General features: G+C 39.8%; 4 protein-coding genes across 4 annotated transcripts; 3 read left to right on the top strand and 1 right to left on the bottom strand.

Annotated features, from left to right (window-relative positions):
- The first annotated feature begins 9572 nt into the window (after nt 1-9572).
- On the top strand, nt 9573-17605 carry LOC124125269 (multimerin-2-like). The gene is made up of 3 exons (XM_046488543.1): nt 9573-9694; nt 16468-16596; nt 17165-17605. Exons 1-3 carry the CDS (start codon nt 9610-9612, stop codon nt 17554-17556), a joined length of 606 nt encoding a protein of 201 aa, XP_046344499.1. The 5' UTR covers nt 9573-9609; the 3' UTR covers nt 17557-17605.
- A 4518-nt stretch (nt 17606-22123) lies between these two features.
- LOC124125270 lies at nt 22124-26057 on the top strand. The gene is made up of 2 exons (XM_046488544.1): nt 22124-22391; nt 25888-26057. The coding sequence occupies exons 1-2, from the start codon at nt 22124-22126 to the stop codon at nt 26055-26057; spliced, it is 438 nt and encodes a 145-aa protein (XP_046344500.1).
- Nucleotides 26058-33335: 7278 nt separating this feature from the next.
- LOC124125271 lies at nt 33336-39217 on the bottom strand. Its single transcript, XM_046488546.2, has 2 exons — nt 39004-39217; nt 33336-33718 (listed from the first exon to the last, which is right to left on the bottom strand). The coding sequence occupies exons 1-2, from the start codon at nt 39161-39163 to the stop codon at nt 33336-33338; spliced, it is 543 nt and encodes a 180-aa protein (XP_046344502.2). The 5' UTR covers nt 39164-39217.
- Nucleotides 39218-64345: 25128 nt separating this feature from the next.
- Nucleotides 64346-69657, top strand: LOC125372415. Its single transcript, XM_048382379.1, has 3 exons — nt 64346-64529; nt 64776-64901; nt 69120-69657. Exons 1-3 carry the CDS (start codon nt 64391-64393, stop codon nt 69518-69520), a joined length of 666 nt encoding a protein of 221 aa, XP_048238336.1. The 5' UTR covers nt 64346-64390; the 3' UTR covers nt 69521-69657.
- The last annotated feature ends 489 nt before the right edge of the window (nt 69658-70146 follow it).

Raw genomic sequence — 70146 nt, 5'->3', positions numbered from 1 at the left:
AAAAGCTAAGTCGATTTTACGGTTCCGACTATATCATGAGCATATACACGAAAGGCCGTCGTCAGCAATATTCCATTTATATCATGTTGGTTTACGTGATGTTAAAAGAATTCTTCAACGCACGAGCACAATTGCTCCATATTAGTTATTTCGTGCATGTGAAATATATATTTGTGATCAAATAATGGGCAGCTGTGTTATTAATATCAGTATGTTTTATCAAATGCTTTTTGCGATTCGTCACATCAGACAGAGAGATCAGAATCAAAAACTCAAGGCATAACTCACACGTGATCTCTGATATAGATATACAGTCTTGTCCTGGTTGCATTTGAGGCAAGTACAAACGGTTGGCAGGAGGATGTTTCTATACACAATAACTGTGTATTGTGCATGGCACAAGGTCTGTCCATCAATGACAAAATTATGTCTGGTGCAATTCCCTATTTTGAGTTTTATGGACAATTGACTTGCCTTTGCATGTGCTCATCTTTTCTCGAACACCTGGTATCATCATTATTTCATATGGATTCATACAAACATGCTTCAAATATTCTCGAAATCGTACAATATAGATTTCTTATGACAATGGAAAGGGTTTTGCCGCTTTATTTCCGAGTTTTGCATCGTTAGTGTATTAAACGTGATGACGGAAATATATGTAACTGTTATGTTGATGTTTCATAACGTATCGCCTAAATCCTTGTTGTTAGCTCTTCTAAAAATACAGTGTCCAGTAGAATCAATAACTTAAACTAAAACACAGCTGATCCATTACTACTTAGTCTCAACAATCCATTTATCTGGCTTCCGTCTGTATCACATGGCGAATGATAACATCGTGTTTTCATGACAGCACTTTCCAGCTACCACGCAGTCTGGTGTGAAGATTCACAAGTAGTGTTAGAGACGTCATTGGTGACACATACACAATACTGATTGTCTGACACTTCAACCATGAGCCCATCAACAGCTGTTATATTGGTTTATACAAATAGATATTTTTAATGTTATCATCAACGTATATTGTAGATAAACAAACGTTGAATTTTATTTTGTATGAAACATTGAAAATCTAATATTTTTGTGTGTATATGTCTTTGGTAACTGGCACCTGGGACAGAAAAGTGAAGAATAGAACAAAAGCAACAAAACAATTTCCTTAATCATTAACAAAATGTGTACTATACCGACTTTATCAGTTGTTGGTTATTCTCTGTCGTTTACATGTTATGTCATAAATCAGAAAGTGATGATACCGTGTTTTTGCGAAAATGTGAGTATATCCTGCCCCACTGGTTACACCCGTCACAAACACATGCAAAGGCAAGTCAATTGTTTACCTCAATACACGGGAACTTACAGTACAAATCAAAATGGGGAAATGCATCGGCCGTATTTTTTGTCACTGATGATCACAAATTAGGAAATGTCCTCCACATGTCCATTATAAACCATTCCGAAAACTTTAGTAGGGCTTTGAATGTTGAAACTATGATCAAACATCTTTTGAGCTAAAACCGCATGACATCTTTGAAATCTTCGTTGAAAGAGCATGTACCTCAACAGTTAAGAAAAGTAGACACCGAAGGCTGGAGCTGCTTGAATATTGCTCGACATAAAGGGACATTTGACTTCTTGAAAGTTTGGGTCATTTCCTTATACAGTCTTGTTAAGAGTTTACGTTTGTGCCTCTGAATCGTTATGCATATAAGTATAACTCAAACGAGAGTGTTTCATTGTTATTGTTATTTCTAGTTCAGGTGGGTAGGTCAGTGGAAGGGAACTGGCTATTTGATGGTTATTGAATCACATCCGACTATTGATATACCCGAAGCTTAGACTTTTAACTCGTGTGCATAAAGATGCAGATCATCACGGGGGAAGCACAACTGGTGGCCATGGGGATGCCTCTCTGTTGCATAAATATCCTATCCCCAAATGTCATATATATGCTTGAAATGAGTTTCAGTTTTGACAATTTGTGATGAATCACATTTAGTTTCAAATGCGCCGTGGTTCAAGGAACGGCGTTTTCCACGACGTGTATGGTGTTGGATAGTTGTGTACAAAGATGAACAATCAAAATGTTTTCGCATAATTGAACTTGGTTCTTTGTTAAGATTGCAAAAGTTAAACAAATCCTTTGAGTTTTTTGAGAATCCACATGGTTTTAATTCCACATGTCTCAAATACTTTTTGAGAAAATAAAGAAAGCCCTTCTTTGAATGTATTACGGATTTTGGCTAATCTTTGCGACAGGGATTTGGTGGTACATTATTTTGCTTGACCCAGCAAAATGTGTCTCTTTTATGGGGCTTTGTAATCCAGTACAAAAGGGGAATAGTCACATCTTCGATAAGGTTTTAGAGTTAAGTGAGTGAGTGAATTTAATTTTAAATCACGTCGGCAATATTTCAGCCATAGTGTGACTTGAACAACTTTTACAATATTTATAAAAAAACTGTCAACAAAAGACATTATAATAAATAGCAATTTGTAACAGTTTTTCTTAAAACTAGTTGTAGAACATTAAAACACCTATTAATGGGCAACGATACGATATAAAAATGGGGCTATAGGTCGCCAGCAACAAAGGTAGGGTCATCATACTAGGGACCAAGGAGACTTACGGTACCTCTGCTACCTGCATGGTTCCCCAGCAGGATTTACACCTTTCCCTCAGTTACTGGCAATTGTTTCAAGTTCAGCCAGATATTAAAAGTGAACACATTTTCTGCAGTTAAATTTGGGTAGATATATATATTCTTTGAATGAGGTGGTCTTACATACCCTCTCAGGGGGACAATAATGTTTACGGTACTGTAACCCCCGTCGAGGGCTTTTAGAGTCAAGGCAACAGTGGATAGTACTAATGCATGGTTTTGTCAGAGTGTTTCCTCACTTAATATACTGGTCTTGCATGTGACATTATTTGATAGGTCACGTGTACCAGGTTCTTGGATCAAACAACTAATGTCGGGATGCATGTTATATGATGGTTATGTTATCTAAGGACCTTGTCAGTTGGAACAACTAAATACTTTTTTTACAGGGCATTGGCAGCTGGTTAGGACAGAAGGGATTTACTCCAACTCTCAGACTATGTCTTTTTTCAGTTTGCGCATTCTATCCATTTGATCAATGACAACATCACGCACTGACATAACCTACCCTAAAAGACACGCAAGAGACATACGCTTGTTGGCTCGAATCCCGGTTTGCCCCGATTATGTTTCTAGGTTTGTCAGCACCATGGCCGTGATCGTGGGCTTCACCTCGGGTTCTCTTCCAATAAGTAGACACGCCGGGATACAACTGGAATACTGAATACAAAGGGGCATTAAACCCGACGCATGCACTCATTCTTCGTCTCTGTTTGCCCATATTGTGGCATACGCTTCAACAGCATCCGTAATTTTAAAGTTGTGATCCCAGTTGAGAGCAGGCTGTTTACGATATTTGGTGAGATATTTGAATAACTGACAAAGGATGTTATTGTCAACGACATATTCTTATAGTGAACATGGTTATTGGTTTGTAAATGCATGTCCACATGCGTTTTCGCTGAGTCTTATATTCTTCAAGTAAAGCAAATAGAAAAATCTATTTTAAACGTTAACGACAAAGAATAATCTGTCTCCAATATGTGATTCAATTGGGTGTAAAGGGGTAAACAGTGATGAAAATCATATGACAACATCACCGAATATCAGCATGTTCTATTGTGTAACTCCCACCACTCACACAAATATAGCCGGAATATTATTGCTGAGTGCGGTGTTTAAACAACAAACAATCACAAATGTCCTAGTGCGTACCAGTCAGTAGATGTCAGTTATAGTAGGACAAACTATGAAACACAAAATGACGTGCGAGGAAACTATGAAGTGACAAGGTCTTGCGCGTTTGTCTCTTTGGTGAAACCGACGAGCACAGGCATGGTTCTGACATATCCAGACACATTATCAGGGCGAGCCTAGGATTCGAACCCGCGATCATGTATTTGTGGCACGACTTCGGGGCACATCAAATCGTGGCACCTTAGACCACTGGGCCACCAATGACCTTTGGGGGTAAAGACAATGACTTAAATAACCACATGTGGAAACATTATACACTCTCTTCAAACGCAATAATTAGCTGCAATTTCCATTTTTTTATACTTTTTACAATTCTTAAATATTAGTCTCTGTCCACATGTAGACAACCATACACATTGTGAGATGGCTTCATAAGGTACACAGACACAATTAGTTAATATTATCAGCTGATGCAGCAGGATATATCACATGATCAAACATATGCCTTTTATAATATTTGAAAGAATATTTGATTTGGTGATAAAAAAACGTATGTACGTCATGGAAAATTTAAATCCTCCAATAGCAGGTGTGATAGATCCATTAGCACCAGTTTGGGTGTAAAATCGTGACCATGTATTTAGGAATCCATTTTCCGGATATTCGCTATACTGACACCATCATTATGGAACATATATTGATTGCATTTCAATTTCGCATCTGGTGCACAAATGCAGGTATTAAGGACAGTGTTAAACCATGAGAAACTTTTTTCAAGAGGATTTAGTGAAACATTTTTCATTGCCATATTACTGTAAGAAACATAGGAATACTGTGAAGTGACTGAGTGAGTAAGTGAGTTGGGCTCAACCAGGATTCGGGGCGGTCGGGTAGCCTAGTGGTTAAAGCGTTCGCTCGTCACGCCGAAGACCCGGGTTCGATTCCCGACATGGGTACAATGTGTGAAGCCCATTTCTGGTGTCCCCCGCCGTGATATTGCTGGAATATTGCTAAAAGCGGCGTAAAACTCACTCACTCACTCAACCAGGATTCGAACCCACAATCATAAGATTCAGAGATGTCCAAGGGACGCATCTCTGCACACCCGTTGAATACTTGAAGAAGTGAAGCTGATAAGAAGGATTTTTCCAGAAGCCAGATGTCAATCTGTGTCTGTTAACTTATGATAAAGGAGTGCTTTTAAAGCTACAGAAATTAGAGAGTTCGGTTTAACACCACCATTCCTCTGAAGAAACATCTTGTCTCTGAAATCAAAATATTTTCCAGAAGAAATAGTTGTGAAATTATCTTACTAAATTATAATAAAAAGGAGAGCAGAAATTATCATCATTCTTTTGGTCCGCAGTCTGTCCATTCGGAAACGTGGACCATTCTTCACGATCAACTGGCACTATCCTTCTTCAGACGACAGGCTCCGCAGTCGGCTACTACTACCTCATCCTAATAGCAACGTGTAGCACAATGTTATTTGGGTTGGTATCGGTTCCCTCCTGGTGGGGGATTTGGTTGAGTGTATATCTTAGGTTTTTTCTGCCACCATGGTCTCTCAGGTGTAACTCGCAATACAGGTTGTAACCGCCACTAATCCTCCCTTTTGCCATGCACACACAGTGTCATATCCATATCTCTTTAGTTAGGTTAGTTTAATGTTATACAGCTTCAATGTAAAATACTTCAGCTTTCGTCTGACCTTAGGTTGCAGAACAAGAGCAAGAATATTGTAGGAAATGCTCGGCCACTTTTGTACCTTTCCTAATTGAATTCGTTCCAAACATGGGTTTTTTGTAACTTGTACTTTCTTATTCATTATTTAGTCAGGTTTGGGGGATACTTCAGATGTCCAAATCATGCCAGCGGTATATATTAATCTGTGCTCTGAGGAAGAACTCAGGCTTATTCCGGGAATAGGGATGAAACTGGCCCGGAAGATTGTACAACTCAAAGATACCTTAGGGGTACTGACGGATGAGGATTTTCGTAATCTCACCTCTATCAGGAACTCTAATCAGGCTCTTGGTCTCCCGGGATGGTTGGGCAACATGCTTCTCCAATAGCAAGTTTCTCAGGGAAGGAACAGTTTCCCGACCTCAGAGGCCACCCAGATCAGCATATGAACAGTGTACTCCTGTTACTGAAAGTACCCGGAGTAGGTTGTCTGAAGCTATGCAAGTGTTCCAGCAAGCAGGTCCTAGCCCTGATATGGAAGCTCTACAGTTAAAAAAACAACGTAATACACATATTCTTGGCAATAAAAGCAAAATTGGCGGACCAAGATTTGCAAAATGAAGAGGTTTAATGTATTATGGTGTCCGGACCAAAATGATTACAACAAGGACATCCAAAGCATAAGTCGGGAAACACGTACGATTTGGAAAAGCGCACCGAGTGCATCAACAAAAGGGCCATGAAGCTGCATCCCAAATACTCGGACTGAACAGAATCTCCGGCCAGACCGTACGAAACCGCTTTAAGAGCAGCAGGTCTTCGAGCAAGACGTCCTGTTCGACCCGGCATGTCGAGTCGTCAATAACGACGGTGTATTCCAGCACTCGACCGGATAAAGCACGGATCACAAGCGCCTGTCTTCACAACAACAACGTTGATGATCTCCCCTAGCCCTCCAGATCTCCGGATTCGAACCCGATAGAGGACCCGTGGGATTAATTTGATAGACGGCTACGTCAACGTCAACCACAACCCCAGACGTTGCAGCCGTTGGCTTTTACGTTGCAGGCCGAGTAGGCTACCGTTCCCAAGGATGTGATTCGAATACTCTCTTCAATGAGCAGGAGATGTCAGACCGCTATCGATTCCAACGGGGGACATACGCGTTATTGATGGTAGCTGACCTTCACCTTGAACTTTTCCTATGTACCGATAACTGAGATGACTACAATCAACATGTGTTCTCACCACAACACTTTGGCTGAATACCTTGTACGGCTCTTCGTATAAATGTATTTTCCTACCTCACACAAATCTGGCTCTGTGTTTCTTTATTTTTGCAGAGTATCTTAACTCAAACTTAAATCAACTGGGACAAGCGGAGATCAACTTGCAGGCCAGTCATACCACTTGCTATGACCCGTGGCAGACGGCCTCTCAAGATTTCAGCAGGGACATGGAGATTTTCTCTGAAGATCTTACCAACCTGGAAGCCAGTAACCCTGAAGATCCTTTATGTGGCCGTCTCGCCAAAGCACCCATGTCTAGACCTAGTTCTGAGGTATATGGTATGGAAGTGTCAAGGCAGAGTTCTGTGACAATGCCCAGCACTGTGGAGGTGATGAATGTCCACCAGTGACATACTCTAACCCCCGGGCATAGGGAGGGGAGGATACCAGGTCAAACAAAATCCAGGGCCCCTCGGCCAATCCCATTTAACGCCCAGTGGAGTGGTAGACAAGAAACCCAATCCAGAGAGACCATTGCGTCCAGCCCTCAGTATTTGTAATAAAATCTCTGGCACGAGGTCTGATATAGACAACCCTCTTCTGCTCAACAGACATGGAAGGTATGGGTAAAACGATACACCGTTGTTCCGATGCATCGCGATTCTTGACCCACGATACGATATACGATAAACGTGAGCCCACTAATCGATACGACTACGATACGGAACGCAAATCTCAAGTACAGCGTTTCCTCGCTATTGTGCCTAACCCCACTCTGTATTTAGCAAGGAAGGGTCACTGGACAGAACTATGGGGACAACATATTGTCATCCTATGTTTGGCCCGTTTTCAAGGCGTGTGGGTCGACGTTTAGTCTTTCAGGACGACAGCGCTCACCGTTCATGAATCGTCAATGCTCATCTCCAGGAAAACAACGTCCATAGAACTTCATGGCCAACAATGAGCCCAGAACTTTCCCTCTTTGTACACGTCTGAGACATGATTGAGAGACGTGTGTGTCAAGGTCATAGCCCACCGACCACGTTTTCTGAAGTTGGCCAGGGTCTGTAAGAGGAATTGAACAAACTCCCTCGTCAAGTGAATGAATGTTTGATAAATCGTGGCAGTTACTGCTTAAATCTTTACTGCAAACCATGTCTTTAATGAACGACTTTACGTGGACCACGACAACATATTATTCAAGCTGATTTGTATTCAGATCCACTTGAATCTGACGTACACAATGTACGAAACAATGGATCCGGAATGCGGTCATGACCATTACTCGTAAGTGGACGGCAGCGGCCCAATCCTAATTTTGAATAGTATATATGTCAAAGATCATATGCGACTTATCGCCCATTTTCGTGTTTTTGTTGATCTCAGTGTATATGTAATATTAGCTGTAATACCATTATAATAATATCTTACCTAATTGATGACTACTTCTACAAGAACCTGCACCGTCGCATCGAAAGAATAAAGTATTAGAATTACATAAGTCAACCATGTCAACCTTCGCCAAATGCCCAACAAAAATGCTCAACTGGAATGATATGTTTACATTTTAATGTAGGATTAATTAGATGTATGCAATTCCGTGAAGATTTCGGGTTTGAATTGTTCTTCAGCAACCCATTCTTTCGTAAGAGGCGACGAACGGGATCGTGTGGTCAAGCTCGCTCACTTGATTGATGCATGTCATCGATGCTCATGATGTCAGTCACTGGATTGTCTGTTCCAAATTCGATTTTATAGTCGGAATATTACTGGATTTCAAGCTATATTTAACAGTATTGCAATTATATTTCATTGCTCCTCAGCAATGGGTCCTCTGTCAAGAAGGAAAACTTCTGGAGAGGGAACTATGCAGGCGACTTGAAGAATTAAACAATCACATGTGGTATGACAAAATACTATATGTATTATGAATCTACAGATTATGATACTAAATGTACGTGTAAAACCCATTTCTCTCGTCTTTGTTGTAGATGTTCTGTGTTGTCCACTACTTCATATCCCTTCTTATCTGATCATTATCCAACAAAAAATGAGTAAAATGCTACTGTCAATTTGTTCCAGCTTTCTTTGTTTATGATGGCATTTATGAAAATCAGTGATGCTTCAATAATGGCGCATCATTGTCTGTACGTCTTTTTAGCCTAAATGAGAAGATACCAAATCCTTCAATCACAGTTTACTCATATTATTGCATTAACCTACTTGGTCTACTCATGCATACAAACTCATACAAGTCTGGTTTGCATTAATTTTGGGTGTGTGCCATCTGGAGTTCAGAACATACGTGTGATCAGCTCTTTAGGCGCATTAAATATCAGATCAGTTGTTGTGGACATATTGGAGTTTCATATATATCACACCTTTGCAACATGTTGGCAAATACAACGTACCCGGACAGTATAAATGAACGCTTGATGCCAGCTGTCTGTACACAACTGACATCATGGAGAAAGTCATCATTTGCAGCATTGTCGCTCTGATATCACTAGTTCTCGCTGCAGGATCTGGGTTAGACAAATCAAGTACACTGGATTCCGTGATTGCCCGACTGGCTTTCAATGGCAGAACAACTAGTAGCAAAAGTAAGTATTGCAATCTTGCAAGTCTCTAGCATAAAAAACGCGTTTCTTATAGCATATGTGTATTGTACCTCAATATGAAGACATAATAATTAGATAGACCGATTATAAAACTCATTGAGGTTCAACTATTCATTTAGTTTATTACATTAACATTAAGCAGGGCAGAAGAAGCACTAGTCTGGTTGTATCCATACTAGAGACATCATGGAAGCCTATGTGTTTCTTACCTTCGCTCTCTTCACCCTAACCCTAGAGTCCAGCCCAGACAAGCAGAGAGATGGGGAAAACATGAACGCCAGACTCGAGGCTGTGGAACGTCAGCTTTTTGCATTTAAATCAACTCCATTGGAGAGAAGAACCCCGTGCACATGCAGTAAGTCTTGCTAATCAGTTTCTTACCATCGCCTGGCCAAGTGGAAGAACTTGGTACGTCATGCAGGAGGTATTCACCAACAATCGCCTGTCTACGTGGAATAACTTGGCAAGTAATGCAGTAGGTATGTGTCTATGTGGAAGAACTAGGCACGTCAAACAGTAAGTATCCACACACCATCGCCTGTCTACGTTGAAGAACTAGGCACGTCAAACAGTAAGTATTCACACACCATCGCCTGTTCACATGGAAGATCTTGGCACGTCAAACAGTAAGTATTCACGAAACCTTGGCCTGTCTACGTGGAAGAACCTGGCACGTCCTGCAGTAGGTATTCACACACCATCGCCTGTTCACATGGAAGAACTTGGCACGTCAAACAGTAAGAACTCACACACCATCGCCTGTCCACGTTGAAGAACTAGGCACATCATGCAATAGGTATTCACAAGTACCCCGGTGTGATCAGTACTACTGATTTATCTTGAAGCTGAACTCATTTGCATTTATCACAATAAGCGCCATAAAAGCAACATTGTGCCTTTAAGATTTAATTGTAAATATAGAATAGATATTGAAATGTCACTCTTCTGCTTATACCCCTTGACAATGCTAGTCGTAGGACTTGGGCTGGTGATATACGTACATGATTATTTTCTTTAGGATTTGGAAAACTTTGCTTGCTCAAGGTGTTGGCTGTTTTAATACTTTTATCTCTGCTTTTAATCAACGACACAAAGATGTGCGCTTTCAGGAATGGAAATCTAACATTCGTGATAATCATAAACTAGAAGTATACAGTCAACTTAAACTATATCTACAAATAGAAAAGTGTCTCTCCTACATAAAGTGATTTAAATTTAAAAAGTGACTTGGTAGGCACTTAGTAGATGTCGATGTGGAAAGTTTACACACAAGTGAAAACTTGTTCCAAGAGAAGGGCGACTTTGTCTGTTGAGGAAAATGAAAAACATTTTCTGTTTGTTTGTCCAATGTATAACAGTTTACAGAGAGAAATATCCACAGCTATCCAATATTTTATATATTTCATATATATATAAACATATTAACACATTAACATATTCTATTAACATATTATTAACATATTATTATATATATTAAACATATTAAACAAACAAAAGGAGGACTGGAAAGTAGGAGCTTTTTATATTTCAGTTTTATCCAAAGGAAGAATTGGACAGATCAACGTTTTTCAATGTATTTTCTGAGGATGAATTTGTTTCCTATTTACGAATGCTGTTTTAAACACAACGTATCACTTTAAGCCACTCGAATTTGCAAATGTATCTATAAATTAAAACATTATGCAATGTAATCACTCGGACAGGTTACTGGCGAAAGGCCTACATTCTGAATAAATCATATTGATATTGTAGTAGTAAGTAGTCAGCATTTGCAACCGTTAGTCAGTCCACGTAGGAGAACTGACCGCATAACTGAAAAAAGTATTTATTCAGAGGCACTTCTTTCGCAAACACGTCCGCTTGCAAATTTCAAATAGTGATCTTACTTTATTAACGTTGAGGTTCCTACATTAATTACAGCGAGTTTGGAATATATTTCAGGTAGAGTATTTGACGAACAAATACTTATAGAGTGTATTGTTACATGTAGTAACATCGACGAAGGTTGACGTTTGACTATTGCAACTTGATGGTTGCGTACTGTGACGTCATGACTACTGCTTCGACTTCCCATCGGGAGAGCTTTATGACGCCAAAGTAGAGTAGGAAGGGATCACAGAAATAAGTAAAGTATAGCTCGCTAGTCGGAATGATATACAGTGTAGGAAGGGGTCACAGAAATATACTCTTCAAAAAAGGAAACGCAAAATGGATATTTTTAGCATCAAAGCAGAATAAGCGGACAAAGAGGTGCAAAATGAAGGGGTTAAATGTGTTATAATGTCAGTGACAAATTTCCCGAATCAAAATTATCATAAGAAGGACATGCAAACCATTAGTCGGGAAACACGATTCGGTTCCACGATTCGGAAAAATGCACCCAGTGCATTAACAAAAAGCTAATGGAGCTGCACGCACTGCACGTGCAGCAGCGCTATGAACGCTATTAAAGTGCAGGGTTTTTGATCGCCTGGCATCTGCGTGCCTCGAACAGTGACAGTTCAACAACATGCCAAGATGTTGTGCAAAGAAACAACGCCATTGGCCGCTTGCAAGCAGGGGAATCCCGATCAGCTGTAGCCTGGGTTTTCAATGAAGTGCCCAGCACCATCACAAGCCTATGGGATCGGTTTCAACAGCATGATCGGCCAAGGTCGGGACGACCAAGAGTAACCACCCCCGCCCAAGATCGCTACAGCCGAGTACGCCATATACGCGAAAGGACGACCACCGCCACCTCAAACGCATCCCAAATACCCGGGCCGTGCAGAATCTCCGATCAGACCGTGCGAGACCGTTTAAGAGCAGCAGGTCTACAAGCCAGCGGTCCTGTTCGACGTGTCACATTGAGTCGACAACATCGTCAACAACGACTGCATTGGTGTCGTCAACACAGGGTATGGCTTCAACTGCGACGAAGAGATGTCTGTTTCAGCGAAGAATCAAGATTTCTCCTCCGTCGAGGGGATGAAAGAGCACGGGGCTACAGACGTCAGGGAGAACATTACGCCGGAAACTGCGTACAGGAAGTGGACAGGTTTGGTTGTGGTAGCGTTATGATGTGGGCGGCTATCTCTCATCATGGCAGGACAGGTCTGGTCCATATCCAGGGCAATCTTATGGCTTAACGATACATCATCGCAGTCCAGTTTGTTCTGAACAAATTCATGTAACTTACGGGTCTTCACGCTGTTTCAATATGTTTTAACAGCTCGTAGTCGGAAATATCAACGGAGCTCGTCAAATGTGCGTGGTGACAACTTATCACCAGGCGGCACTACTCCAAATATATTTATATACTGGTATTCACATTATCAAAATTTGTCTGTAATTCCTAAAGCACCATTCAGCCTTTTTTTTAAAAATTGTATTGATTCTACAATCATAAATTTACCTCCGATTGCCATAGCCAGATATATACTCATGCACAAAAGTTAAGTGCCACCACCATATTTGTGAGCTGTTACTTTTGGCACTTAATGATGAATATTATAACGAGATGTACTATTGTTATAAGCCGTAATATGTAATCCTCATGTGATGCAAAAGTTGTCCCAAAGCAAGTTTATCTTGTGTTCCAAAAGAATATGAGCAGAAAGGAATATTACCGAAGACCAGAAATTGAAGGATTAGAAAACATTGACGTGTGTATGATCCACGGACATTGACCACAGCTTCAACCCTACGCCTCATACTCATTACAAGTCGTTGAATGCTTCTCTGAGGCAAACGGATCCATTCTTCATGAAGTGCGGCTTCAATATATGACGGATAATATACGGGAAAAAATGTTAGAAAATCTTATTCATTTGTGATGGATAATGTTCGTGAATATATAACGGATACAACTACAAAACTGCTGATATACTCAGCTAAAATAGAAACGCAAGAGTAGTAAAATCGTAAGTATGTGACAGAGTGTTGTGGACATCCATACAACCTCAATACCAAAACTGATGGATTGGGATTGATTTGTGTGGAAAGAATGAGGTTATGCAGTAATTTGTTGAAAAGATGGAACAATCGAAAAAACGCAGCCAGGTGAGAGCCTGGCGCCGAAACATCTCAACATGACATGCACGTGCTACATCACTTGTTGAGCTATATAAACGTTGGGTTTTGCATTTGCATGCCATCACAATCTTACAGCAAGTGAACAGCGAAAACTTGCAAGGCCTGGTGGGAACCCAACGCCATCGTTCGACTGCAAACAGGAGGATCATCTTTGGCTCTAACCAGGTTTTTCCACGAAGCACCATTACAAGACTGTGGAACCGGCACAGCTGATCCGGTCGACAACGAGCACAGGACAGATTCACACTGCTATGTCACTTACGTGAAAGAACCACGACGGCCACCTCTATAACAACGGCAATACCAGGACTGCGTAGGATATCAGCCCAGACAGTGAGCAACCGTTTTCGCGCTGAAAGTATTCGCGCTGGACAACCAGTTCGAGGTGTCATTTTGACTTAACTGTATCGCCGGCTGCGACGTCAATGGTGTGTCATGGTCACAGAGTATGGCCACAAGCACGTTTAATGCGTCGCCGTGTGGATGGTTGACGTCGTGTTTACAGGCGTCGCGGGGAACGTTATGCACGAAACTGCATACAGGAAGTGGACAAATTTGGAGGTGGTAGTGTGATGATTGGGCAGCCATCACCTACACTGGTAGATCAGAAATAACAACATTCAGGCTCTGCAATGTCCCTCCAGGTCTCCAAATGTAAACAAATCAAACATTTATGGGATGCACTGGATCAACGACTGCGATCACGTCAGCAACAACCGGAGATTCTCCGACAGTTGGCTCAAGCACTGCACGCAGAGTGGGTGGGCATTCCTCAGGCCACTTCTCAGGAACTGACTGCTTCCATGGGACGACAATGCCAGTCAGTTGTGGACCCTAATGGTGGCCGAACAAGATATTGCGAACAGATTTCCTTCACCTTGAAAATCTACTATTCTATTTATGCCATATGGTCCCTGACAAAGGATTACCACCTGTTAACTATTTATATGATATGTAAAAAATACATCTAAAATCCCTTGCGTTTCTGTTGGGTTTTGTTTTGCAGAGTATATATGACGGATGACATTAAGGCATGCAGGCAACTACATGCAGATAAAACACGGGGAAGATTATTTATATGAATTGTATATGTGACGGACGGATTAGATCCACCGTTTAGTATATATGCCGTGTTTTTTTTCTGAAATTATAAACTCGATATCACACATGAGTGAAATAACGCTTTAGGCCTAAACTTACTTCATTCTTTCTCAGTGACTCTAAGGCTGTCATAGAAAGGTCGAGAAGAAAATATATAATACACATGTTGATAAAATAATTATGTATTTTCTTGACCTGACAAGGTTGGCATTTGTACTTGTGGCTGCACCATTCTTGAGATATCCTCTCTGTATCCGCCATACATCTGTTTCATTATTTAATACAGTTTTTCTTGTAAAATATTCACATGTAATTAAAAGCGACTGATTACAATCTCAGAGTCACGTGGCACAGATTGGACAACGGTTATCATTTCATATTATTGTCATAAAGTCAAATTCAAGAAAAGGTACATGTGTTATCATGTTGACATCTCAGGCAATAAGAATTGCATAAACGGTATAAAGTTTAATAATAAAAGTATAATTTATTAAGTATAGTCCCCTAACGTTTTGTCAAACATGGACAACTGTTCTCTCGCACCAATGTCAATTAGTTTGCAAAGAAAAGTTGAATCAGGGGGATTGTCACTTTGCAAAGATCAATAAATCTGGTTAGGGGAGAGGCTGAAAACCAATTGTTTCATATATTCCTATATCGATTCAAAGCGGTTCGTGATCTTAAACTTGGAAAACCATTATCCAATAAAATACGTGTTTAACTCGAATATTTTGTAGGCCACATACAACATTGTGCGTTTTTCTTTAGGTGTTTATAATACTGGCCACGTGATTCAAACTGAAAACCCCCATTGGGGCAATAGTGTTTACCTATACTTTAATCTAAATTAAGCATTGAAAATGTAACACCTAACACCTATATTAGGATATTTAAAAGATATTTATTTCAATTTAAACATACACGTATGTGTTTCAATACGTGCAAAAGATGCATCCAGAAGATTGTTTTCACAATCCGAATAAGAAATCGTGTACAGTCGCCCTTAATGAGGTCGTAGACGGTGACTTCAGAGTGCGAAATAATATATACCAGCAACAGTACATAAATGTTCACTTGTCATACCAGAAATCCAGCCGATGCACATCGTCCTACTTGTGTTTGTTGTGCTGACATCCCTGTCCTCTGTGTCCACTCTCATCAGTCAAATGAAGATGTCAGATAGCAAGATGGACCTGGACATTAGAATATATTGCGACAATGGTTTGACAATCGGGAAAAAAACAAACATTTTAATATAGTTGTGGATGGAATGTAATTTGAATGTCTTACATTCAAAACGTCAATACCAAAGAATACCCACTTCGAGTATCTACCGACACAGTTTCCAATGGGGATAAAAGAAAAGAAAATGATCAAAATTATATGAATAAATCACTGAAATCAGTGGCGAAACCTGATGTTCGCGAAAAGGTACTCTACCGGTAGCACCTACCCCTCACCAAAGTTTCATTAAAACTGTAACTGCCAGTGAGTAACGAAGTGTGAACAAATTACCATGGTTGGTGCCCACCAAGGTGATGTATCGAAATATTGGATAAGGCACCTGTCTACAACTGTCAAATGTACTTTTAAATTAAAGCTATAATTCTGAGATGAAATCTGAAACTGACATTTGGATTCATTCACACTGTTCCCAGTATCAAGCTGATAAATGCATTCAGACGCAAACTTAAGCAAACCTTAACATATATTACAAGTCTGGTTTGCATCTATTTCAAGTGTGACCCATCTGGAATCAGAGAATCAACACTGCATGAGAGAATCGATGTTTTCATCAGCGTTTGTGTACATTGCACGCTCACGTTGACAGACACATCACACATCTTCAAGTGGAAAATTACGCAGTTACTCCCTTGAAACACTATAAATGAATGCAAGAACATGCTTCTCTGGAAAGTACAAATGCAATTGTCTGCGCTCTCTTCATTGTAGCCCTTGCTGCAGGCTCCGACCTGAACATATCAAATCGCCTGGAAGCTGTGACCGCCAGACTTGTGGCCATGGAACGTCAGATTGTGACATTCAACTCTACACTCCAGGACAAGTCTGGTCAAACCAACAGTAAGTATTTAAAACGTTGGCCTCAAAATAGTACGTCCCTCAGAACAGATGACTGAATGTGCAAGTTAATTATACAGCAAATGCAGAAACATTATAGAGCGTATTACTATACAAAAACAACAGTAACGAAACCTGACCAACCCACAATGGCTCAACAATTATACTGTTCAATGATTGCAGGATGATGCATAAACATGATTGCTTAACAGACCAAATATGTCAATAATTGTACTGTTTACTGCAGGTATGTTACATATTTGTCTATTTAATCAAAGTTCAGTAGGTACACAATTAATCAGGTCAAAGAGCTATCATACAAATAACATTCATAAATGTGTGTGTCAAATGTAAGAGGAGATTCTAAATGAATTATAATAGCCAAGACGGAAATCCAAGTAGATCTAAGAGGGAATAGGATTTAATTTTTAGTCACTCAAACAACAGAATTTTGAGGGTTAAATAATGATGTCACATGACAATCAATGGTCTTTACATTTCATGAATATGTTCATATAGTTCTAGACATTCATTAAGTTTGATGTAAATTATCTGCTTTCTGCTATTTCAGGAATATCGAGGATCCACGTGTCTTTTGAGGTAACAACCAGCATACCAAGGGTTTCTCTCTCCGGAAATCAATTCTTCAAGTTTGACACAGTAACTCTGAACATTGGCGGAGGGTACCACGCCCCTACCGGCATATTTGAAGCTCCTGTGACCGGCACCTACCTGTTCTGGGCAAGCATACTACCGTATAAAGAAAACCATGTCCACGTTATGCTATACAAGGAAGGGAGACGCTTAGCCCTCGCAGCCTCCCGTGTTGAGACATCTGCGAGTTTATCATACATTATACAAGTCAAGCGAGGAGAAAAAGTGTGGTTTCAGACAGCTCACCAAACCACTGTCTTCGGACATAGTCACTCCAGTTACGGTGGAACCTTGATTCATCAGAACTAACGCCAAAGTGACACTCTTAAGTCCAGATTAAATCTTAATAAAGGAAATATGACAACCTAACTACTGCCTTTAGTTTACGTTTATCTTCTCTTGACTGTTGGTACATTTAGTCACGATGTGGTACCCAACAACTTTTTCTTACCATATTATTCAACTTGGACCACTTACCCATTAGGTTCCAATACCGAAGATTGTGTGTAACCTTAGAGCCATCAACCCCCACAAGTCAAACTCTACACGACATTGATTAAATCAGTTCCGTAAACACAAGTACTAAACGTATTGATGAATGTCTTCCACTTTTAGAACCTGACAAAAGGACAAACTGGCGTCAATCGTAGGTTGGTAAGACTTAAACCATTATTATGACGTCACGCTATTGTTGTAGTTGATTCTCTGGAGCCAGAATTCACTGGCCTTTCTGTACGTGCATTTTGGACAAGTAAAACCGACTCAACTATATGTCATTATGAAAAAGCACAGATAAATTATACATCAATCACAACATGGTTTAAGTTGGAGAAATCACTCGAATCTGCTTGTGGCGGACGTAACCTGAACACGTTCCTTCGCGGTGCGTTGATTCTCCTTCCGGAATCAACATAGTCTCAATATGTTGCCTTTATTTAACTTCCATGACCCGATTTTCAACATATGTGAGAGTGGTTTTCTGATGAGGTACGAGTACAATCCAACAGTTGACATCAAATCTATTGTTACAATTCAACTATGACGAACATTTGGTAGTCAGTGTTTGATGTTGTAATCGTAGTTGTGGATGTACGCTCAAGGGTTTATGGTCAAACCTCTGATCAAATAACTACTTATTATCCTTGGAGTGAGTATGTGTTTTATGCCTCTTTTAGCAATATTCCAACATTATCGCAGTGGGGAACACTTGAAAGGGGCTTCACACATGGTATCCATTTGGAGAATCGAATCCGGGACTTCAGCGTGACGACCAATCGCTTTATCCACTAGGTTACCCCACCGCCCCTTCTACTCTTGGAATCAGACTCCAATATTGCCGAGAAGCTGCAGACAAAAGCTATCTCCTTACAAATCCATCAAACGATCCACGCTCTTTCGGATTATTTTTATCAGTATGCTGTGATGGAGTTGATAGTACATGTTATTTTTTTCTTATGCTTTACCCATTATGATGATTGTAGAATAAAATGTTATAGTCTGCAATATACATACCTTACATGGTTCTTGCGGCGTCCGGATTATGTACATAATTGTCTGCACTGGAAAGAATGCATGCAGGTAGTTTTGTTTGTTTGTTGTTTAACGCCTCACTTAGCAATAGTCCAGCTCTGTTAAGGCGGTCTGTAAGTAAGCGAAACCGGACCAGACATCATGAGCATCGATTTACGCAATTGGGATCAGCGAGCCTGACCACCCGATCGCGTTGGTAGCCACTAACGACAAGTATAGGTTGCCGAGGATCTATTTTAACCCTGATCGTCACAGATCGCATGCAGGGATTGCTAGTGAACTACTGACAACTACCTGTTGAATGTTCAAAGCCGCATTTTGATCGGTGCCGATGCTGCCGTTGCCGTCTGTTAATAGGCACACATCTATTCAATCACAATGCAATCCGGTTGAGTTTAACAGAATTATACTTCAAACACATAACACATTGACAGGTATTAATTTAATACGTCTAGAACTCGGAGGTAGTTAAACAAAGCTATCGTAGCGCTATGGTGATTGTAACTCCTATACTTTAACATAGGCTTACGACAGTCGTTGCTACGATCGCTACGTCACAATACTCTGTGACGTAATTAGTGAAATGTTGCTGCAAGATACACCGGCAAAACAATGCCATTGACGTCAGCCTAGCTTCGGGGTAGCTGGGCTCATCGAAGCCTTTCTCAGTGATCTGTCATCTCTTTACGCAATGTCATTGAAAAAACCCATGGATGTTGAGTTATCAATATTTGTAAGTACATGTATAACGACACTGGAGGACATAGTTTTAAATGGCCCTAGTGTGGAAACCACAAAAGACAGATACATGAAGTAATATGTACTGGAAAAAGATTAAAAAACAAAATCAACGTTGTCATGCTTTGATAAAGGACACAACGTGGCAGCTGTTGCAGAAATGGCAGGACAATCGGACGAAGAATGTCATCCACGTAACGCTGAGCTGTCAAATTTCGTTAACGATGACCAGCGGTGTTCTTTCCTGCCCCTAATTTGCTCCCCTAACCATAAAGCCCCTCCACCATACGGCACGACCTCCTGAACGCAACATGCCGCCGTTCGTTCTCCCCTTCGGTGATAATACGTTATCCTCCATCAGCTCTAAACAGACAGAACCAGCTTTCATCAGTGAAGTCGACCCTCTGGCAGTCACGTCGCTGCATGACCTGTATGGTCTGCAAGTCAAAATTCCTTGAGCCCTGAGTCGCATGGCCTGTCGACTGACCATATGCCCTAAGGCATTCGTCGCTGACGACGTCACTCTCAGGAATCGATGACGAAGGTGCAAAGTACGCAAGTACCGGTCTTCATTGGTCGAAGTTACCCTGGGTCTGCCTGTTCTTGTCAGATGTATGCCCGGTCTGTCTGTAACGATGCACCAGGTTAGTTACACCAAAACAGGAGTAACCAAACGTTCTGGTAATGTGGGCATGGGTGGTACTGTTGTTCGGGTGTCAGGCGTGGCATTTCTGTGGTGTGTTTTTTTTCAGTGTGAGTGTCTGACATGCCGTCCGTATCATTTATATACCTTTATTGTAGTTTTGACCCTACGTGTAGTTTTCATTGCCCAAGCGGCACGTGGTTTTCAATTTTTCGCATTTTCTACAAATATACGTGACGTGGACGTGTATCACTTGCTGCATGGAGCATTGTTGTGTTCGGACGATGTGGTTTGCATTGACGAATACAACTGTCTTTTCCCCCGTATCATAGCATGGTGAACAAATTACGGGCTGTAATTATCTGGAGAATCCCGACTCTTATATCAACCGATACATTTCGGGTTATCACTTCAATGAGTGAACAAATATAAATCCAATTAAAAAAAAAACGCTTTAAAGAGAAAAATGTGAGGCTGAAAATAAACTGATCCAATTGTTTAATACATATCTACATGGGTTGTAAGTATGTCTGATGTCTATAATCTGTTTGAAACGTCATGGTTTTCATGACCAATGATGCCTTGCTTTACGACCGTCTGTACCGCAATTGTGCTGCACGGGGTAATTGCCCGTTGCGCGTTTCAGGTAGAGGTATTGCCATAACACTTCCGAACTGCATGCATAAAAGCCTTATCGGCGATTATACAACAGAGATATAGGAACCTGAAACAATGAAACTATACTTCGTTTCTAAAAGTATGATATTCAGACATCAAGGGCATCACTTTCAGTACCGATTGCAAAAAGTCAACCAAGCGACCGGAAATGAACGATCAGCTGATCCCACCTCCTCGCTTCAAATGACTATCACGTGGTTTACTTTAACAATATAAGCAGTGGTGGTCATCCCTGATGTATCATTGAATCACGGAACATATATTTCAGGACATGACAATAGATCATTGTTTAGACGAAGAGATACACTGTCCTATACTGGTTAACTGTCTTTATGTCTGATAGTAACATGTACCGCTCGTATCGCGCACACCACGTGCGCTGTCAGTTTAAAGGTGAACAGATCGGGTCAGCACACCTAGCGGGTAAGTGAAGGGAAGATACATTGTAAAAGATCGCCCATTAAGACGTTTGATAATAGTTAGAAAAAAACCCAGCTCCCCTGATTCATAAAGATACGCCTACATTGCAATCAATATATGTGGCTTACTCGAATGTTGTATTTCATACAATCCAATTTTAATTTTTCGATAACAAGCAAATGTGATAGGATGGTGACATTCAGTATATACAGTATAAGGTAATTAGGTTACCTGAGCTATACAATGTATAGTCCCCAAATGTATTGTCAAATACTGACATTCGTACTCTTGCACCAGAGTCAATTAGTTTGCAAGAAAGGTTGAATCAGGGGGGTATTGTCACTTTGCAGTGATCAATAAATCTGGTAGGAGTAAAGGCTGAAAAACAATTAAATATTCCTGTATACATCGAAACGAAGATTTTGGTGATCTTAAACTTGGAAATCTGGAAACCACATATTTGACTCAATTATTTGCAGGCCAAATACAACATTGTGCATGAACGGGAAACGTCCGTATACATTGGTCTCCATAAAGTGCGTTTATACAACTGGACAACGTGTTTAAACTGAGAACTATCATTATCCAATAGTGTTTAGCTATACTTTAATCTACATTGGGCATTTGCCATGGAATAATGTAACACGTAACGTATATTAGGCAATGTAATAGATATAGATTTTAATTTAACATATGTACAACATATGCGTCTAGGAAATTGTTTTCAAAATCCGAATATGAATCGTGTAGAGTTGTTAATGAGACCGCAGTCTGTGACTTCAGCAAAGGTGAGACAATCAATACCAGCAACAGTATAAACATGTCCACATGTCATGCTTGGTACCAAAACTCCAACCGGTTCACACCATGGACGTCCTGCTTGTGTTTGCTGTTTTGACATCCCTGTCCTCCGTGTCCAGTCTCATCAGTCCCATGAAGACGTCAGATGGCAAGGTGGACCTGGACAGCGTCCTTACGCACGTGCTGCTTTTGGAGCAAACAGTGTCCCGTCTGACCAAGGCCCAGTGCAGGAAATCGGACCTGGATTCACTTGCTGTAAATGTCGTCAATTTGAATGCCTCTCTAGAGAAAACTAAAACGCAGTTCAAGATTGAACAAGCTAAAACACCAAGAAGTAAGTATATGTTTAGACAAGGTTGTTCTCATGTTAAAAAATTATCTCCATGTAGCTACAAGTTATAAATATGTACCCGTGAAGATCTTCAGAAACCCATGCCTGCCGTAAGGCGACTATGGTTGTAAGAGGCGATAACGGCATTGATGCATGTCATCGTATCCCAGTTGCGCGGATCGATGCTCCTGTTGTTAATAACGGGCTTGTCTGGTCCAGACTCGATTATTTACAGACCGTCGTCAAATAGAAACAAAAAAAGAAACATTTAAGGCCCTTTCTGCTTTATCACAACACGTGTCTTCAGAATGTTTCCAAGCAACTGTATACTGCTACTGTATATGCAGTTGTAGGAACATCGCAACATTCGTTATCATACAAGTAACTTCTCACGTTTTGGACACTGTAAAGGTTATTTTCGGGCCTCTATCCATGCCTTTCATATTCTTAATCAAGTAAATTTGCAAAGTTCCAAGAAAGAACGCCCTCGCACATTTATCATACTGTCTTGTTAGACTCTCTGGTTTAAATTTTCGATAGGCAGGTGTGAGATGTCATCATGGTCGATATTTCGATTTTGTCCCGATAATTCGATTTAACTTGTGTAATGTCACTGTCTAACATGTCCAGCACTGGTTCTGTCCAATATAAACTAGAGTTACCTGGTGAAGAGTTCACCGATGATATGAATAGGGGAATATTCATCACACATAGGATTTTTCAATTTTCAGGCACATGCTAGTGTCTGTATTGCGGACATTAGTGAATAAACTTGAAAAGGCGCCAGTCGATCTTTTTACAACAATATTAATAGTCTTGCTGAATTCCCCTAAACCCAGGGGGTTTAGGCCTTACTCTACTAAGCTGTGTGTATCCAGGGAAATTAAAAGTAACATTTCATCTAGACTATGCTTCAACTAGTCCTATAATAGCATTATTACTCACAAGTTCCAAGAAAGATAGTAGTTCAAGCTTCCTATGTAGACCTCCAATATTCCATACTGTGCAGTTCAGGTCATTCTTTCTTGTGGTAGTGCTGTTTGAGCCGTAGCCGGCTTGCTATTTTCACATGTGTCACGGGTTCGAGGTTTAAAAGTCCTCACATACCTTAATTTAGGGATCAGCAACGTTAATTCTGTAGATCTTTTTGTCAGTTTGTATTTTTTCATGTGTCTGCATAGCAAACTTGCATCGGTGTAGTTGTGTGAAATCCTTACGTTGTCACTTTTAGCTTCTCAACTTGGATCATCATTGAAGCATTTGTGTCAAACGCTATGTTGTCCCTTATGTCCATTTTGTCTGCAAGCAATGTTTTAATTTTTGTTCTGTTTCTTCCATTGCCTCATCAGAACTTTCCTCCACATTGTTCCTCCTCATTTGACTCTCTATCATATCAACATTCCGACTCATGTTCGCCATCCGAGGCTTGAATTCACAGTTTGTCATGGGTCTATCTCTTTATAAGAAATTTGTTTGTGTTCAAACTCTAAAAATATTTTATCTTTTCTCATCGCCTGTTTCTTGATGAGGACATCTCTGACGCTCAGTTCTACCGCACTGTAGATCGTATCGTGCTTCTAACTTGACCGGGAACTGGATTGGTTCCCACATCACTGCTTAACACAATTAACAATGAGACATACAGCAAGCAGTCCCATTCTCATCGGCTCCCTCGAGCTTTTTCGCACGTGCAACATGCATGGCTGAACGCCGCTTTGCTCTATCATACATGAAGCATAAACATGTCGTAGTTAAGCATCCTGTGTGACTTTGGCGAGTTGTCACATCTCAGTCCAGTTTGTTTTAAACACATTCATGTAACTTACGGGTCTTCACGCTGTTTCTATATGTTTTAAACAGCTCGAAGTTTGAAATATCGGCGGAGCGCGTCACATATGCGTGGTGACAACTTCTCACAAGGCGGCGCTACTCCAAATAAATTCATATACAAGTATTCACAGTATGAAAATTTGTTTTTTGCCTCTTTTAGCAATATTCCAGCAATATCACGGCGGGGAACACCAGAAATTGGCTTCACACATTGTACCCATGTCGGGAATCGAACCCGGGTCTTCGGCGAGACGAGCGAACGCTTTAACCACAAGGCTACCCGACCGCCCCGCATATATATAGAGGTTATCACGCAAGTGTGTTTGGGGATGGAAAATATCCTGTATTTGGAATAAACATTGTATTTAGCGATCTTTGGCGAGCTAAATACATATCGTTTATTCCTAATACAGGATCGCCGCGAATAGCTGCAAAATTGCTGATGCGGCGTTAAGCAATATTCACTCACTCACCTAATACAGGATATTTACCATCCCCAAACACACAAGCGTTATAACCTCTTTATCATATAATGGCATTCTTCAATTCTTTGCTCGAAAATTTCTTCCCATCTCTCACAAACATTACCTAAACATTGCAAGTTTTCCTGGAATGTGCGCATTAATATGTACCACGTCAGAAGGTAGGTGATGTGTCAGTCGGACAGTGACAGTAGCCAGTATAGTTCCAGATGAAACCTATTTCTTATACAGTGGCGTAACTATATATATGCAAAATAAAAATTGCCTGCACAAATTGTTTCCCCTTGCATTTCGCGGCAATTCATCGGTATGTCCGTTAGAGTAACTGCCCTTTATCAAAGGGACGCTACTCTTACCCTAGTCTATGAGACGTCACGCCCACAGTCAGACGTTGACAGTCGGTCTGTCCTCTCATAACGTTACGAAGTTCTGTCAGATGTATACACAGTGGCAAAACGAAACAAGGTAACAATTCGGGCATATTTCTGCAAAATCCAACTGTTTTAATTTGTGGAGGTCTACAACCAATGATATGGCAACTGATCCCGCTTGGTTAGTGCCCTCGCAAAATTGTTTCGCAATTTTTATCTCCAATGTTGCCAAAACTTGTTAAACACCTTAGCTACGTTTCAGTTAGACACTAATTTTTAGCATATTAAAATTTACTTTTGATAATGATACCAATTATCCAAATAGTTTCTCAAGATTCACGATGGTTAATCTGACTCGATCGCTAAATAATGTTTGTTTATAAACACTGAAAGTAGTCCCTATTTGATCTTTGACATTTACATCTCTGTCTGCATATGACCCCAACGCATATCGTTTACATCCGTTGGCTTTATCCTGCCGAGAAACCTACCCATAATATGATGAAATTAAATATCTGGCTATTTTGTATATTGAGTGTTTCATGTAAGTTTACGTCTAATACCTGTACTGCCGGATGTAATTTTATGGCAATTTATCCCATTGTCTCTATTTCATGAATGCATTACATTTCTAAGGTTATTCGTAGGAAATGCCAGTGCCTAATCTTTGAAGGCTATTATGTTATTTAAAACAAAATATGTTGTGAGTTTGAATATTTTGATTTCAGATAGATCGCACGGATTTGTCTCTTTCCAAGTGAAATTAAATCAACATAAGCTTGTCCAGAAGCATGAGGTTCTCAAAATTTGACACAGTCACAGACAACAAGGGCGGAGGGTACCATGCTACTTCCGGTATATTTGAAGCTCCCGTGTCCGGCACCTACCTCTTCTGGGCCAACGTCATGGGATATAGCAGTGGGCACCTCCATATTGCATTGATCAAAGAAGGTGTTACACTTGTGATTGGGTATAGTCCGTATTAAACTAAATACAGCGTTGCACCTCTAACCTTCCTGACGGACCTGAAGGAGGGAGAGAAAGTCTGGTTTACAAAACTGTGGGGAACAGTGAACATTTATGGCCAATTCTTCTCCTACTATGGAGGAGTCCTCATTCACGCAGCCTAAAGTAAAGCAACAAATGCCAGTAATAGGTTTCATGTCTTTGATGTTGCTTTGACATTTCAAGCTCGAATCACCTGAGACAAAAGAACATATGATTTTGAGGTCTATTTGAAATGTTCAATAAACATTTCGTTCCTTCCCTTCAATCATTTCTCGTTTCTTGAAAGTCTTAGTGAGAAAGCTCGTTCATGTAACACATCGACCACCTCTGTCTGATGTCTCAACAAACCATACAACAAACGTCAATGATCTCAACCCCGTGAATATCGGGAAGATTCGAAGTGGTCTTCGGCAACCCATGCATTCCGAAGAGGCGACTGACGGGACTTGGTTGGTGCATGTCATCGTATCTCAGATGCGTAGATCGATGGTCCACACTCGATTATTTACAGACCGCCGTCTAAAAGCTGGAGTGTCGCATTAAACAACAAAACAAACGAACGAACAATGAACTTAAGTTATTTAAAATTTATTTTGTTTCGGTGGATAATCAAGAATGGTTGTTCCCTTGCATTGGTATTTTATTGATACACTGACATGTTTTACAATCCTATACAAACTGATACATTTAAAGGCTAGTCTCTGTTGTTTTGTCACTGATACTGAAGTAATAAATGTCTCAAATAGTCGGTACAAGATGGAAAACAGACGTAAAACCAAACTCACTCACTCCTTCCTTTTGGAGTATATGCCTTAGCACCTGACAAGGTAGTTGCACAAGAAACGCGTCCTATAAATCTTGTGACATATAATTGTTAATCTTCGTTTTTAATACATTGTTAACCAACCATCTGAACACATTGAACAAATGATACACTAATACTATTGATTGATTGAGTTTGATTTTGATTTTACGCCGCTTTTAGCAATATTCCAGCAATATCACGGCGGGGGACACCAGAAATGGGCTTCACATATTGTACCCATGTCGGGAATCGAACCCGGGTCTTCGGCGAGACGAGCGAACGCTTTAACCACTAGGCTACCCGACCGCTCCCCAATACTATTGGGTATGGTATCTTTGGTTCATGTAAACGTTGTCTTATTAGGTAAGCAAAAGAAAATATTGGACGAATTTGTTATGCCGAAAGATTCACGCTATCTCGTATTTTTATTGCACATTTGTCAAAATGAAACGACCGTTGACGTAAAGGGTTGGTTGGTTGGTTGGTTGGTTGTTTAACGCCGCACTCAGCAATATTCCAGCTATATGACGGCGATCTGTAAATAATCGAGTCTCGACCAGGCAATCCAGTGATGATTATCACGAGCATTGATCCAAGCAATTGGAATCGATGACATGCTTCAACAAAGTCAGCGAGCCAGACCACCCGATCCCGTTAGTCGCCTTTTACGACAAGCATAGTCGCCTTTTGCAGCAAGCATGGGTTGCTGAAGACCTATTCTACCCCGGATCTTCACGGGTCCGTAAAGGGTAAAAGGGAGACTACTCTTTAACCCTTAGAGACCAAACGTTGTTGAAATGTAGTTCGTTCGAGAATGCTGAATCGTAAAGTACGCTTCGAGCATTTAAGAAGGTTTTATGGTGTCTCTTTGGTGTCTGTTTCGACATGTTTAATGTCAAGTTGGTGAAAGGTTGAACACATATGCTGAACCTATGGTGTAGTTTCTAGTCCAAATTGCGGGTGTGAGTTTTCAAATATGACTGCCAGTGTATTTTTAGGCGTTATTGCTGGCAACACGTTTCAGTTATGTAGGTCTATGGTTCATGGGAGAACATGACGACGACGATAACAGACAATAACGTCTTGACATACTTAGTAAGTTTCCTTGGCCTTATTGCTCAGGTGAGCTAAACATTTAAGTTTGCGTAGTAATACTGCTTTTGCTACACCATGAAGATCTGGGGTAGGTCTTCAGCAACCCATGCTTGCTGTAAAAAGCGACTATTCTTGTCGTAAAAGGTGACTAACGGGATCGGGTGGCCATCGCCGTCATATAGCTGGAATATTGCTGAGTGCGACGTTGAACAACAAACAAATACACACAGTTGAAATATATCTGTTCACTTGCAATCGATTAATAGACAGATGCTGAGACAATTTAGTGAAAGATGCCAATGAATGACATGAAGGATTCATTTCCGAAACAGTTCTGTATGGACAATGTAAACATGAAATCGTATCAGAGACCTCCTATTCGAGGTGTTACATAAAAGTAGATGACATGCATCCTGACCTCATACCACAACTGCATCTGGAAAACCACGATACTGTCGGCTCACAATGAGTGTGTCAAAACTCCTGTGAAAGCTTTTAACGTGATATTAGATAGATTTAGATCATTGAAAAATGGTGGCATTAGATCAAGATTACACATAACCTATATAAGGATACACGATTTTATCTTTTTAATTAAAATCTACTTAAAGCATGAGACGACGATAAGCGTAAAAAGACGATAAGTGTATAAGAGTTATCATTAACATTAAAGAAGGAGGTTCTGAATGGGATTTTACGTACGATTTACCGACTAATAATACTACGAATGTGTTGTGAACAATATGAGTCTGTCACTGGCAATGGTTTATGTTTGTCCTTTCACTAAACTCTTTTACAACCTCCGAAAAAGAAAGAATGTGTCAAATTAAGTGTGGCGCCTACCCACCTATCCTCCCACATTAAACTGACACGCCGCCATATGACTAAAATACTGGTTTGGGGAAATAGGGGTGTCCATGAATGATTATCCTAAATGAACATTTCGATGGCCCTTGTGAAGACTGGTGCAATACACTGCAAGTGTTCTGTCCAGATATTGTGAGACTGGCGACAATGTCCCCTTATACTTAATACGTTGTAAGGGACATCCTGATCAAAATATCCGAAAAATGAGTAGATGGCTTTGGTACATGATTCAATAGTATCTTTTATAGTTCAAAGTTGAATGTTTCATAAAACACAATTATTAAGGTACACTATCATGACACGTTCTATTCATTTGCAAGCAAAATGTCAATATCAATTAAGCAGTCAGTAATTGATGATGAACTGGTCTCACTCAGAAATATCGGGGGTATCTTATCAGTACGCTTTGACTTTTCACTGTCATTTTTGGATCTCTAGAAAAATGACTAATTTCTCTGTCTGTCTGGGGTATCCATGTCAAACTGCGGCATGGTGTCTCGCTGGGCTAGCTCTATAATTCCGGAAAAGTACAAGCAGCCACAAACACCCACACGTGCATGTACGTTTCTGTATAGGCGTAATAACGCGACATTAAACCCGCTTTCAACTCACCTGGTGGGCTTTATAGACGCTTTTATGATAACAAGTTTCTGTTGCTGTGGAGCTCGCTTGTGTCACATGGACAACCGGTTCAGAGGCAGACCCCAGCAGACTTTCAGTAGCAAGTCAGAATACAAATTTAAGTTTTCATGTAGTATGTGAAATAAAATCCTAATTTTATTAGTAATTGAGGCAAAATATGAAAGTGTTATCTCTGTTACAAGCTGAATTCAAAGTCTCACAAGACTCAACGAGATCACACCATTCTCCATTACCAGCGAAAAGCCAGCAAGAAGAATAACGAGACAAAAGATACAACACCAAGTGTGAAGAAAAACACTTTATTAAAGAATATTTCTCAAAAGAAGGGCTTCTTTGGCAAATGTTACTTCGCTCATTGACCTAAAACAAAACAAAATTGTACAGTTCTCTTTGGACGGCAACGTCTTTAGTCAAATTGGCACAAAGTGTGGATCATCTGTGGTTCAGTCTGTGAATCACACTATTCTATGGTAACGAGTGTCACTATTTCGGCACTAAATAGAACTTCTGATCATCTGTGGTTCAGTCTGCAAATCACACTATTCTATTGTAGTTTCGAGTTTCACTTTTCCTAACTAATTAGAACTTCTGGTCCCATGCAATCCTTGGAATTATTGCTTATCTGTTCTGTGGCATTTGCCGAACTGCTGATGTTTCTCTCTTCTTAACTGAAAGAAAAACAGTTTGTAAGCAATGAGGCAATTAAGTAAGTTAGGGAATATGAAGCAAGGGTAAAAGGGTGGTAACAATTTCATATTTTGCCTCAACTACTCATAACAAAAGGTTGGTTGTTGGTTGGTTCTTTTTTGTTTAACGCCGCGCTCAGTAATATTCCAGCGGTCTGTAAATAATCAAATCTGGACCAGACATTCCAAGGATTGAGGGCATGAGCATCGATCTATGCAATTCTGATACGATGCCATGCATCAAACAAGTCAGCGAGTCTGACTACCCGATCCCGTTGATCGCCTCTTACCACAAGCATGGATTGCTAAAGACCATTTCTAGCCCGGAATCTTAACATGACCATAACATTACGACTTCATTTCACACACTAGGTGTGTTGATGAAATTTACAATTTCATATCGTAATCTCGACAAGATATTCCAGTGTTCCTTGAGAGAACTGCAGTATGAAAAAGTACAACCCTTCGGTTCTATAGAATAAAATCTCCTAAAGGCAGACTTTTCTTACAATCTACCCTGATGGATGATTTCGGAAGCTGACATACCCCTAATCACTGCTTATAAAGTTGATGCACTCGTTGTAGAGTGAGCCGATGTGTCTATGCTGGCGTTTTCCGTCATAAATACGATCCATCTGGATAGGGTGCATGTATGAACCGGAAGATGAGGTTTCCAACAACTGAGCAAAAGGTTATCTCTACACTTCCTATCCTGAACTTTCCGCCTTGGCTTCGATCTCCTTAAGTATATTCTTATGCAGTCCACAACACATAACAAAGAATCTGGAAAGGCTTTAAATATCAGTGCTGTAGCTTCCTTACCTGGTCTACATGTTGTTTTACCCAGTACTTGGCTGGGAAGACATGTGGCCCCCTGTCACAGCTGCTGTAGCCTCTACGTAATAGCCTCTACAATAGTCAGTTTATCTGTCAAGTCCTGATCTGTAATAGCCTGTAGGATAGTCAGTTTATCTGTCAAGTCCTGATCTGACAGATGCCTCCCGTTGGAAGCGGTTGTTGTTGTTATCACAGCTCCATGCACAAACATCGGAGAAAAAAATTTGAATGGAAGGTCCATAAGTGACAAAATCCTACTCAGTAAGCATGGGTGTTCCGATTAATATACCCTGCACAGTGCTATTACTGTCGATGTACACTTCAGGTATGATCATAGAAAACAACGCAAGCTACGTGTGTTCTGATCTGAGTATGTTTGACACCAGAATACACTCTCATATATGTGAGTACAATCACACCCCTTTGTTTACATTTGAAAAAACAGACTACTCTCGAGACAGTTATGTATGAACCGGAAGATGAGGTTTCCAACAACTGAGCAAAATGTTATCCCCACACGCCTTGGCTTCGATCTCCTTAGGTATATTCTTATCCAGACCACAACACATAAGAAAGAATCCGAAAAGGCTTTAAATATCTGTGCTGAAGCACCCTTACCTGGTCTACGTGTTTTTTACATCAGTGCTTAGCTGGGAAGACATGTGACCCGCTGTCACAGCTGTTGTAGCCTGTAGGTAATAGCCTGTAGGCTGGACAGATCATAGATCTCCCAATTTGTGTAAGGTTATCAAGGACTAAATCCAAATGCCATGTGTCCACATATTTGGGAATTGGCTTCTGCTCATTACAGTTCCTGTTTGAACACCGTGCCATGCTGTCCCATTGGTGCCCCATGTACTGGCACGTAACCATAAGGTATTGCAGATCTGTGGGTATTCATGGACCAATATTGCAGGCCCTTGGCAAACAGGTTCAAGGTTACTGGCCTCCAAGCATTTTGTGTGCAACTCAGCCGACCCCTCTGAAATGTATCTTATTTCCGGGTGTCTCCAGAGACAAGCCATGCCGCCAAGGTCAGCAACCAAAGTTCCAGCAGAGGGTGGGGTGGCCGTGAAGGCTGGTCAGCACATTTACTGGCATTGTCGATGACATCCTCAGCAACATGGAGTACCAATCAAGATTGTCGCCCTGTCCTTAGCAATCTTCCGCAAGCACCTGCCAATAAGACAAACGGGGCCCAGTTCATTAGGAAGGCATCTATCGCTCTGGTTCCAGCTTCCAACTGACAAATTGCCGCATCCACCTGTTCAACCAACTGGCAAACAGGTCAACCTCGACAGGGCCCATTGACTGTGGGATGATCGCAAACGCATCCTTCCTGAGCGTCCAATCGCTTGGGTCTCCCACATTCTGCGACTGTTAGTTGGCCTCAACATTCACTAGGCCTGGGAGGTGCTCGGCAGTCAGGGAAATGTATCTTTGTGTGCACCATCTTCTTTTTCACCTTGATGAAATCCCTCCATCTTGTTCCTCTCATCTTTGCTACATGTGTATGTATGCTACAGCAGTTTGAGTATCTACCCTACACATTCAAACACTTGGCTTCCTTCGCAAATGTCTTTGGAGCCAGGAAGGAGGCTATCAGCTCCCTCACACTGATATGACTCTTGCAGGGTCTATGGTCCGCTGATACTTTTTACCTGAAAATGCCTCCCATCCTTCGTTGAGGCATCCGATTCCATCACCAAATCTAGGGGCGGGGATATTATCGCCCGACCATTGAACTGGTCCAGTTGCTCCATCCACTCCACAGATCAGCTCCTTGTGCATGCATGTTGTAACGTAAACACTGATATTCACCCTATGAAATAAGTGTGGTTACCATAGTGTAAGGGGAGGTAATAACGTCACATTTGACAATACATTTCACAGAGGGGAGAGGAGTGTCACTGACATGCTGGCATAATAACATAGTCGTGCCCGCTTCCCTCACATGAATTTCTATACCATAACTTTCTAATCTACTCAATGTTATACTGATATCGCTATTTGTCTGGATTTCTCAGTAAAGATAGAAAAACAAACTTAGTTAGATGATCTCATTTTAGATGTAGTGGTTTTTTTATATCATATTGATGGCCGATATGATGAATCATTACAAAGCTTCTCTTAGTTTATATAAGCGTGGGATCTCCATTCCAATGGTGTTATGGAAAAGTGAATGTTAGTTAATATTTTGAATATGCACTATACTGTAGCAAATACTGCATAACATAAATGACCATTATCAACATTTAAAGTAACAAGAATGTCTTCAAATGTATCATTTATTCCATTGTGAGTATGAAATACTCATGGTACAGTCAGCGCTCATGAATCAGTGCTCCTCCGTAGCTTGAGTGGTGGTAACCCCAGATCCTTTTGGTGAATATACGGTTCTGAAACCAAAGTTTCTCTCCTTTCTTTACTGCTGTCATATAAGTGAAACTAGCCATCCCTGGGTGTTGTGCGAGACCAGTTGCTAATATCCTCCCTTCCTTGTACAGATCCACATGAATCGACGTCTTAGGAAGAATGCTTGCCCAGAACAGGTAGGTGCCTGACACAGGAGCTTCAAATATGCCGCTTGCTGCGTGATACCCATTTCCATTGTTGAGAGTGAGGGCATCAAACTTGTAGACTTGATTACCGTACAGAGTAACATCTGGCGTGGAAAATACCTCAAAGGCTACGTCCGATCTACTCTCTGAAATATACAAAGTATTTACTAAACCCACGGTTGAATCTTTAAATGTTTAGGACAATTTGTCGAAAATGAAAGCAAATGCTTTGACATGAGACAGCGATGTTTGACTTCCTAATTAATAACTTCTCAGTGAAATATGGGGATAAGACATTGAGGTATCCACACTGGCACCGATCTGTTTCTTTGTGCAAAATTCATCAGAATGTTTTACTCTGATTGACAATTAAATCTCTTTAATGTGAACAGATAAGAAGAACATGATAGTCGTCTTCACACACCGAAATTGCGATTAAGATATTCTTAATTTTCTTATATTTACAACGGTCATATACTTTTCATGTAAGAAGTGTTGCTTATGCAGTGAGTACGAATATGGAAATTTTCCATTTTGTAAAGTGCTAGTCCATTCTTGCTGAAAATAATCTTTACATGTTTGTTGCACAATTGATAAAATAGCTGTACCATTCCCAACTCCCTGTCGTATCCACGCATATCGAAGACCAGTTGAAACAGTATTACTTTAATTAATTTCGCCCAGTATTTTTTATCCCCCGCCCCAACGAAGTTGGCGGGGGATATTGAAATTTGTTCCGTCCGTCCGTCCGTCCCGAAATCGTTTCCGGAGCATTACTCAGAAACCGTTATATATTTCTCTACGAAACTTTGCAAGTCTATCAGACTTATGTTGATCTGGAGCCTTTTGCTATTTAGGAATTTTAGAAATTTTTATTTTTTACGTTTCCATGACAACAATTTGGACTTAGGTTCTATAAGGGAGGTGTTCATTTCCGGAGCGTAACTCAAAAACTGTTCAATACTTTCTCACAAAACTTTGCATGTCTACCAGGCACATACTGAACTGGTGGTGCCTTTTGCTATTTAGGAATTTTATAAAGTTTTATTTTTTATGTTTCCGTGGCAACAAGTTGGATTTAAGTTTTAATATACATGTAGGGTGGGTTCACTTATGGAGTATAACAAATAAACTTAAATATTTCTTTGGATTTATTGCATGTCTATATATAAAGCACATACTGAACTGTTGCCATTTGATATTAAGTAGTTTTAGAAATGTTTATTTTAGAATTTCCCTTGCAGCTATTTTGACATTGGCTAAGAGAAATGTTGGGTCAGTTACCTGGTTTGGGACCATAACGTGTTACAATGGGCGTGGGGTATAGATGACTTCGTCGACTATACGCTTGTTGTTTCTAGAGTCATGTGTATTTTGAGAAAGATAAAGTAACATCTTATACGCTTTAGATGTATAAAGACGTAGGGACGCATGGAGATGCGTTTTAACCAATATAAGATACAACGTGTTAATGCCAGGATCTATATTGGGTATCTTCACCATTCCCCAATTACAATATCACTAGTTGTTGATTTCCAGATGACTAGAATTTGTAACTGGATTTTTTCAATACATTCATACCTTTGAAAAACCCAAACCCCAGCATTATACAATTATTCTTTTTCTCTGTTGACAGAATAAAAGGCTTTTGAAATAACAGTCATAAAAATTTTCCCCTTTTTATTGGTATTTGCTAATGAGTGCCTGCAAGGTAAAAATAGTATCAAAGGTAGAGTATCCTGTTCTGAAACCAGCTTGTTCTCATTTAGTTTAGTCACAGCACTCAGCCCAAAATACAAGTCTATTTGTTAAGATATTAGCACATAATATAGAAGAGTTATTGCAAGGTAATTTTCAGGTAAGGTTTCTTGTCCTTATTAAATAAAATGGGTTAAAAAAGCTTTTTGCCAAGACATAGGGAACGCCCCTTTATCATATAAAGAATTAAATAAAACGTCCAGGAAAGGTAAAAGAAAATTGTCTGATGATTAAAACATTTCGGCAATTATGAAATCTTGTGCAGCCGCCTCATTAACATAAGTTTGTTAATACTAGCGTGTTTCTCACCATTACTAATTGGTTCATCAAATATATCAGCAGAAGCTGTCCAGTCAAATTGGTTGGACGTGATATAATCATCGAAAGCTGAATCGTTAATGTTGTCATTTCGGCTTCAAGCAAATGGGTCTTTAAAATAGCTAACTCAGTTTCAGCAGATATATTATTTAATAGTGAAATACCACCAGTTCGGCTTTTCAATTTTGCCAGAACGTTTTAGGATTACCAATCGCAACATTCAGTTCATGTAATCGCTTATCACCATGATTGATCTTGGTCGTCTTATAAGCCAATTTGTATACATTTCTACTTGTTACGAAAGCGACTGGAGACGCATCATCTGAACAATTAAATGCTGCTGTTTTAAAGGTTGACAAGTATTGTCAAATCAATTATGTACCTTACAGCGTGATGTGACAACACACTTCGTGCATTCAGCTGACCTCAGTAGTATGTCAGTAAAAATGTTAACCCCTTGTTCAGCATCAAATATAGAAATATACACTGAACTTTCGACCGATGACACGTAAATATATTAAAAATTGTATTTCCACGAGTACTTGAAAAGCATATCATTAGTATCAGTACTATGATAAAAAACCTTTGTTAGTATGTAATGTTTGTAAAATGTGATTGGGAGGTGTTCGGATTCTGATCTTGAGAGGATGTCAAACAATAATATTTCGTTATAAATGGGCTCTCATCCGATGACATAATCAATAACGCTACATTCGTTATTACGCATGAATGTAAAATCACCAACACCAGTATTGCTTCCACAACGATAATTGAAAATGTGCAAATTAAGAAGTCAAACATTTACCAAATACATTTACACCATTGTCAGAAGAAAAGCGTTATTCCTCGAAATGATCATATATGTAATTGTTCATGTCTTCAAATTTAAGTAGGGGGCACGGGTGGCCCAGTCGTCTAAGGCGCCGCGATTCGCTGTGCAGAGTTGCGTCCCTTGGCCACGCCAGAAACCTATGATTGTGGGTTCGAATCCCGGTTCGCCCCGATTATGTTTCTAGGTTTGTCAGCACCATACCCGTGCTCGTGGGTTTCACCGAAGTGGTAAACGTCTGAGACCTGCATCACTTCGGGCTTTCCTCCCACATTAAGCTGTCACGCCGCGATATAACTGGAATACTGTTAAAAGCGGCGTTAAACCCAACTCACTCACTCACTCACTCACTCACTCACTCACTCAAATTTAAGTGAAATATACTTATCATCATCATCATCATATACAAATGTAAACAATACATCTTTTCCAAATGTAAACACACATTTATCGAACAGAATAATGTGCAGTTAGTACATGTATAAATATTCTTTTTAAACTTGGCAAAACATTTTTTATGCCCACCATAATTCCACCTGATGTCCTTCCTGTAGTCGGTATTCTTGTACCTGGTACAGCGAAACATTTGTGATTTGGGAAAAGATGAGAATAGTTCTTACTAGTCTATGTTCCTGATAGGTGAATAATATCTATATTGTTCACATAGTCAAGAAAAGACATATCATTTTCTTCAAACAGGAAATAGCAGAGAAAGGAGCATTTTGTCGAGTGTCATGAGAGTTCGGGGATGCGTTAGGGCGTTTTCCAGAGACACATTGTCCACTGGCACGGGATAAACTTCAACATCACCACAACATAGCACAGCGGTGCTCCGGGTATTATGAGGCTGTAAAACTTGCCGAGCAAGTCAGCGTGAAAGGTCGTAATAGTGTTTGTATTTGAATACATATACAGTTGAATCCGGAATACAAAGTTATATTTAAAAACAAATTTGTCAAACATATTTCGGAAAAACAATATTATTTACAACTTTTTGAAACACGGGCTATAGGCCACCAGTAACCAAAGCTAGGCTACCTCACTTGGGATCATGGGGACTTACTGTGCCTCAGCTTCCAACACGATACCCCAGCAGGATTTACGTCATCACTTTAGCTACTGGTGGTTGTGCACAATCACAGCCAATATTAAAATATATAAGGCAATGCGTTGGCTTAAACTACTGGTTGATGATAGTTACATCGATTATGATAGGAATTACGTGTCACACAGGGGGACAATCATTTTATGGTACTTTAACCTCTTGGGCAGAGCCTTCGATAATCTTTGTTGAAAAAAGCATCACACCAAATTTAAAAACATGCAATAAGTTATTCACATACATATTTGGACTTAATGCTACAGACCAATTTCTTTCTAGCAGTTTAAGATTAGATTCCCGCTTACACGGGAAAAGATATATTTCAAATTTATTGTTTGGTAATGTAAATTCCTTGCGATTGCAAAATCCACTGTCAAGCTGTTTATGCTATAGGAGGCTCGTCCTCATCTGTTTTAAGCAGATATACGTTGGTAAACCGACTGTGGCCAATATGACATCGTCGTAGAACTACCTTATCATGTATTGGCTGACAACCCAAGTGGGTATGGTCGATTGTTGGATTAAATTCACGGTCTATTGATTCCTACCTGGGTGTTGTTTAATGTTAGTCAAACCTGTTAAGATAGGTGAAAGCAGTTTATTTTGGATTTAGAAAATTTGAAGCCATTTTCGTTGGCCCATTTTTAGATAGACTATCACTTTTTACGCTAAATGGTGTGACAGATAGGATGGTGTCTTGAGGGACGAATGATGTCATACGTTAAGTTTTATACCAAGAGCCGGAGTCGGAGGCGAGTGGTATAAAACCTGACGAGGGACGCATGAAACCCCATGCACCCCGAGTGATCCTGCTACAACATATAATAGTTTTGCAATGAGCAAATTGATATTTGTGTTTTGGACATTGCAACCTTTTGTCATAAATTGTTTTTTCGTTTGGGTATTTTTGATTTCATCACTCATGTTGGATAGGTGTATTGCATTATCTCGTAAGCCATAAATACAAACTACTAACTTTCAAACCCAACAGTGTATAGTGTGACATTTAAAAAAAGATGTTATCATGTTTGCAGCAATTATCTGAGTTTATATATCTTCTTCTTATAATTACATAGTTGTACGTTTTGGTTATTGCCATGCTAAGTGATATTCCATCTCTATAACTGCGGTTTGTCAATAATCTAGTCTGAATCAGAAAATCTATTGATTCACATCATATGCACCGATCTGCGCAATTGGGCTACGATGACATGCATCAATCGAGTCAGCGAGCCTGACCACCCTATTCCTTTAGTCGCCTCTTACCACAAGCATGAATGCTGAAGACCAATTGTAACCTGGATCTTTACTGTGTTAAGGCGTAGTAATGTTGTCACCTAGTCTTACTGACATAAAACATATTCGATTTAATCAAAAGATAATAAATAATTAATTAATTTAATCGTTATAAATTGGTTACTTACTGTGGCAGCAGGTCTTGGATTTCTGAAGACTCGCATTGAAAGACTGAAGCTGTTTTTCCATCACCAGAAGGTGTGCTTTAAGAACATCAAGTTCCGATGCATTGACAAGCCCAGACACCAACGCAAAGGCGAACAAGAAACTCATTTCCACCGCACCCATCCTTATGATGCCGTATTGTGACGACAAGCCGCACGATCCCTCTTTATAAGGAACCTCAGGGTTAAATTGTGTTTAATGTGGATTTTTTTTGTATACATGCATGCATATACCGATTTGCATATGTCAGTACAAGTTATGATGTCACACATGTTACCTATTGATTAATACTGAAGCCGGCCGCCTTCGTGGTATGGTTGATAGATCATCTGCCCGAGAGTGGAAGGTCGGGGGTTTGATTCCCTGACTGCGTTTTACAAAAAGACGTCAAAAGATGGCATTTGTTGTTACTCCGCCTATCGCTCGGCTTTGAGGGAATAAAACAAGGGTAGGTCGGTTGGGATTCAGTATTTTGTGTCAGAGTTGGGTATCCTTGTAAAACCGTGGCATGGTATCTCAGTGGGCCGGCAGTAGTCCGGACTAGTACATGCAGCCACACACACATTCATGTTTGTCGTTGTATAAGTGCAGTGCAATAAGTTTAATTGCGACCCCATTTCACCACACCAACTTCCTATTTAAGCCTTATCTTCGAATTCCAACGCAAACGTTATTACCTCGTAATAGTTACGAACTGTTTGCAAATATCCAATAGAAGAAACGACATCTAGTGGAAGTTGTGTTGTTACTAACAGTTCAGTGAGTTCACCAACAGTGGTAATGATCCGACAGGTTAATGCATGTATTCTTTCCACAACCTTTGAGAGATACGTTACAGAACAGCTACATCACGAACATACATTTATGAAACCAATAATCTATTTGTCCTATCAGTTTACACAACTTTTTTTTCTCTTTCCTATTATGCTTGTTTAGAAATACATATTAATCGTTTAATATGTTCCGTACAACTTAAATATTGCCTTTTACCATAAACGTTCGTGAAAAAAAACCTGTAATCCCGATGAGGATTTATTTGTTTGAACACACTTCGCTCCGACATATGTAGAAGGACGTTGCTTGTTCAGGTGTTAGGCAATTAGTATCGACAATGCGAAGGTGTTAGTATAAACCCGCATCTGTGGTGTGGGGATATATATCACTGACTTGACACCTCCATGTACATCCCCACACAGCTGCAACACGTACAGGCCACGACTTTCCACTCTCGGGGCAGACGCTGTATCCACAAGACCACAGAGGTGGTCCTGTTTACTGAAACTCCGCATGAACACAATGTTGCTCATGATATGAAACCGTAGTTTGTCGATTCTGACTCGACAGTTTGTGGAACACTGTGAGACAGGTTAAATATTTAGAACATAAATTTGCTCCTCCCCTGTGTTTAATGTAATAAAGTATAATTTTGCCCTGGACTATTATAGTTAAAGCACGACGTGCGTCCGAGTGCTTTGACGTTATGATAGCTCATTACCCGTGTGTTACATTACCTGTGTGCTATTTGTTAATTTTACTGTGCATTTGGCTTCATCATATTAACTGTCTGCTTCTTATCTGTAGTTGTCAATGTTCATCTGTTGCTTATCACAACATGCATACATACCTCTCAACACTTGGTTGTTGTCACTCCAGCTTGATAACGGTGTTAGAATCTACATGTACATCGAAACGTCGCTATATGCAATGAACCAGAAGTTGTAATCCATAAAGTTGAACGTTTTCTAAAATGATATTTAACATTACAGCTATATCAGGGAGGCCTGCATATTATAGAGAATCAAGTGATAGTTTTGAGAGAGACGAATATTGTGTCTGTCACTGTTTCAAGATGTACACATTTTTATACGAAAGGTGGAGCATTACATATTTTTATACGAAAGGTGGAGCATTACATATTTTTATATGAAAGTTGGAGCAATACATATTTTTATATGAAAGGGGGAGCGATACATATTTTATGCTAAAGGTGGAGCAATACATATTTTAATATGAAGGGTGGAGAAATACGTATTATAATATGAAAGGTGGAGAAATACATATTTTTATATGAAAGGTGGAGCAATACATATTTTTATACGAAATGTGAGCAATACATATTTTATACAAAAGGTGGAGCAATACATATTTTTTATGAAAGGTGGAGCAATACATATTTTTATACTAAAGGTGGAGCAATACATATTATAATATGAAAGGTGGAGAAATACATATTTTTATATGAAAGGTGGAGCAATACATATTTTTATACGAAATGTGAGCAATACATATTTTATACGAAAGGTGGAGCAAAATCATATTTTTTTATGAAAGGTGGAGCGATACATATTTTTATACTAAAGGTGGAGCAATACATATTTTAATATGAAAGGTGGAGAAATACATATTTTGATATGAAAGGTGGAGCAATACATATTTTAATATGAATGGTGGAGCAATACATATTTTTATATGAAAAGTGGAGGAGCAATACATATTTTTATATGAAAGGTTGAGTAATACATATATTTATATGAAAGGTAGAGCAATACATATTTTTATATGAAAGGTGGAGCAATACATATTTTCACTGCTTTAACTGCAGCTCTAATTAGCAAGTAATGAGTCTAGAAGAACTTAGGAGATTCTAGACTTAATTATTCGATTGCTTTATGGTGGATATCAACATTGGGCCTACCTTTAGAATACAGTACCACAAACTTTTCAAACACGTGATCATACCCTATGACGTAATTTGTAGTATCTCACTTCCATATCTCACTTGAGTGAAATAACACTTCAGGTCTGAACTTATTTCAGTCTGTCTTAGTCACTGAAGCCTTCCACTGATAGGTCGTAAAGTTCACTAAGAAAATACATTACACACATGTGGATACAAGATGTTATGCTTTCTTGTCAAATGGCATGGTTAGCGCATTTCTTTGCATGACAAGGTTGGCATCTGCATTTGTGGCTTCACCACTTATGAAATATCCTCCATAAATCTGCTTCATAGTTGGAAACAGTTATTTTGTAACATATCCACCTATATTTCACAAGCAACGGATAACAACCTCAGTCAGAGACATGTGTCACAGATTGGATAATGGTTATCATTTCAATGAGTGAACAAATAATAATCAGATACTTAAACTATGCACTTTAAAGGAAAACTACTCAAAGCTGAATAAGAACTGATCGCGATTTTATGTTCTGTTTAAAGCATTGTGGTTTTCATCATACGTGATACGCAACTTATCGACCCAATCCGTCCCGCACGTGCGCCGCACGAGGTGATCGCCAGCTGGAAAGGATTCCGGTCATTGTAGGAACTCGCGTGCATAAAACTGTAAGTGGACGGCAGCTGTATTCGTTTGGAGTTTAGTACACCACGGTACCGGATTGTGAATGCGAAAGAAGTTTCATATGAAAGATGTGTTCAGGTGTTTATTTGCATGTGGAGATTGATACACGACGTGGATGCATTTCCTTGTGCACATTCTTGTAGTGTTGTGGGTTCTACATACTCATTCTAATTAATTGGACAAGACGTGACGCTGGAGGGAGACCAAGACAAGGACGAACAGAAACACAAGACGACGTGCCGGCCGGACATTTAATTAACGTCTGAGAACGAGGTACAGGTCACGAGACGCCCGGTTAACAATACATTACATAACAACGAACAATAAAATTATAACATTAAACCGACTACTGCTGAACACAACATTACAGATTCACATATTCCCTGGATTAAAAACCACATGTAAGTATTTTTCAGATTCATATCAAACGTATTATACATAAATTGCATCTGTAAGTTTGGATATATTATGTATAGACACTGCATAGATGTTTATAGATTAGCTTAAATTCAGTGCTCTCTAAGAATCATTGCATTTATATGCATGAATCACGACATGCTACTCTTAGCTGGTGCTCGTTTTTAGTGTGTTACATTTATCGTATTAATCCGCTGATCAGTACACGGAAGTAATTCGTAACCTTCATTTATCCACACTGTCAATGTGTCAGTCATACCTATTTGGGAGACATCCAATCAAATGCAACCAATCAGAAGGACATAAACCATTGGACACGTGAACACATGGCTGACGTTATTGTTGACTTGAGACTAGTTTTACGTTGATATTGGATATACAAAAATAATTAAGTTTATTGAGTGATTGATAAGCGGTGCACTCAACAATATTCCAGCTATAAGACAGACATAAGACCTTCACTAGTATCAATAGACAGGATAATAGATAATCAGTGATGGTCAGGACCGTTCAGTTTTGCTTTTTTTAAACTTTGTATACACGCAAACATATGGCTGACGTTATTGTTGACTTCAGGCGAGTGTAACGTTGATATTCGACATACAAAATAATAGTGACTGTTAAGCGCCGCGCTCAACAATATTCCAGGCATAAAACATACATACATTTTGTATGACCTTCCCTGGTATCAATAGACGGGATAATAGATCATTAGTGATTTTTTAAACTTGTAAATATTAATTAATGAGTTACATTTATTTTTCTCAGTTTATTATTTGTAACAGTGATGTGATGGTAAGAAACATTGATGGTGATGCATAATACCAATTGCAAAAAAGGTTCGGGTGGGTTACATCGAAACACCATACTTGATATCAAGACTTGCAAACAAAGACAAACCACAAGTACCCTTTGATAATGACAATTTAATTTTAATAAAATCTCAAACTAATCGGTTTTGATCGTGCCATACAGATCCATGAATGGTCAGAATTGTCTTCAATATTGTGTGTGTAAGCTCACCTGACGAAAGGGAAACGAGCTGATGTCGTTTTATGATTTGATATTGTATATGCAAATTCCCATTCATATGCATATGAAAGCACAAGAGTGAGGTGGTGATCACCAAGGTTTTGCCCATGTTGATGCATACTTCATTGCTAAATGCTATTTTCACAATATTTTCAAGCGCCCGAGGCCCAGTTTCAAAATTTCTTCAAGGTCCATTTCTCTAACATTCAACAGAAAGAAAACAAATTCTCATGTTTGTTTTGTGATTTTGTGATATAGAGTGTATTTTATGAGACTCTTGCTCAGAAGTTGTTTGATCAATGTTACAACATGCAAAGCCTCAGTAAATCTTTCAAAAAGGTTTATGGTAGACATGTGGAGGACATTTTCAATTATGACGCATCATTGACAAAAATGATGTCCAATTCAATTCCCTTTTTGACTTGTACCATATGTTTCAGGGTTTTTAGGTGGACAATTGACTTGCCTTTGCATGTGTTTGTGATGGGTGCCTCGGGTGGGGCAGGATATATACGATCATCTTTTTCGCGAACACCTGGTATCATAACTATTTGATAGTAATTCATAATTACATTTTCATGACATAGTCGGAATCGTACAATCGATTCTGCTTTTGGCAGAGATTTCTTATGAATATGGAAGGGGTTTTGCCGCTTTTATTTCCAAGTGCACCATGCATGTCAACTAGAACTAGGCATGGTTACAGCCTGTTTACCTGGAACCCCTCCTTCTCACAACGTTGCTCATGATATTAACAAAAGGTTTGCCGATCCAAACTCGATATGCACTGTGATACATATTTGATATTTACAATATACATTCAAACACGAAACACAAATATTAAGTGGTCGGTCCATAATACATGCACGATCAATACATGCAAGAAATGTATTATATTATACACGTTCCATGACTAAATTCGATGTGTTTTGTGATGCACGTTATTACCTTGGGTATTTGCACGATGAACTCACCTGTAGAACTAGTTCTATGTTTTGTATTTCATTCAGTTACAAGGCATGTGCACTGATATCTAACCAACAGCTGCCCCGTGAAGTTCCGGGGTATAATAGGTCTTCAGCAACCCATGCTTGCCGTAAAAAGCGACTATGCTTGTCGTAAGAGGCGACTAACGGGATCGGGTCGTCAAGCTCGCTGACTTGATTGATGCATGTTACGTATCCCAATTGCTTGGATCGATGCTCATGACGTCAATCACTTGATTGTCTGGTCCATACTCGATTATTTACAGACCACCGTCGTACAGCTGGAATATTGCTGAGTGCGGCGTTGCACAACAAACAAACAAACAGCTAATCAACAGCTGTTACATCTATGTTAAGCAAAACTTTATTTTATATGAAACAATGAAAATGTAATGTGTGTGTGTGTGTGTGCGTGCGTGCGTGCGTGCGTGCGTGCGTGCGTGCGTGCGTGTGTGTGTGGGGGGTGTTAACTGACATACGGGAGACAGTAAAGTGAAGAATAGAATAAGAGCAACCATTACAATTTGCATGATCATAAGATTTCTCTCCATTGTATTATACCGACTGTATCAATTGTGGGTTATTCTCTGGCGTTATGTTATTAATCGAGTAGTGATGATACCACGTTTTTGCGAAAATGGGAGTATATCCAGCCCCACCAAACACATGGTAAGACAACTCAATTGTTCACCTGAAAACACGGGAACAATTTGTACAAGCCAAAATAAGTTATTTTATCGGGCATTATTTTTGTCACTGATTGTCACAAAGGTAAAAGCGACAGAAAAAATACCATGTTTACAGGAAATCTTTGTCAAAATCTGAGTCGATTTTACGGTTCCGACTATATCATGAGCATATACATGAAAGGCTGTCGTCAGCAATATTCTATTTATATCATGTTTGTTTACTTGATGTTAAATCAATTCTTCAACGCACGAGCACAATTGCTTCATATTTGTTATTTCGTGCTAGTGAAATATGTATTTGTGATCAAATAATGGGCAGCTGTGTTATCAATATCATTATGCGTTAAATCGGTCGAAAATATTTTTGCGATTCGTCACATCAGACAGACAGATGAGAATCAAAATTAAACTCAAGGCATAACTCACAAGTGTCCTCTGATATCTTGAGAAGATATAAAGTATTGTCCTGGTTGCATTTGAAGCAAGTACAAACGGTTGGCAGGAGGATGTTTCAATACACAATTACTCTATATTGGGTATGGCACAAGGTCTGTCCATCAGTGACAAAATTATGTCTGGAGCAATTCCCTATTTTGAGTTTTATGGACAATTGACTGGCCTTTGCATGTGCTCATCTTTTCGCGAACGCCTGGTATTATCATTATTTCATATGGATTCATAAAAACATCCTTCAAATATTCTCGAAATCGTACAATATAGATTTCTTATGACAATGGAAAGGGTTTTGCCGCTTTATAACCGAGTTTTGCATCGTTAGTGTATTAAACGTGATGACGGAAATATATGTAACTGTTATGTTGATGTTTCATAACGTATCACCTAAACCCTTACCGTTGGCTCTTCTAAACACAACAGTGTCCAGTAGAATCGATAACTCAAACTAAAACACAGCTGATCCATTATTACTTGGTCTCAACAATGCATTTATCTGCCTTCCGTATGTATCACATGGCGAATGATAACATCGTGTTTTCATGACAGCACTTTCCAGCTACCTCGCAGTCTGGTGTGGAGATTCACAAGTAGTGTGAGAGACGTCATTGGTGACACATACACATTGATGATTGTCTGACACTTCAACCATGAGCCCATCAACAGCTGTTATATCTGTTTATACAAATTGATATTTGTAATGTTATCATCAACGTATATTGTAGATAAACAAACGTTGAATTTTATTTTGTATGAAACATTGAAAATCTAATATTTTTGTGTGTGTGTATGTCTTTGCTGACTGGCACCTTGGACAGAAAAGTGAAGAATAGAACAAAAGCAACAAAACGATTTCCTTAATCATTAACAAAATGTGTGTACTGTACCGACTATATCAGTTGTGGGATATTCTCTGTCGTTAATGTGTTATTTTATGAATCAGAAAGTGATGATACTATGTTTTTTGCGAAAATATGAGTATATCCAGCCCCACTGGTGACACCCGTCACAAACACATGCAAAGGCAAGTCAATTGTTTACCTCAATACACGGGAACTTACAGTACAAATCAAAATAGGGAAATGCATCGGCAATAATTTTTGTCACTGATGATGACAAATTAGGAAATGTCCTCCACATGTCCATTATAAAGCATTTCGAAAGCTTTAGTAAGGCTTTGAATGTTGAAACTATGATCAAACATCTTTTGAGCAAGAACCGCATGACATCTTTGAAATCTTCGTCGAAAGAGCATGCTTGAATGTACATGTACCTCAATAGTTAAATAAAGTAGACACCGAGGGCTGGAGCTGCTTGAATATTGCTCGACATAAAGGGACATTTGACTTTTTGAAAGTTTGGGTCATTTCCTTATACAGTCTTGTTTAGAGTTTACGTTTGTCCCTCTGAATCGTTATGCATATAATTATGACTCTAAGTATGACTCAGACGAGATGGTTTCATTGGTTTCTTGTATTCTTGTTATTGAATCACGTCAGACCATCAGTATACCCGAAGCTTAGACTTTTAACTCGTGTGCATAAAGGTGCAGATCAGCACGGGAGAAGCACAACTGGTGGTCATAGGGATGCCTCTCTGTTGCATAAATGTCCTACCCTCAACTGTCACATATATGCTTGAAATGAGCCCAGCCTCAGTTTTGACAATTTTTCATGAACCACGTTTAGTTTCAAATGCGCCGTGATTCAAGGAACGGCGTAATCCCTGACGTGTATGGTGTGGGATAGTTGAGTACAAAGTCGAACAATCAAATGTTTTCGCATAATTGAACTTGGTTCTTCGTTAAGATTGCATTAAGTTTAACAAATCCTTTGAGTTTTTGAGAATCCACAGGGTTTTAATCCCACATGTCTCAAATACTTTTTGAGAAAATAAAGAAAGGCTTTCTTTGAATGTATTACGGACTATGACTTATCTTTGCGACAGGGATTTGGTGGTACGTTATTTTGCTTGACCAAGCAAAATGTGTCATTTATGGGGCTTTAAATCCAATACAAAAGGGAAATGGTCACATCTTCAGGTTTTAGAGTTAAGTGAGTGAGGGAGTGAGTGAATGTAATTTTAAGTCACGTCGGCAATATTTCAGCCATAGTGTGAATTGAACAATTTATACAATATTTATAAAAAAAACTGTCGACGAAGGACAGTATAAAAAATAGCAATATGTCACAGTTTTTCTTAAAACTAGTTGTAGAACATTAAAACACCTATTAATGGGCAACGATGCGATATACAAATGGGGCTATAGGTCGCCAGCAACAAAGGTAAGGTCACCATACTAGGGACCAAGGAGACTTACTGTACCTCTGCTACCTGCATGGTTCCCCAGCAGGATTTACACCTTTCCCTTAGTTAGGTTCTTGGATCAAACAACTAATGTTGGGATGCTTGTCTTATGGTGGTTATGTTATCTAAGGACCTTGTCAGTTGGAACAACCTACATACTTTTCCTAAAGGGCTGCCAGTCATTGGATGACAACTGTCTGGGACAGAATGGATTACTCCAACTCTCAGACTGTGTCTTCTTTTTCAGTTTGCGCATTCCATTTGATCAATGACAACATCACGTACTGACCTAACCCACCCTAAAAGACATTCAACAGGTTCATTTTCTCTGGACGTCCCTTGGGCACGCCAGAAACATATGCTTGTGGGTTCGAACACCCGGTTCGCCCCGATTATGTTTCTAGGTTTGTCAGCACCACGGCCGTGCTCGTGGGCTTCACCAAAGTGGTAAACGTCTCAGGCCTGCATCACTTCGGGTTTTCTTCCAATAAGTAGACACACCGGAATATAACTGGAATACTGAATACAAAGCGGCATTAAACCCAACGCACTCACTCATTTTTTGTCTCTGTCAGCCCATCTTGTGGCGTGCGCTTCGACAGCGTCCGTAATTTTCAAGTTGTGATCCCAGTTGATAGCAGGCTGTTTACGATATTTGGTGACATATTTGAATAACTGACAAAGGATTTATTACATTATTTCACTGCATGCCAAAATGACGTGGGGGGAAACCGTGAAGTGAAAAGGTCTTGTGTGTTTACCTCTTTGGTGAAACCGACGAGCACGGGCATGGTTTTGACATACCCAAGAAACATAATTAGGGCGAGCCTAGGATTTTATATATTTGTGGCACGATTTAGGGACACAGCAAATCGTGGCACCTTAGACGACTGGGCCACCCGTGACCTTTGGGGGTAAAGACAATGACATAAATAACCACACGTGGAAACATTAAACACTCTCTTCAAAAGCAATAATTAGCTGTAATTTCAATTTTTTCCACTTTTAACAATTCTTAAATATTAGTCTCTGTCCACTTGTAGACAACCACACACATTGTGAGATGGCTTCATAAGGTACACAGACACAATTAGTTAATATTATCAGCTGATGCAGCAGGATATATCACATGATCAGGCATATGCCTTTTATAATATTTGAAAGAATATTTGATTTGGTGATAAAAAATACGTGCGTCATGTACGTCATGGAAAATTTTAAATCCCTCAATAGCAGGTGTGATGGATCCATTAGCACCAGTTTGGGTGTAAAATCGTGACCATATATTTAGGAATCCATTTTCCGGATATTCGCTATACTGACACCATCATTATGGAACATATGGTGATTGCATTCAATTTCGCATCTGGTGCACAAATACAGGTATTAAGGACAGTGTTAAACCAGGAGAAACTTTTTTTCAAGAGGATTTAGTGAAACATTTTTCATTGCCATATTACTGAAAGAAACACAAGTATACTGTGAAGTGACTGAGTGAGTGAGTGAGTTGGGTTCAACCGGGATTCGAACCCACAATAATAAGATTCAGAGACGCCCAAGAGACGCATCTCTGTACACCCGTGTCCCCAAATACTGTGAAGAAATGAAGCTGATTAGAAGGAATTTGCCAGAAGCCAGTTGTCAATCTGTGTCCGTTAACTTATGATAAAGGAGTGCTTTTAAAGCTACAGAAATTAGAGAGTTCGGTTTAACACCACCATTCCTCTGCACACACATCTTGTCTCTGAAATCAAAATATTTTACAGAAGAAACAGTTGTGAAATTATCTTACTAAATTATAATAAAAAGGAGAGCAGAAACTATCGTCATTCATTTGGTCCACAGTCAGTCCATTCGGAAACGTGGAGCATTCTTCACGATCAACTGGCGCTCAATACTTCTTCAGACGACAGGCTCCGCAGTCGGCTGCTACTGCCTCATCCTAGTAGCAACGTGTAGCACAATGTTCTTTGGGTTGGTATCGGTTCCCTACTGGTGGGGGATTTGGTTGTGTGTATATCTTAGGTTTTTTCTGCCACCATGGTCTCTCAGGTGTAACTCGCAATACAGGTTGTAACCGCCACTAATCCTTCCTTTTGCCATGCATACACAGTGTCATATCCATATCTCTTTAGTTAGGTTAGTTTAATGTTATACAGCTTCAATGTAAAAGTACTTCAGCTTTCTTCTGACCTTAAGTTGCAATACAAGAGCAAGAATATTGTAGGAAAGGCTCGGCCACTTTTGTACCTTTCCTAATTGTATTCGTTCCAAACATGGGTTTTTTGTAACTTGCACTTTCTTATTCATTATTTAGTCAGGTTTTGGGGATACTTCAGATGTCCAAATTATGCCAGCAGTATATATTAATCTGTGCTCTGAGGAAAAACTCAGGCTTATTCCGGGAATGGGATGAAACTGGCCCGGAAGATTGTACAACTCAGAGATACCTTAGGGGTACTGACGGAGGGAGATTTTCGTAATCTCCCCTCTATCAGGAACTCTAATCAGGCTCTTGGTCTCCCGCGATGGTTGGGCAACATGCTTCTCCCAAGAGCAAGTCTCTCAGGGAAGGAACAGTTTCCCGACCTCAGAGGCCACCCAGATCAGCATATGAACAGTGTACTCCTGTTACTGAAAGTACCCGGAGTAGGTTGTCTGAAGCTATGCAAATGTTCCAGCAAGCAGGTCCTAGCCCTGATACGGAAGCTATACTATTAACAAAAACAACGTAATACGGATATTTTTGGCAATAAAAGCAAAATTGGCGGACTAAGAGGTGCAAAATGAAGAGGTTTAATGTATTATGGTGTCAGTGACAGATTTTTCCCGGATCAAAATGATTACAACAAGGACATCCAAAGCATTAGTCGGGAAACACGTACGATTCGGAAAAGCACACCGAGTGCATCAACAAAAGGGCCATGGAGCTGCGCGTACCGCACGGTATTAAAGTGCAGGTTTTTGATTACCTTGCATCTGCATCAATCGAACAGTGACAGTACAACAACATGCCAAGATTAACAGAAGTGCAAAGAAACAACGTCATAGGCCGCTTGCTGGCAGGGGAATCCCAATCAGCTGTAGCCTGGGTTTTCAATGTAGCGCTCAGCACCATCACAATACTATGGGATCGGTTTCGCCCAAGATCGCTACAGCCAACTGCACCATTTACGTGAAAGGACGACCACAGCAACCTCAACCGCATCCCAAATACCCGGACTGAACAGAATCTCCGACCAGACCGTACGAAACCGTTTTAAGAGCAGCCGGTCTACGAGCAAGACGTCCTGTTCGACGCGTCATGTCGAGTCGTCAATAACGACCGCATTGGTGTAGGGCCTCAACTGCGATGGAAAGATGTCTGGTTCAGCGACGAATCAGGATTTTCTCCTCCGTCGAGGGGATGGAAGGGCACGGGGCTACAGACGTCGGGGAGAACGTTATGCCGGAAACTGCGTACAGGAAGTGGACCGGTTTGGTGGGGGAAGCGTTATGATGTGATCTCTCATCATGGCAGGACAGGTTTGGTCCATATCCAGGGCAATCTTACGGCTCAACGATACATCAACGAAATTCTCCTACCACACGTCCTCCCAGTAGCAGCCAACGGCAACGGTGTATTCCAGCAGGACAACACTCGACCGAATAAATCACGGATTACAAGAGCCCGTCCTCACAACAACGTTGATGATCTCCCCTAGCCCTCCAGATGTCCGGATTTGAACCCGATAGAGAACCCGTTGGATTAATTTGAAAGACGGCTACGCCAACGTCAACCACAACCCCAGACGTTGCAGCAGTTGGCTTTTACGTTGCAGGCCGAGTTGGCTACCATTCCCCAGGATGTGATTCGAATACTCGTCTCTTCAATGAGCAGGAGATGTCAGACCGCTATCGATTCCAACGGACGACATACGCGTTATTGATGGTAGCTGACCTTAACCTTGGACTTTTCCTATGTACCGATAAATTAGATGACTACAATCAACAAGTATTCTCACCACAACAGTTTGGCTGAATACCTTGAACGGTTCTTCGTATAAATGTATTTTCCTACCTCACACAAATCTGGCTTTGTGTTTCTTCTTTTTTTTCAAGAGTATGTTGACTCAAACTTAAAACAACTGGAACAAGCGGAGATCAACTTGCAGGCCAGTCATACCACTTTCTATGACCGGTGGCAGACGGCCTCTCAAGATTTCAGCAGCAAAATGGAGATTTTCTCTGAAGATCTTACCAACCTGGAAGCCAGTAACCCTGAAGATCCTATATGTGGCCGTCTCGCCAAAGCACCCATGTCTAGACCTACTTCTGAGGTATATGGTATGGAAGTGTCAAGGCGGAGTTCTGTGACAATGTCCAGCACTGTGGAGGTTCTCCAGCGTGATGAGGGGAATGCCCACCAGTGACATGCTCTAACCCCCGGGCATGGGGAGGGGAGGATACCAGGTCAAACAAAATCCAGGGCCCCTCGGCCAATCCAATTTAACGCCGAGTGGAGTGGTAGACAAGAAACCCCATCCACCCGAGAGACCATTGCGTCCAGCTCTCAGTATTTGTCATTTGAAAAAAAGGACAGTCTCTTGTCTGAAAATGAGCTGTTGGAGGACAATAAAATCTCTGGCATGAGGTCTGAAATAGACAACCCTCTTCTGCTCAACAGACATGTAAGGGGTCGTCCTTTTCCCTCCATCCTCAAATAAAGCTTCTGCAATCAGGGCAATTTCAAATTCTAAAGTGGAATTATATTCCACAGGATGCAACACAAGCACAACTGACACGCAACATGTTTCAGGTTCAGTTATCTAGTCAATATTCTTTCACTACTTCAAGTCCAACTTATCAGATCATTATCCCCATAATATAACCTTTGGCATTGTGTATCCTGTATAGCATAACAAAAGTTTATTTTAAAGCCACTGTTCCAGCCACTCTGATATGATGACAAACATGGAAATACGTCATGCATCAATAATCAAATGTTTTCGCATAATTGAACTTGGTTCTTTGTTAAGATTGCAAAAGTTACACAAATCCTTTGAGTTTTTGAGAATCCACATGGTTTTAATCCCACGTGTCTCAAATACTTTTGGAGAAAATAAAGAAAGCCCTTCTTTGAGTGTATTACGGATTATGGCTAATCTTTGCGACAGGGATTTGGTGGTACATTATTTTGCTTGTCCCAGCAAAATGTGTCCCCTTTATGGGGCTTTTTAATCCAGTACAAAAGGGGAATGGTCACATCTTCAGGTTTTAGAGTTAAGTGAGTGAGTGAGTGAATTCAATTTTAAGTCACGTCGGCAATATTTCAGCCATAGTGTGACTTGAACAACTTATACAATATTTATAAAAACTGTCGACGAAGGACAGTATAATAGAAACCAATATGTTCCAGTTTTTCTTAAAACTAGTTGTAGAACATTAAAACACCTATTAATGGGCAAAGATACGATATAAAAATTGGGCTATAGGTCGCCAGCAACAAAGGTAAGGTCACCATACCGACCAAACAGAAGTAAGTCGCGCCCTGGGAAATAGCACAATGGCCATGGCCCGGATCATCTCCCACAAGGAACCTCTGATGTGCACACCGGTGATACTCGCGCTCACAGTGTTACTGATGTCAACAGAGACGCGTTCTTTTGTGTGTTGGAATATTGGTGGTCTTCTCAGCAAAATAAATTATGTTGACTTTTTAACTTACATCAGTAAATTTGATATTGTGTGCCTTGTTGAGACATTTGTTGTAAATATTCCAGGAAAACATTGGCTACATGGATATGATACTTTTTACTGTCCTGCAGTTAAGTTATCCAACTATGGACGTTTATCAGGTGGTATTTGTCTGTGTGTACGTCAATCACTGAGTAGTTTCTGTAATGTTATACAAGCAGATAGAGACAACATAATTGGTCTCTCGTTATCTAAAGATTTATTTAGAATTGACAAAAATGTGAATTTGTTATGTACCTATATCCCTCCAATGGGGTCTCCTTATTATAATCATGTAAACACCAATAGTAACATTGTAAAAGTAGAAGAATTCTTAATAGATAATGATGAAATGTTTTCAAATTCATGCAATTTAATCTGTGGAGATATGAACGCGAGAACAGGTGAGAGAAATAACCCTGATATTAGCAATAATGATGATAGCTTCAATCATACCTCCCCTTTCCCTGAGGAGAAGGATGACCCTGTTGAGTATCGTACTTCACAGGATACAGTTGTAAATAGATTTGGTCAAATGTTGTTGGATTTATGCTATGTTTTTAAACTTTACATCGTAAATGGACGTGTATATGGTGATACTAATGGGGAATTTACTTATTGTAGCCAACATGGATCTAGTGTGAACGATTATTTTATAAGTTCACCAGATTTTTTTCAGTTTATCAATATGTTCACTGTCGGTGATCGATCTGATTCTGATCACTTTCCATTAGAATTGATGTGTAGATTTCCAAATATGGGTAAGAGGTGCAACAATGATTCATGTATGGATCCACAAGCATCAGAGAAAATTGTATGGAATGATCATTACTCCAGTTTGTTTCTTGATAACCTGAGATATAATTTTACTGAAAACAAAGAAATGGTCCTTAAAGAAATTGATAATGCTATTGAAAACGCAATTAGCCACTTTGTCGACATTGTATTAGACTCTGCTAGCTGCATGAAAAAGACAATACGACATAATCCACAATTTGCCAATCACAAACCACTAAGTCTAGAATGTAGACAAGCGAAACGAGAAACACGTAGGGCACTTAGGAGATTTAGAACACAAAGAACAGTCGCTAACAGAATTGTGTACTGTAGACAAAGAAATCATTATAAATTTTGTTGCAGAAAATTTAAATCCATTTCACGTAAGAAATCAGTTGAAAGATTGCATAGAAGCATAAATAGTCAATCTAGCTTTTGGAAACAGATAAGATCATTACAAAACAAACCCAGACAGAAGAATCATATAACGAAAGCAGAATGGCTGTGCCATTTTAGAGAGGTTTTTGCAAATGACAATGTTTTTTCTCCTCACTTAGATGATGAAAATGAACTCAGTTCTAATCAGTTTACAGATATTGATGCATTCATACTAAATTCTACGATAACTGAACATGAAATTACATCATCAATAAATAAGTTAAAAAAAGGAAAATCCGCCGGGCCCGATCAAGTGCCTATAGAAATGCTTAAATGTTCCCAATTAGATATTATGCCATTTCTTCATAAATGTTTCAACAAACTCTTTGATAATCAAATATTTCCAAACAGTTGGTCTTGTTCAGAAATAGTCCCTCTACATAAAAAAGGCGATCCGAGAAACCCTGACAACTACAGGGGGATCTCATTAATGAGTGTTCTGGGGAAATTTTTTACCTCTGTTTTGAATAACAGGCTTACTAACTGGGCGAATATGAGAGATAAGATACCGGAAGTTCAAGCTGGTTTTAGAAAAAATTATTCAACCATAGATCATATTTTTACATTATATGCTGCAATTCAAAAATGTCTAACACGTCGTAAACACAAGGTTTACGTTGCTTTTATTGATTTTAAAAAGACATTTGATACAGTTGATCGTTATAAATTATGGTGTTGTTTAAGAAAAGCTGGACTACAAGGGAAGATGTTTAATATACTACAATCAATGTATTCAAATATCAAGTCATGTGTACGTAGTGATTATGGTGTTACTGATTTTATCGATTGCCCATCTGGTTTACGTCAGGGATGTATACTTAGTCCTCTGTTATTTTCGTTTTTCATAAGCGAATTATATTATGAAATCTCAAGTAACGGCAAGCATGGTATACAGATGTATCCTGACATCCTTGAACTTCTTATGCTCCTTTTTGCCGATGATGTTATTTTACTATCTGACACTGTTATTGGTCTACAGAATCAGTTGAATGTAATAGATAAATATACTAAGGAATGGAATTTATCTGTAAATTTAGATAAGACAGAAATTATAGTATTCAGAAAAGGGGGTCCTTTAAATTTTAGGGAAAGATGGTACTTAAATGGACAACAAATTAATGTAGTTAATGGTTATAAGTATCTCGGCATAATGTTTAATTCAACACTAAATATGAACAAATGTGTATCTGACTTATCACTGCGAGGGAAACGAGCTTTACTTAATATAATGTCTGTTTCACATAAACTTGGAGTTATTACTCCAAAAGTATTTTTCAAATTATTTGATACTCAAATACAGCCAATTTTATTGTATGGATCTGAAGTGTGGGGTTACCGAAGATATGAATGTTTAGAAAGAATTCACCTACTGGCATGTAAAAAGTTTCTTCGCGTTGGAATAGCAACACCAAATAATATGATATATGGAGAATGTGGAAGATACCCACTTTACATTAATTCACAAATAAAGTGTTTAAAATATTGGTTTAATATCATCCGTATGCCAGAACATCGGCTTCCGAAAAAAGCTTATAACATGCTCTTTCATTTAGATAGTATCGGTAAGGTTACATGGGTATCGCATATTAGGACACTATTATTCTCACATGGATATGGGTATATATGGCTTAACCAATCTGTTGGTGATCAACATTTATTTCTAAATGATTTTCGTAAAATAGCAATAAATATGTTCTATCAAGGGTGGCAATGCAACTTGGAAAATAGTTCACGTTATGATTTGTACAGAACATTTAAGACTCTATTAGAGCCAGAAAAATATCTATCAGTTTTAACAAATAGTCACCTAAGAAATGGATATATTAAATACAGACTTGGCTTGTCAAAACTTATGATTAACTATGGACGGAATATATCACTTGAAAGAATACAAAGAATTTGTCCATTATGTAACTCTGCAATAGAAGACAAAATACATTTTACCTTTGAATGTCCTTATTATGCAGAATTACGTACTAAATATATACCAGAATGTTTCTTATCTAAGACGAGTAGAATAGCTTTTGTTTCTATTTTGTCATCGAATGATGCCGATGTAATGTTGAAACTGTCTTTATTTGTAAAACATGGGATGGAACTACGAAATAACATGTTGAGTGGAAATTCATAATTTTAATTACCTCACCCTAGAAAGCCCTCATGATTATCACCGATTGTTAAATGAATGTTATATTTATATAATTTTTGTTGTATCTCCCAATCTGTAAATTCTCACCCACTGTATTTATCTGAACTTGTATATGGGCCGATGGCCTTTGATACAATAAACATCTTTGACTTTGACTACTAGAGACCAAGGGGACTTACGGTACCTCTGCTACCTGCATGGTTCCCCAGCAGGATTTACACCTTTCCCTCAGTTACTGGCAATTGTTTCAAGTTTAGACACAGATTATTAGTGAACACATGTTCTGCAGTTAAAATTGGGTAGATAAATATATATATATATATATATATATTCTTTGAATGAGGTGGTCTAACATACCCTCTCAGGGGTACACTAATTTTGTACGGTACTGCAATCCCCGTCGATGACTTTTAGTGTCAAGGCAACAGTGGATAGTACTGGTGCATGGTTTTGTCAGAGTTTTTCCTCAGTTTACATACTGGTCTTACATGTGACATTATTTGATAGGTCACGTGTACCAGATTCTTGGATCAAACACTAATGTCGGGCTGCTTGTCTTATGATGGTTATGTTATCTAAAGACCTTGTCAGTTGGAACAACTTCATACTTTTCGTAAAGGGCTGCCAGGCATTGGATGGCAACTGGCTAGGACAGAATGGATTCACTCCAACTCTCAGACAGTGCCTTAATCTTTCAGTTTGCGCATTCTATCCATTTGATCAATGACAACATCACGCACTGACCTAACCCACCCTCAAAGACGCGCCAGAAACATATGCTTGTGGGTTCGAATCCCGGTTCGCCCCGATTATGTTTCTAGGTTTGTCAGCACCATGGCCGTGCTCGTAGGCTTCACCAAAGTGGTAAACGTCTCAGGCCTGCATCACTTCGGGTTTTCTTCCAATAAGTAGACACGCCGGGATATAACTGGAATACTGAATACAAAGCACTTACTGTAAGTACCCGGAGTTGGTTGTCTGAAGCTATGCAAATGTTCCAACAAGCAGGTTCTAGCCCTGATATGGAAGCTATACTATTCAAAAAAAAGAAACTCTGATATGATGACAAACATGGAAATACTTGATGCATCAATAATGGCGCATCATTGTCTGTACATCGTTTTAGCCTTAAACGGTACCCTATCCCTTCTACAAGTTACCATCACCTACACCTACATTAGCTGTGCATTCTTCCCTATGAAGATACGGGTTAGAATTGGTCTTCGTGTTTGTCGTAAGATGCGATTATAGGGATCGGGTGTTCAAACTCGCTGACTCGGTTGATGCTTGCCTTTGTATGCGAATTGCGTAGATCATGGTGTCATGATAGCAGTTTCTAGCTCTCTCACTATCTGGTGTGAAATGTGTGTGTGTTGTAGAGGTGTGGCAATGAACCTGTGAACATAGCTGATGCAAACACGATACTGATTGTCTGACACCTGCACAATAAGCGCCAATCGATCGACAGCCGTTATGTCTGCGTTAAAACAAACAGATGTGATCAGCTCATATTTTTGATATTTTTTGTGTATGAAACACTGAAACCGTAACATGTCTTTGCTAACTTACACGTAGAACAGAAACATGAAACATAGAAGCTATGAACTGATAATGAACATAGACATGGGTTCATGCATGTATGTCCACAAGTGTTTTCGCTGAGTATGATACATTCTTCAAGTAAAACGAATAGAAACAGTTTGTGTGTGGTATACAAATCTGTCATCTCATCGGCTAAGTCATCTATTCAAAACGTCAATTCCAGAGAACATTCGGTGTCAGTTATATGCCAACAAGGACCGTAAAGGGCAAAGTAGTAATGGAAGTTATATAAATTGGATCACTGAAAATCAGTAATGAAACCAGGTGATCGCCTGTGTACGGCTGTCCTGCTCCAACGGTGGAACCCGTCACTCAATTCAAGGATGTCATTTCACATCCATGCTGATGTACTGGGACCACTGCGACTTCATGATCCCCTTTAGAATCCCCCTCACCACAACATGGTTCCATTCTACATGAATATCATTTTTTAAAGAAAGGTTCCTTGTATGACATCACCCTCGAAGTGATGTACTGTTCCGGAAATTATATTTTTAAAAATACATTGTGCATTGTTCACCATTCATCATAGTAATTGGGTTTTTTCATTAATCAATACATTTGTAGCTGCTGTGGAACAATTCTGAAAAAAGGATTCGAACAACGTGGTCTGAAGAACATTTATAAAAGTACATATACTGATCGGGAGGAAAAGGAATCTCTGACAATATCTAGACTATTGTAGCTCACAACTGCACTAGCAAGCCAAGAGTTATAAGAGTTATATATTATATCAATGAGTGGGTGAATTTGGTTTGACGCTACTTGGACAGTATTTCAGTAATCTCGCTGTATGCTATGGTGTCGGAGAAAAGAACGACGTAAAAAATTCTACACACGGTGCCACAGCATCATAAGGTAAACAAACTCGATCAGCTTATGCATCACGACATATCACATGATCAATTACGTTGGAGAGAATATTTGATTTGGTGATAAAATGCCACATATGTAAATCATGGAAAATTTGAAATCCCTCAATAGCAGATGGGATAGATACATTAGCGAAGGTTTTGTGTTTTATTTGATTTCATTCTTTGTTTGTATATAAACTAGCGATGTGGCGCCTGAAACGGCGGAGCGTCTACTGGCATGCTGGAAACTGGCAGAATTCAACATACAGTGGTCAATATACGTTCTGTGAATAGCAGGCAGGAACCGACAAACCCGAAACTGTGACGATCGACCCCGTTCAGCGCGTTCCAGGTCAACGGCAAGATTACAGAATCGATTGATCCGAAACCAGACTCTATGAAATCGAACTTAAACGGTGAATCAAATTGTTGCAGACTTTCATCAGGTTACAGGAGGACGAGTTACGGGTCAGACGATTAGACATCGTCAACATGCAGCTCATCTCCATGCTCGATGACCACATGTTGTGACGCCACTTACAATGTACAATCGTCATTTTGCCAACAGACGTCAATGGTGTACACAACGTCGAAATTGGGGTTATCGTGGCTGGTCACGTGTCATGTTTTCAGATCAGTCCCGATTCACTTTGCACTCCCTTGACAGGCGTGGTCGTGTCTGGAAGAGACGTCGAAAAGAACGTCAAGCCAATGTCAAGCTGAGACTTTATGTCAGATTTGGTGGGTTGGCATCACTATGACTGAGCTAACCCCACTCTATATTTAGCAAGGAAGGGTCACTGGACAGTACTATGGGGACAACATACTGTCATCCTTCGTTTGGCCCGTTTTCAAGGCGTGTGGGTCGACGTTTTGTCTTTCAGGACGACAATGATCACCGTTCATGAATCGTCAATGCTCACCTCCAGGAGCACAACATCCACAGAACGTCATGGCCAACAATGAGCCCAGACCTTTCCCCCTTTGTACACGTCTGGGACATGATAGGGAGACGTGTGTGTCAAGGTCATAGCCCACCGACCACGTTTTCTGAAGTTGACCAGGCACTGTAAGAGGAGTTGAACAAACTCCCTCAAATCGGCATTGGGAGACTCACTTGTCGAGTGAATGAATGTTTTACAGATCGTAGCAGTATTACGCCCTCCTTTTCTAAAACTTTGAAATTTCCCATCTTAACCCCATCTTCCATCAGGATCATTTGTGGTCTCCTGTCATACTCGTAATTCACTACCGCTTGTATTTTGTTCCATATTCCTTAGTTATTATCATACAACAATTACTAGAGGAAGTAATATCTCTTACAATTTTAGAGATTTTAAGTTATTTCCGAGTATCCCTTACATTTTAAGAGTCTATTTAGGTAGGTTTTCAATATGGTAGTACATTTATGGAATCAAGTCACAAAAACGCAACTGCTACAGAAAAGCATGCATTCCATGCAAAAGTTCACTTTTATGCAAGCCCCATGCATTTCACTACCAAAGAATGGGTATAAAAACATGTACGTAAAAGGGATTCCATAAGCATTGTTTAGCATCGTGCTGACAACAACCACTCAGAAAAACAACAAAATTACGCAATTATTCAACATTACGAAATGCCACGCCTGTCCGAAAATGAGCCTCTGCGAGCCATTGGTATGCTTGAAGCAGGATCGAGTCAACGTGATGTTGCTAGACAATTTAACGTCCACAGAAACACCATTTGCTGTTTATGGCAACGTTGGCAACAGTCAGAGACTATCCTCGGAGTGGCAGGCCACGCGTAACCAATAACAAGACAACTGGATTCGAATAACACACCTACGAAATCGATTCCAGCCAGCAACAGTGACTGCAAGAAGCATCCCTGGCCTTCGACGAATATCTTCACAAACCGTACGTCGTCGTCTCAGATGTGCAGGGATTGTCGCCAGAAACCACGGTCAAGCACGTCTACAGTGGTGCAGACAGCGTCTACGTTGACGGCCATGCAGTGGGGACAAGTTCTATTCCCTGACGAGTCTCTTTTTCGCCTCAGCCACAGTGACGGATTCGAGTGTACCGACGTCGAGGTGAACGTTACGTCAATCATTGTGTCATGGAAGAAGATCGATTCGGGTGCGGCAGCGTTATGGTATGGGGTGGGATTACAGCAAGACAGGACCCGTTTGATAGTGGTAGAGGGAAATCTCAATGGACAGCGCTACCACGACGAGATCATCGGCCCTGTTGTTCTACCGTTTTTGCGTCGTCATGGCCCAGGTATTACCTTTCAACATGACAAAGCCCGGCCTTATATTGCTCGACTTGTTCAGGATTCTCTTTAACAAAACAACGTGAATTTCATCCCTGGCCGGCTCGCTCCCCTGATCTCTCACCAATCGAGCACATGTGGGATGAGATGGATCGGCGCCTTCGACGTCAACCACGTGTTCACAGACACTCCAGGAACTTCGAAACATGCTCCAGTAGATATGGACAGATATCCCACAGGACTTTGTGCGACGCCTGGTCCATTCCATGAGACGAAGATGTGTTGCATCGCAACCAGAGGTGGACACACACGCTATTGAGTTGTAAATTGACATTTTGGCATGTTCATGGTTTTTTTATGAAATCACTCATTTTCTGAAGTCAGTATGGCAAATTAAACCATTTGAACACTAACAGGAGTCTTTTATCTGTTGCAAACCGAAATTGTTTCAGATTTAGTAAAAAACATAACTTTGCATTTAATCTTATTCAATGTCACAGGAACTTTAGTTGTTAAGTATAGATTGCAGACATTATGGGCAGTGCTAGACCAGGATGAACATTGAGTTGAAGGATTTAGTGAAACTTTATTTACTGCCATAAAATTGTAAAAAATGGAATTTGCTAGAAGCCAATGTCAATATGTGTCCGTTAACTTCTGCTAAATCTGCTTTCCAAGGCATATCAAAGGAAGTATTTGAAGCTGTAGAAGCTAGCAAGTTTGGTTTAAATATTGCACCATATCGATTAATCCCAACAAAATACCAAATCATCCTTTTCTAGCACTACAAATTCTAGGAAGTAATTAAAATATATTTTTGAAATATTAAAACAATTTAGATAGGGACAAACTATTTGATATTCTGAGGGGATGGGAGTTTATGGTTTTGAAACAAAATGATGGATGTTTACAAGATAATTTCGGAGCAAATAATCACATGTTGAAGCAGGGACCGAAAAACATATTGTAGACAAAACGAAAATCTCAGGCACGGTCTAAATATAAGGAATTTTCAATCAAAATATTAGATGTATTTTTATACATTATTTGGGAAGTAGGGAGTATGAACAAGTCCATTATTTCTGTAATATGCACTCCAGCCGAGCTTGTGAAGGCCTGTGTAAAATCAGCAGCGGACTCGAGAACGTTACGTTATTGCTTAAATCTTTACCTCAAACCATGTCTTTAATGAACTACTTTACGTGGACCACGACAACATATTATTCAAGCTGGTTTGTGTGTATATGTAATATTAGCTTTAAAGCAATAATAATAATATCTTACCTAATTGATGACTACTGCTACAAGAACCTGCACCGTCGCATTGAAAGAATAAAGTATTAGAATTCCATAAGTCAACCATGTCAACCTTCGCCAAATGCCCAACAAAAATGCTCAACTGGAAGGATATGTTTACATTATAATGTAGGATAAATTAGATGTATGCAATTCCGTGAAGATTTCGGGTTAGAATTGTTCTTCAGCAACCCATGCTTTCGTAAGAGGCGACGAACGGATTAGGGTGGTCAAGCTCGCTCACTTGATTGATGCATGTCATCGATGCCTATGATGTCAAACACTGGATTGTCTAGTCCAATTTCGATTATATAGCAGGAATATTACTGGATTTCAAGCTATATTTAACAGTATTGCAATTATATTGCATTGCTCATCAGCAATGGGTCCTCTGTCAAGAAGGAAAACCTCTGGAGAGGGAACTATGCAAACGACTTGAAGAATGAAACAATTACATGTGGTATGACAAAATACTATATGTATTATGAATCTACAGATTATGATACTAAATGTACGTGTAAAACCCATTTCTCTCGTCTTTGTTTAAGATTTTCTGTGTTGTCCATAACTTCATATCCTATCCTATCTGATCATTATCCAACAAAAAATGAGTAAAATGCTACTGTCAATTTGTTCCAGCTATCTTTGTATATGATGGCATACATGAAAATCCGTGATGCTTCAATAATGGCGCATCATTGTACGTCTTTTTAGCCTAAATGAGAAGATACCAAATCCTTCAATCACAGTTTACTCATATTATTGCATTAACCTACTTGGTCTACTCATGCATACAAACTCATACAAGTCCGGTTTGCATTAATTTTGGGCGTGTGCCATCTGGAGTTCACAACATACGTGTGATCAGCTCTTTGGGCGCATTAAATATCAGATCAGTTGTTGTGGACATATGGGAGTTTCATATATATCACACCTTTGCAACATGTTGGCAAATACAAAGTACCGGGACACTATAAATGAACGCTAGATGCCAGCTGTCTGTACACAACTGACATCATGGAGAAAGTCATCATTTGCAGCATTGTCGCTCTGATATCACTAGTTCTCGCTGCAGGGTCTGGGTTAGACAAATCAAGTACACTGGAATCCGTGATTGCCCGACTGGCTTTCAATGACAGAACAACTCGTAGCAAAAGTAAGTGTTCACAATCTAGCAAGTCTCTGACATAAAATACACGTTTCTTGATATATGTGTATTGTACATCAATACGAAGAACTAATAATTAGATAGACCGATTATAAAACTCATTGAAGTTCAACAATTCATTTAGTTTATTACATTAACAATAAGCAGCTCAGAGGAAGCACTAGTCTGGTTGTACCCACACAAGAGACATCGCGAAAGCCTATGTGTTTCTTACCTTCGCTCTCTTCACCCTAGCCCTAGAGTCCAGCCCAGACAAGCAGAGAGATGGGGACAACATCAACGCCAGACTCGAGGCTGTGGAACGTCAGTTTTTGGCATTTAAATCAACACCATTGGAAAGAAGAACCCCTTGCACATCCAGTAAGTCTTGCTAATCCGTTTTTTACCATCCACAGTCTACGTGGAAAAACTAGGCACGTCAAACTGTAACTATTCACCAACCATCGCCTGTCCACGTGGAAGAACTAGGTACGTATTGCAGTAAGTTTTCACACACCATCGCCTGTCCACGTGGAAAAACTAGGCAAATCATGCAGTAGATATTTACACACCATCGCATATCCACATGGAAGAACTTGGTACATCCTGCAGTAGGTATTCACCTACCATTGTCTGTCCACGTGGAAGAACCAGGCACGTCCTGCCGTAAGTATTCACACACCATCGCCTGTCTTCGTGGAAGAACAATGCACGTCATGCAGTAGGAATTCACAAACTATCGCCTGTCCACGTGGAAGAACTAGGCACGTCAAACAGTTAGTATTCACGAAACCTTCGCCTGTCTTCGTTGAGGAAGAAGGCACATCATGCAGTAGGTATTCACAAATTATCGCCTGTACACGTGGAAGAACTTGGCACGTCATGCAGTAGGTATTCACGCACCATCGCCTGTTTACATGGAAGAACTTGACACGTCAAACAGTAAGAATTCACACACCATCGCCTGTCCACGTTGAAGAACTAGACACATCATGCAGTAGTTATTCACAAGTACATCGGAGTGATTATTACTACTGATTTATCTTGGAATTGAACTCATTTACATTTATCACAACAAGCCATAAAAGCAACATTTTGCCTTTAAGATTTATCAGTAAATATAGAATAGATATTGAAATGTTACTCTTCTGCTTAAACCCCTTGACAATGCTGGTCGTAGGGTCTAGGCTGGTGATGTACGTAAATATAAATATTTTCTTTAGGATTTGGATATACTTTGCTTGTTTGTCCAATGTATAACAGTTTTTAGAAAGAAATATCTACAGCCATCTAATATGTTATTTATATATCAATACTATATTAAACATGTGAAACAAACAAAAGGAAGACTGGAAAGTAGGAGCTCAGCGTTTTTGAATGTATTTTCTGAGGATGAATTTGTTTCCTATTTACGAATGCTGTTGTAGGGAAGTCTGTTGTATCACTTGAAGCCACTCGAATTTGCAAAAGTATCTTTAAATTAAAAAAAATTGTAATGTAACAAGTCGGGACAGGTTAGTGCCGAGAGGCCTACATTTTGAATAAATCATATTGATATTGTAGTTGTCACATCATACAGTAAGCATTTACAACCGTTAGCCAGTCTACGTAGGAAATCTGACCGCAAAACTGAAAAATGTATTTATTCAAAGGCACTTCTTTCGCAAACACGTCTGCTTGGTAATTTTAAATACTAATCTTACCTCATTGTACATGTTGAGGTTCCAACATTATTCACAGCGAGTTTGGCAATATATTTCAGGTAGAGTACTTGGCAAACAAATACTTAGAGAATGTATTGTAGTAACATCGACAAAGCTTGATGTTATACTGTCGCAACTTGATGGTTGCGCACTGTGACGTCATGTCTACTGTATCCACTTCCCATCAGGAGAGCTTTATGACGCCAAAGTAGAGTAGGACGGGATCACAGAAATAAGTAAAGTATAGATCTCTAGTCGGAGTGATATACAGAAATATATAGACACAGAAATATACTCTTCAAAAAAGGAAACGCAAAACGGATATTTTTAGCCATAGAGCAAAATAAGCGGACCAAGAGGTGCAAAATGAAGAGGTGTAATGTGTTATAGTGTCAGTGACAAATTTCACGGATCAAAATGATCACAAGGAGGACATGCAAACCATTAGTCGGGAAACACGCACGATTCGGAAAAACGCATCAAGTGCATTAACAAAAAGGTAATTGAGCTGCACGCACTGCACGTGCAGCAGCACTATGAACGCTATTAAAGTGCAGGGTTTTTGATCGCCTGGCATCTGCGTCAATCGCACAGTGACAGTTCAATAACATGCCAAGATTAACAGAAGTGCAAAGAAACAACGTCATAGGACGCTTGCAGGCAGGGGAATCCCGATCAGCTGTAGCCTGGGTTTTCAATGTAGCGCCCAGCACCATCACAAGGCTATGGGATTGGTTTCAACACCATGATCGGCCTAGGTCGGGACGACCAAGAGTAACCACCCCCGCCCAAGATCGCTACAGCCGACTGCGCCACATACGTGAGAGGACGTTCACAACTACCTCAACTGCATCCCAAATACCCAGACTGCGCAGAATCTCCGACCAGACCGTACGAAACCGTTTAAGAGCAGCAGGTCTACAAGCCAGCGGTCCTGTTCGACGTGTCACATTGAGTCGACAAAATCGTCAACAACGACTGCATTGGTGTCGTCAACACAGGGTATGGCTTCAACTGCGACGAAGAGTTGTCTGTTTCAGCGAAGAATCAAGATTTCTCCTCCGTCGAAGGGATGGAAGAGCACGGGTCTACAGACGTCGGGGAGAACGTTATGCCGGAAACTGCGTACATGAAGTGGACAGGTTTGGTGGGGGTAGCGTTATGTCATCATGGTAGGACAGGTTTGATCCATATCCAGGGAAATCTTATGGCTAAACGACTCTTCATCGCAGTCCAGTTTGTTCTAAACAAATTCGTGAAACTTACGGGTCTCCACGCTGTTTCAATATTTTTTAACAACTCGAAATCGGAAATATCGACGGAGTTCGTCAAATGTGCTTGGTAACAACATCTCACCAGGCGGCGCTACTCCAAATATATTTATATACTAGTATTCACATTATCATAATTTGTCTGTAATTCCTAAAGCACCATTCAGACTTTTTTGTAAAAGTGTATTGATTCTACAATCATAAATTTACCTCCGATAGCCACAGTTGGAAATTTATCTATTGTGAGACTGATATCTTGTTTAACGTCCAATTGTATATGCTTAAAGTAATTATGTCGTACGCACACATGTAGCTATAAAATAGCTTCAATGAGGGAGTGTTCAAGTCTCCCACAAGAGGGAGTGTTACACATAGTCGTCATAATGAAACAGTAAAAATATATAATGATTTTTATCAGAAAACGATAATATTCCATGGAGTGTTATATATGCATTCTATGCGATAAGTTTGATATAAGATAAGGGCAACTGATAAGCATATCTATAGAGGTTATCACGCAAGTGTTTTTTGGGATGGTAAATATCCTGTATTTCGAATAAACATTGTATTAGCGAAATACATAGAGTTTATTCCTAATACAGGATACTTACCATCCCCAAGCACACAAGCGGGATAACCTCTTTATCATATAATATGATATATCATTCTTCAATTCTGTGCTCGAAAATCTCTTCCCATCTCTCACAAACATAACCTCAACATTGCACAAACAAGGTAACAAACGAAACAAGGTAACAATTCGGGCATATTTCTCCAAAATCCAACTGTTTTAATTTGTGGAGAAGGTTCCAAGCCGCAGAGGTCTGCACAAGCACTGATATGGCATCTCCAAAGTTTCCGAAACTTTTGGTTTGTTGTTTTACGCCGCACTCAGCAATATTCAAGCTACATGACGGCGGTCTGTAAATAATCGAGTCCGGACCAGACCACCCAGTGACTGACATCATGAGCATCGATCAACGTAATTGGGATCGATGACATGCATCAACCAAGTCATCGAACCTGACCACCCGGTCCCGTTAGTCGCCCCTTACGACAAGCATAGTCGCCTTTTATGGCAAGCGTCGGTTGCTGAAGACCTATTCTTCCTCGGATCTTCACGTTAAACGCCTTAGCTACGTCACAGTTAGACGCTGATTTTCAGCATATTAGACTATTATTTTGATAATGATAGGAATTATCCCAGTAGTTTCTCCTGATTCCCGATGGTTAATTCTGACTTGATCACTGAATAATGTTTGTTTATAAACATTGAAAGTAATCCCTACTTTTTATGTTTGATATTTGCATCTCTATCCGCAAATGACCCCAACGGATATCGTTGTTATCCGTTGGCTTTATCCTGCCAAGAAACCTACCCATTATATGATAAAATTAAATATATGGCTTCTGTGAAATATATTTTTGAAAATTATGTTTTATGTAGTTTTACATCTGATACTTATACTGACGGATGTAATTTTATGACAATTTATCCCATTGTCTCTATTTCATGAATGCATTACATTTCTAAGGTTATTCGTATGAAATGCCAGTGCCTAATCTTTGAAGGCTTTTGTGTTATTGAAATCAATATGTTGTGAGTTTGAATATTTTTATTTCAGAGAGATCGCATGAATTTGTCTCTTTCCAAGTGAAATTAAATAAAAGTAAGATTGTCCAGAAGCAAGAGGTCCTCAAATTTGACACAGTCACAGACAACAAGGGCGGAGGGTACCATGCCGCTTCCGGTATATTTGAAGCTCCAGTGTCCGGCACCTACCTCTTCTGGGCCAACATCATGGGATATCAAAATGCGAACCTCCATATTGCATTGGTCAAAGAAGGTGTTACACTTGCGATTGGGTATAGTTCGTTTGAAATTAATTACAGCGTTGCACCTCTAACCTTCCTGACGGACCTGAAGGAGGGAGAGAAGGTCTGGTTTACAAAACAGGGAGGAACAGTGAACATTCATGGCAAACTCTTCTCCAACTATGGAGGAGTCCTCCTTCACGCAGCCTAAAGTTAAACAACAAATGCCAGTTATAGATTTAATGTCTTTGATGTTGCTTTGACATTTCAAACTCGAATCACCTGAGACAAAAGAACATATGATTTTGAGATATATTTGAAATGTTCAATAAAAATTTCTTGCTTCAATCATTTCTTGTTTCTTTAAAGTCTTAGTGAGAACGCTCGTACATGTAACACATCGACCACCTCTTTCTGATGTGTCAACAAACCATACAACAAACGTTAATGATCCCGTGAAGATCCGGAAGATTCGAATTGGTCTTCGGCAACCCATGCATTTCGAAGGGGCGACTTACGGGACTTGGTTGATGCATGTCATCGTATCCCAGTTGCGTACATCGATGCTCATGTCATCTGGTCCATACTCGATTATTTACAGGCCGCCGTCATATAGCTGGAATAATGCTGAGTGTCGCATTAAACGACAAAACAAACAAACAATGATCTTAAGTTATCTATAACTTATTTTGCCCTTTACGCCAAATGGAATCTGTTTCGGCGGATAATCAAGACTGATTGTTCCCTTGAATTGGTATTTTATTGATACACTGATATGTTTCACAGCCCGATCATTTGATACAAACTGATACATTTAAAGTCTAGTCTATGTTGTTT

This window comes from Haliotis rufescens, unplaced genomic scaffold, assembly GCF_023055435.1.
Source record: "Haliotis rufescens isolate VD_foot unplaced genomic scaffold, xgHalRufe1.0.p SCAF_4, whole genome shotgun sequence".
Taxonomy (NCBI): domain Eukaryota; kingdom Metazoa; phylum Mollusca; class Gastropoda; order Lepetellida; family Haliotidae; genus Haliotis; species Haliotis rufescens.
This window is presented reverse-complemented; position numbering and strand designations above follow the sequence as displayed.

Bases quoted from the DNA above. Each gene is read 5' to 3' on its own strand.
- LOC124125271 (XM_046488546.2), bottom strand. From the start codon at position 39,163: ATGGGTGCGGTGGAAATGAGTTTCTTGTTCGCCTTTGCGTTGGTGTCT. The intron at 33,719-39,003 runs GTAAGTAACCAA...TGTATATTTCAG, and splicing joins ATCCAAGACCTGCTGCCACA to AGAGTAGATCGGACGTAGCC.
- LOC124125270 (XM_046488544.1), top strand. From the start codon at position 22,124: ATGGACGTCCTGCTTGTGTTTGCTGTTTTGACATCCCTGTCCTCCGTG. The intron at 22,392-25,887 runs GTAAGTATATGT...AATTTGACACAG, and splicing joins ACAAGCTAAAACACCAAGAA to TCACAGACAACAAGGGCGGA.
- LOC125372415 (XM_048382379.1), top strand. From the start codon at position 64,391: ATGGAGAAAGTCATCATTTGCAGCATTGTCGCTCTGATATCACTAGTT. The intron at 64,530-64,775 runs GTAAGTGTTCAC...TCTTCACCCTAG, and splicing joins CAGAACAACTCGTAGCAAAA to CCCTAGAGTCCAGCCCAGAC. The intron at 64,902-69,119 runs GTAAGTCTTGCT...TTTTTATTTCAG, and splicing joins AAGAACCCCTTGCACATCCA to AGAGATCGCATGAATTTGTC.
- LOC124125269 (XM_046488543.1), top strand. From the start codon at position 9,610: ATGAACGCCAGACTCGAGGCTGTGGAACGTCAGCTTTTTGCATTTAAA. The intron at 9,695-16,467 runs GTAAGTCTTGCT...TCTTCATTGTAG, and splicing joins AAGAACCCCGTGCACATGCA to CCCTTGCTGCAGGCTCCGAC. The intron at 16,597-17,164 runs GTAAGTATTTAA...CTGCTATTTCAG, and splicing joins CAAGTCTGGTCAAACCAACA to GAATATCGAGGATCCACGTG.